Here is a 72,089-nt window from a genome sequence, read left to right on the forward strand (position 1 = left end):
TTATTTTTGTTTCTTAAAGTGACAGTGTGTGAAATATTATAACAGTGATATGAGTAAATTGCTGAAGGTTAATATCTGAGTGCCTTCTGCCTACACCTACTAAAGCTGCAGTCCCTTACTGGGATGAAAATAAAGCAGACAGAAGCCTGAGTTAAACAACGTAATGCTTTGTATGATCCGGTTATTCATATAATCAACCCTAGAAGACTGTCGGGAAGATCCCTGACAGATGTCAGCGCTACAAAGAGGGGCGTTTGTCACAATAGACAGACACAAACACACGTATACTGTACATAGACACACACACAGACACACACATGTATACTGTACATAGACACATACACACACACACACACATAGACACACACACACTGTTCATAGACACAAACACACACAAATATATGCATATCATTTTACAGGAACAGTGATCATGCCCTAAAGGCTTAGGGGCGTATTCTAGTAGTTTGATGAGTTTTCTGCTACATCGCAAGGTTTGGCATGTTCTTGTCCGTTGAGTTATCATGGTATTCAGAAAGAATCTGAACCCCTCTCAAACCATGCTGTGGGAAAATGCCCAAACCGTTCGGCGAAACAGCAAACTCACCTGAGATTTTTTCTAAGTTCTCCCCCGTACGATCTGGCTGCAGAGCTGCATAGAGAGTTGCACAGAGAGAGTCACCTCTCCCTTCAAATCTCTCGGAAGCAATCACAGTGTTTTTACTTTCATTTTAATACTTGTGTGCATGAGCAGGGGGTCTCTGGAGCAGAACACGTTGATTTCAGGTCCCAGGATACAGCCCCGATATGGGGTGACGGTAACTCCTATGTTCAACTACCCCCTTCCTCCACCCCCTCTGCCCCCAATAAACAAGCTATTGAAGTTTAACTCCTTTATTGCTTTAGTGGCTAGCTACTAAGGTAATGAAGCTTTTCTTATTTTAATTTTAATACTAGTGTGCATGAGCAGGGGTCTCCGGAGCAGAACCAAATTGATTTCTGGTCCAGGGAACCCCTGCTTCTAGAGATACAGGCCCCGATATGGGGTGCCTGTATCCTCATGCAATGTTTAAATACACCACGTCACGTGACAATGTATTACAAGAAAAGAAGAAAGAGGATTGGTTTTACCTGATGCAGAGGCTCAGGGATCATTGCAGAAGATCACGTCGCCGATCAAGAGCTTCCTGATATGCCGGGATCTGGAGGGTGAAGACTTCTAAAGATAAGAAAAATATAAAATCTATGTAATTTTATTTTATCAGGTTTTTGTATTGTATTTTTTTGTTAATGTTTTTGTTTGCCCATTGACAGCTAATGTATTTATCTATGCCCCATTAGGGTATATATAAATACAGTGACAGCCAATGAATTTTTTGGCAAATGGTTGTTTTGAGTAAATTGTTATGTTTTCTTAGGTTTTGTTTTTGTTACATTTTAGGATTGTTTAGGCATTTAATTTAGTTAATTGTTCTGTTGGTTAGGGGTTTGATTAATTTAATTATTCAGGTGATTTGGTATTAGATGAATTTTATTCTTTTTGTGTTTTGGTGTTAGATTAATTTTATTGGTGTGTTTTGGCTTTTTTTGTTCTTTTCTTCTTCTGGTGTTTAGGTGCTTGGGTATTTCTTTTATTGTTGTGTCTTTGGCGCTGTATTTTTTTTTTTTAGGTTACCTTTTGACTGCTATAGTGTCTTATCATGGCCATATTATATGGGCATGATGTACCACTGTGCCAATCAATGGGAAGAGGGTGGGGATATTTGCCTTGGGGTGGGTGGTTAGGCCGCCTTTGTTGGTAGCGGGGGAAGGGGGTTAACCCCTTAATTAATTTAGCGGCTAAGGTGATTAAGGGATTAGGGGCCATTAGATTTTATTGTTTATTGTTCTTTTCCGGCCAATGGAGGACATGGATGCAGAGGATGGTGATGAGGACAACCTTCATCCTGACAGAGGTAAGTAGAAGTTTTATTTTCTTTCTGCTGACTGGCTAATGTTTTATTTTGATGGGCAAATGCACTGTTATCCATATCTGGATAACAATAATTTTGCCCATTATGGCACTGTAATGTTATGGTTTTTGTGGGTAGAGGTGGTGTCCATTCCTTGACACTGGGGTTATCTTTGCTCCCATTGAGGGCATAGGTAACCATACTGGCAATGAATGGGTTTAATAACTAATATTGTGTTTGTATTTTGTTTGAATGTTTATTGTGGGTAGCGGGGGTGGGTGAAGGTGGCATTTGACCCGCAGTGGGTGCTTATACCTACCGGGTGGATAACGGGAAGGGTTAACCCCTTCATTAACTTTGCGGTATTAACAACTAAGGTAAAAATGAAGGGGTCAACTCCTCCCACAAGCCCCCCATAAGGCCTAAATACCCACCGTGGACTAAATACCACCTTCACCCACCCCCGTTACCCACAATAAACATGGCATTGGTATTTAACCCCTTCATTTCCTTAACAGTTTGCTGCTAAGTTAATGAAGCTGCCTCTTAATTTATTTTTATTGCACCGGATTGATACCGGGGCTCTCTGGTGCTGGTATTAATGTGTATCAGCTCCGGAGAGTCCCGGCATCTATCCGATGCAGGAAAAATGCATTTTTTTCTAAGTCCCTCTCACACATCCTTTCTCTCTCTAACAATCTTTGATAAAATCACAATTCCAGCGCCCCGATGAGAATATCAAGGCTACTGGAATTGCAGGATTTTCTAAATATTGCAAGCTTGGGCTTCTCGCCAGCTCCCATGCAATGTATTTGGCCAGGAGCCAGAAATCACGTTAAAATGCTTTCCCCGCACGATTTCACCAACTCACCGTGGCTTTCTGAATAGCAACCTTGCAAATTTTTGAGAGAATTACACAAAATCCTCTGAGTAAGTCATCGAGGCTACTAGAAAAGACCCCTTAGAGTTTAACTTTAGTGCACAGTACACATATAAAAAAGAGGTTCACTTTATTCAGGGTAGTGACACAAGGGCAGCGCCTTCTTTATAATTATGATTAGAAATGGTCATTCACCCTTCACCATTTAAACCTCACTTAAACACAGCACTAGTATTTGCATACAATAAGACAATTAGTTTCATGGGTTAATCCCACCACTGCGAATAGCTATTGCTCATACAGAGCCATATTTGCTAAGTTATGCTAAATTATATACACTTGCATTTGACCAGATTTCAAAGAATGAACTGATAAAATTATGTTGTATTGGTATTTATATAAAAATAAAAATCTGTTGAAATAAGGAGATATATGTACAGTATCACATGTTATAAATATGCATTTTGTTTTTTCTATGAGTGCATTCAATAAAACAATTTGGACTGATGCAGTATGAATCATTACATTAGGTTCAGAAAAGCAAAAGCCATTTGTGGAATATTTGATCGCACGGTGAAGGTAATAATGAAGGTCTCAGCCCCTTACTTGTTTTGTGACCACAGCAAGATATCCTCTCTCTCACAGTATTGAATTAATGACTTATCATGGTAAGACTTGCAGCTAGTTATCAGTGTAGAGCAGCTGTAGAAAGCTGTGATAAGCTAATGTAGGCAATCTTGTGTGGTCACAGGAATAATACCAGGCTATCTCTATCAGGCTATATGATATCATGCTATCCCTATCAGGATATCCCTTAATTTATGTGTCATTTAGCTTGTTTTTTAACCTCACTTATTCAAACTGTCTAAAAAAAATGTACTACAGTATGTATTTATTAATAGATGATAAGCAATGTAGGTGCAACTGTCCCTCTTTGTATGAACTCAATGGTACAATACCCATGTTTCCCCTTTATAGCCCTCATGGTCTGTCAGGATTTTAGTATACTGCAACACAAGTTATTTTCCTCCGAGGAAAATCAAGCACATACAGAAATTTATATCTATTTCTCTTCTGTTATTTTCAAATCCTTATTCACCTTCCTTTATTTTCTTTTTATTTTACTTAGAATTTCGGTGCGTATTGCGTAAGTAAGACAGCACTACTTAGTCTCACCCAGGTGCTGGCAATGGCATTGCAGCCGATGAACATTCGAGTGAATGGTCTGGCATTCGGAGGAATCAACACACGTTTCAGTAATGTGGTAAGTGTGAGGGAGCAAAATAAAAGTGTAATGAATAAAAAGATGTGGATAACCTTTACTTAATATGTCCCATTTGTGTTTTGTAGTTTAGAAAAACACCCAAGCAGGAGAAAGAAATGATGACATATTATGGCATACCTAGGTATGAGAACATACTTTAACGGAGTTATCATCAGATCTCGAAAAATCAATGTGACGGAGTTATATAGTTTGTGTGAGTATATATATATATATATATATATATATATTATATATATATTATATATATATGTGTGTGTGTGTGTGTGTGCGTGCGTGCGTGCGTGCGTGCGTGTGTGTGTGTGTGTGTGTGTGTGTGTGACTGTGTGTGTGTGTGTGTGTGTGTGTGTGTGTGTGTGTGTGTGTGTGTGTGTGTGTGTGTGTGTGTGTGTGTGTGTGTGTGTGTGTGTGTGTGTGTGTGTGTATGGATGTGTGTGTGTATATATGTGTGTGTATATATGTGTGTGTATATATGTGTGTGTATATATGTGTGTGTATATATGTGTGTGTATATGCATGTATATATATATAGATATAGATATTATAAAAAACTAAATGCGCAAACTAACACAATAAAACATGAAACATGTACCAGTGAATACTGCCACAGTGTTTTAACTACCGTAATTTCCAGACTATAACCCGCAACTTTTTTCCCACGCTTTGAACCTCGCGGCTTAAACAATGACGCGGCTAATATATGGATTTTTCCCGCTTTCAATTTTTTTTTTTCCAAAAAACACATTCTGTGACGTCCTCAGTTTTTTGGTGGCCTGAAGCTTTCATTAGACCCAGGGTGGGCAACCCTTTCGCCATTCGCCACTTGTGGCGAATTGGGAGTCAAAGTGTGGCGAATTGAGTAACCACAATATAAGGGTCGACCTCCCCATTCAGCCCGCTCTCCCCACTCCCCGATCAGCCCGCTCTCCCCCCTCCCCGATCAGCCCGCTCTCCCCCCTCCCCGATCAGCCCGCTCAGAGAACTGCAGGCAGCAGCGCGCTCTAGCATTGAGGCACCTGCGGCACCGGTAGGCACCTGCAGCATATAGACATGTGCGGCTTATTTATGTTCAAAATAATATTTTTTTTTAAATTCAGTGGGTGCGGCTTATATTCAGGTGCGCTCAATAGTCCGGAAAGTACGGTATACACAATAGTACTATATATGGAACAAAAAAGAGAAACACAGGCGCAAACAATGATAAATAACTAATATACAGAGTACCAGAAATAAAATAGACTGGGGACAATTGCTGATATCTATAGATGAAGTCTCTGAATAAATGAGAAAGAAACAGAATATGGTGAACTACGCTTGTATTCTTTTAACTGCACAAAAGTAGAAGAAATGCAGGAAAACGGCGGTGCATCTGCTGCTGCTGTAGAAGATTTTAGACCACAAACTGCAAACTATAGTTTGCAGTTTGTGGTCTAAAATCTTCTACAGCAGCAGTAGATGCACCGCCGTTTTCCTGCATTTCTTCCACTTGTTTCCTGGTAGGAGCACGCTTGACAGGACCAGGATATCCCCAAGGTCAGCAGTGAGTAATTTATTTACTTCATTCATGTGATCAGTCCCACACACGGTTACCTAGACAACCACATAAGATTTACCTATATGGCTAGTGGCAAGTCTATGGGAGTGTGTTTCAACATTGGACTATTTGGAATCCTGGTCTCATGAACTGTCTTATGCTATGAAGATGTTTATATAATATATTATGATTCAACATTGCCTACTCCTGGTTAGCATCACAAGTGGGAATTAACCCTCCCCTTTCCTTTCTAAACTGCGCAAAAGTAGAAAGCTACTTACAAAGTAGCAGGTAAATCAGGCATGTAGGATACATAAAATCCTCTCCTCCCTGCTGATCTGTATGGTGGTCTATCCTGGCTCCATGTGGAACGCCGAGACTCCTCGCGTTGACACAGATACGTCCGCAGCTGCCTTCCGATACTCCTTGCTAGCCCTCAAGTCTCGCAGGATTGCGAGCGTGACATCACAGCATATAAATCCACTGACGGGGAAGCAGGGGATAATGTCCAGCCAGCAGATAATATTATAATAATACTGGATAATAAATGCTGCCAGTCCAGAGAATAGGGAGAGCCTATGGAAATGTTCTTAAAGCCTCCACCCGATGCGTTTCGTCTTAATGAAAAGACTTCGTCTGATGATTCCCCTGACAAAGTCTTTATATTAAGACGAAACGCGTAGTGTGGAGGCTTTAAGAACATATATATATATATAAAACACACACAAAGATGTAGCGCTAAGGTGGAATAAATGTGAATAAAGGTGAAAGATATTAAATATTAAACTTAAATTGTGGAATAATTATATATTAAACTATACTATACATTGAAATTAACCATAACGTGACCAGTGAAAAAAAATATATATATAAAAGGATAAGTCCAAAAATGTTCCACTTGGTGAAGATACAGAGAGGGAATAGTCACAACAAACAGATCCTAGGGGCACTTTGCAGCTTCATATGAAGTGGAATAGCCAACCACTATAATACCTAAGAACAAAAAACAAAAAGAAGCGCAGGTTCCATAGCATGTAACTGTATAGCATAATAATGCATTTAATAAAACAAGCATCCCCAAGGAATTGCACTTACAGGATTAAAAAACAGACACTCATTGGAGAGAAATCTCTGTTGGGAATCAACCACGGGGGTGGGGGAGTCCGGAACAAACAGGGTGCACCTGATTAGATGGTACCCACATATAGCTCCTGCCACGAGCTGGAGCTGATCCGCTGTGTCCGCTGCAAATTTAGACACGTGAGGACTTACCGGCATCTGCATTTCTCTACTCTTTCCGCTCGTAGACTTCTTGTGAGGTTATTATTAATAGGGCTCAGATATTAAGTGAGGTTAGTAGGAATATTATAAAATAAATAAAATAATAATTGATAAATTATAATAATGTATTTACAATGTATAATTTATCAATTAATATATAAATTATACCATATCATACAGGAATAGAACCCTTGATCTTTCATATGCTAGACCAATTCTATACCCCCAAGCCACAGAGATTGTGTGATGTCAAAGGCTCTAAAGCATACTTAACATATTGTACACAGTGCAGTTCACCGCCCTGTGCTTCAGAGGTTAAGTATATTTATAGTCAGTGACATCACACCAATGTTGTTGTGTAGCAGGTAAAGAATTGGTCTAGTAAGTGATGGACGGTCCTGAGTTCAATTTCTGCATGTGTATTATATAAAATGTTTTCATTTTCATTTCATGTTCAACTCCCACATAGTGTGAGGATGTGTCTATTAGCACATGGTGTAGGGGGATGTGTGTGTCATGTGACCCACCTCCTTTGCACTCGAGAAGTCCACAGTAGAGAGCCGAGAGCTGCAGACAGGAGAGAAATGCAGATGCCGGTAAGTCCTCGCGCGGCGAAAGGAGGTGTTTTTAAATCGGGAGCCATGTTTAGACCGCATTATAAGCAGATCCGCATTGTAGCGGATCGCACTATAACAGGGTTGAGCTGCATATATATATATCAGTATTTTTTTTTGTTTGTACAACACCATTTACATTTGCTACTGGTTGGGATTTTACTGTATGTCAAAACATTGACTTATATATATAAAGATACCCTAAATCAGGGGAGCACAAACATTTGATGCTGCGTCCCCCGGTCTCGCGCTCTCTCTCCTACCTGGCATCCACATCAAAGGATGCTCCGGGGTCACGTAATGTCAGGTCACGTGACCCGCGGCATGAAATAACGCCAGTGACGTCACATGACCCCGCGGCGTAATTTTATGCCATGTTGCCATGGCGATGCGTCTGAATCCTGGAAAAGTTTTATGTTGCAGAGGCCTCATGAGATCCCCTGGCATTAATTGAAATGCCTTGAGGAGGAGCGCGGGACCTCTGCAACTGCCCGTGCCCCCCCAGACAAATCTCCCACCCCCCCCAGTTTGCGCACCGCTGCAATGTTGTTTTCACAAGTTATTGGGACATAGCTTGTTTGCCCAAGGCAAAATATCAAATATTTGTCTAAAACTCAATCCAATATTAGCAATTATACATAAAGCACATAAACATAGTAATCTTGGTTTGACCTGTATATTCCACCTCTGTGTAATATCCACCTCCCACTTTTTCGATATACTATACTGTACGTTCTTCAATGTTATGCAAAGTTAATGCATACAACTGTCTAGAGTCGCTTAATGCGGAGACTGTAAATTTTTGCACACACCATGTTATCTCACTGTCTAGGAATATTTCACTGAAAATGTGTTAAATCTAAAGTTCATTTAGCTACATTTGTATCCTTTTGATACTTTGCAAAACATTTAGAAATAAATTATACAGGAAAAAACAAAAATAAAAATGCGCCAAATGGGATGTAACTGTGAATATGGGCTATGTGTTAAAGCAAATTGCAAAAAAACAAAAACAAAAAACATGTGACATGAACCAGTCCGGTGTGTATACTGTAGGGTCTTGCTAACAGTAGTAGATGAGTAAGATAGCCACAACCCAATAAATGACGCAGCTTCTTGAATCAGGGAACCCCAGTCCCTGATAAGACCGTAACAGCAAAGAAGAAAAAAGTTAGAAGCGCAGTCAAAATGGGGTTGTGGTCAAACTAAACACCTTTATTAAAAATCGTGTCCCAGGGATCACCCTCTAGGACAACAAAAACATAATGATCAATACATAAATGATAATGTTAAAAACTGTGCAGATGAAGCTGTTGTGCAATTGCACTCAATGGGTCTCCAAAGGGTTAAAAACGGGAATAACCCGGTAGAAAGTCAGAGTCCTGCAAGCTGTGCACTGCCCGGGCAGGATTTGGTATAGTGGGGTACCCCAGGGTTGAGCCAATGCTCAATATGCTCACCCTGAATTCACTGCTGGTCCGTGGGGGTCCGGTAGTTTCCTTCAATCCCGAAATCTGCTCCGGTACACGCTGCACAGATGCACGATGGCACACGATACCACACAGACCTCCGGGTGTCCGGGTCTGATGTCACTTCCGGCTGTGACGCACAGACCCTTCCCGGTAGTCTCTGGGCTGCGTCTGTCAGCTCTCCTCCTCCTGGTGGTTGCCGATGAACAGGCAAACAAGCTTGATCAGGTGCTACTGGCTGGAGCCCAATGTATGATGTTACTTGCTCCGCTCCACTGCACTGAATGAGAGCTAACACCCTATGCTCCTCCTCCTATGCGTTTTACCATTAGATGGCTTCTAATGGTGAAACGCGTAGGAGGAGGAGCATAGGGTGTTTGCTCTCATTCAGTGCAGTGGAGCGGAGCAAGTAACATCATTAGAAGCCATCTAATGGTAAAACGCATAGGAGGAGGAGCATATGGTGTTTGCTCTCATTCAGTGCAGTGGAGCGGAGCAAGTAACATCATACATTGGGCTCCAGCCAGTAGCACCTGATCAAGCTTGTTTGCCTGTTCATCGGCAACCACCAGGAGGAGGAGAGCTGACAGACGCAGCCCAGAGACTACCGGGAAGGGTCTGTGCGTCACAGCCGGAAGTGACATCAGACCCGGACACCCGGAGGTCTGTGTGGTATCGTGTGCCATCGTGCATCTGTGCAGCGTGTACCGGAGCAGATTTCGGGATTGAAGGAAACTACCGGACCCCCACGGACCAGCAGTGAATTCAGGGTGAGCATATTGAGCATTGGCTCAACCCTGGGGTACCCCACTATACCAAATCCTGCCCGGGCAGTGCACAGCTTGCAGGACTCTGACTTTCTACCGGGTTATTCCCGTTTTTAACCCTTTGGAGACCCATTGAGTGCAATTGCACAACAGCTTCATCTGCACAGTTTTTAACATTATCATTTATGTATTGATCATTATGTTTTTGTTGTCCTAGAGGGTGATCCCTGGGACACGATTTTTAATAAAGGTGTTTAGTTTGACCACAACCCCATTTTGACTGCGCTTCTAACTTTTTTCTTCTTTGCAGAAATAAATTATTTTTGTTTCAAATGCATTTTGGACTGTTTCACTCATTTCTGTTCTATAAATGTACTGATATTTCTTTTATGACCTTTTCTTTAGGATTGGGGAACCAGAGGAATGCGTAGGGATTGCATCATTTCTTTGCTCTCCAGATGCTTCTTATATCAATGGTGAAAACATTGTAGTTTCTGGAGGGTCCCATGGGCGACTCTGAAAAGTCTTTGTATGAAGACAAGACTAGATAAGTGTTTGCATGTACTCTATTCTTATATTTCAAAGCTCACTTTTATTCTATGTCTGATTATTCTCCTAGGGAACAAAGTTACTAGTCTTGTTTCCATCATTTAAATTTAATATGGTAATTACGTTTTAAGCAATATATGATTGGTGTAACAATGGCTGTAACAGGCAAGATGATTTATAAAAGGTGCAAGATGATCTTGGCATGGAAACAGTTTGGCTCAATAATTTTGATTACAATGTTATCCTAATGAAGTTTGGGCTAACATACAATGTTTGCAAGGTTATCCTCATAAATATCCAGTTGAAGTAACATTGATAAAGAACTTGTCTTGGTGAAACATAGGGGCATATTCAGTACTTCATGAGTGATGATCAGTGGAAAAGTCAGTACTGCTTTATGGAAGACAAGAGCAAGTTGCCAAATGCATTCTAGGCACAAAGTTGAATATGTTGCTTTGTCATAATTTGTAACAGTGATAGCAATACTACAAAATAAAAAAATACAATGCAATCACTCATTTCAGTTATTACTATTGTTTCAAGCCTCCTTGTCTCTTGTGTTTAGTCTCTTGTCCTCATTTGCTGTTCACACCTATTGACCTTTCTGTGCCTCTTATTTTCCATCATCTGCCTGCCCAAGTGTACTTTCTTGTGGTATTTGGTAGTTAGCGACCTAAGAATTCATCCTGCTGAACTACTTATTTAGTAAATCTGGGTCAAAGTGTCCTACTACAATATTTTATTTGGAACATACATACTACTGTATTTTCTTTTCTTCTGGAATCTAAACTAATTTACAAACTTTAATTAATTCCACCTACAGAACAATTGAACATACAGACACTGGGTTTGAATCAGGGGAACCATGTTCAATTCTCAGTGTCAGCTTCTTATGACCTTAGGCAAGTCACTTTATCTCCCTGTGTTTCAGGCACCAACACCATAGATTGTAAGCGTATCTGGACATTCAATCATTCAATTGCCACATTGATGACCCCTCTCTCCCTTGGGCTTCCCGCTTTCTTTCTCTAACCTCTTCTTTTGGCCTTCAACAGTGGACTGCAGCCAGCACCCACAAGGATGGCCACTACTTAGACCTGGTTTTCACTAAAAACTTCTCTCTCTCCGACTTCTCCATTTCCCCTTTTCCTCTCTCTGACCATCACCTCATCTCATTTTCTCTCTCTCGCTTCTCTCCATCTCCATCTCCATCTCGCCCTCGTTTTTGCAGAAACCTGCACTCTATTAACCTACCAGCTCTTGATTCCACTTTACGCTCCTCCCTCTCCTCTCTCAGTTCCACTTCAGACCCTGACAACCTGGTCAGGAACTACAACTCTGCCTTATCTTCCTCTCTTGATCTTCATGCCCCACTTTCTCTCTGCCGTCCTCGCCCTTCTAACCCCAGACCCTGGCTAAACTCCCACACACGCATGCTGCGTTCCTCCACTCGTTCCTCTGAACGCCTCTGGAGGAAATCTCATACGCTCGCAGACTTCATTCACTACAAATTTATGCTATCCTGTTTCAACTCTGCCCTCTTTCAGGCTAAACAAACCTACTTTTCATCACTAATCAACACACACAAGTCTAACCCACGCCGTCTCTTTTCTGTCTTTGACTCTCTACTCAGACCACCCTCAGCTGCCTCCTCTTCTTCATCCATCTCACCTCAGGACTTTGCTGACTTTTTTAAGAAAAAGGTGGAGTCCATACGGCAGAACATCCCATCTGTTGCCTCCTCCCATCCCACAATGCTTCCCAACTCTCCTCCTGTCTTTCTTGACTCTTTTTCTGCTATCTCGGAGGAGGATGTATCACTGCTGATCTCCTCTTCGCCCTCTACCACTTGCCCACTTGACCCCATTCCCTCCCATCTCCTAAAACCTCTTGCTCCTTCTATAATCCCTATGCTCACACAGATCATTAACTCTTCCCTCTACTCTGGTACCTTTCCTTCATCCTTCAAGCATGCAACCGTTATACCATTACTCAAAAACAGCAAGCTTGACCCTACCTGTCCTTCTAACTATCGACCTGTCTCCCTCCTGCCTTTTGCCTCCAAACTCCTTGAACGTCTTGTATTCTCTCGATTGCTACACTTTCTCAACACCTATTCTGTACTAGACCCTCTACAATCTGGCTTCCGCACTGCTCACTCTACTGAAACAGCCCTCACTAAAATAACTGACGACCTCCACGCTGCCAAAGACAGAGGTCATTACACTCTGCTCATATTACTCGACCTCTCTGCAGCATTCGACACCGTGGACCACCCTCTTCTCCTTCACATTCTCCATACTCTTGGTATTCGGAACAAAGCTTTATCCTGGATCTCCTCTTACCTCTCCCATCGTACCTTCAGTGTCTCTTTTGCTAACACCTCCTCCTCCTCTATTGATCTCTCTGTGGGGGTACCCCAGGGCTCTGTCCTGGGACCCCTTCTCTTTTCTCTCTACACACTCTCTCTAGGTGACCTAATCACATCTTTTGGGTTTAAATATCACCTCTATGCTGACGACACACAAATTTACCTTTCAACCCCTGACCTTACACCTGCTATACAGACCAAAGTTTCTGAATGCCTCTCTGGAATATCATCCTGGATGGCCATCCGCCGATTGAAACTTAACATGGCAAAAACAGAGCTCCTTGTACTACCTCCCAAACCTGGCCCTACTACATCCTTCCACATTGCTATTGGAAATACGATCATTCACCCAGTAGCCCAAGCACGCTGCCTAGGGGTCACACTTGATTCCTCTCTCTCATTCTCCTCTCATATTCAAAACGTTTCTAAAACTTGTCGCTTTTTCCTCCGCAATATCACAAAGATACGCCCTTTCCTCTGTTACTCAACTGCTAAAACTCTGACTCAGGCCCTCATTCTCTCACGTCTCGATTACTGCAACCTCCTGCTGTCCGGCCTTCCTACCTCTCACCTGTCTCCCCTACAATCTATCCTAAACACTGCTGCCAGAATCACTCTACTCTTTCCTAAATCTGTCTCAGCGTCTCCCCTGCTGAAATCACTCTCCTGGCTTCCGATTAAATCGCGTATCTCACACTCAATTCTACTGCTCACTTTTAAAGCTTTACATTCTTCTGCCCCTCATTACATCTCAGCACTAATTTCTCGCTATGCACCATCACGACTCTTGCGTTCTTCTCAAGGATGTCTTCTTTCTACCCCCTTTGTATCTAAAGCTCTCTCCCGCCTTAAACCTTTCTCACTTTCTGCCCCACACCTCTGGAATGCTCTTCCCCTCAATACCCGACTAGCCCCCTCGCTATCCACCTTTAAGACCCACCTTAAGACACATCTGCTTAAAGAAGCATATGAGTAGCACTGGATAATCATGGACACATGACACAAAGCTTGGCCTCCTGCAGACGCACTTACTAGTATTCCCTCCTACTGTCTCTGTACGTTCTCCCTACCTACCAATTAGATTGTAAGCTCCTCGGAGCAGGGACTCCTTCCTTAATGTTACTTTTACAGTATGTCTGAAGCACTTATTCCCATGATGTGTTATTTATATTTGCTATTTATATGACATGTATTACTACTGTGAAGCGCTATGTACATTTTATGGCGCTATACAAATAAAGACATACATACATACATTATACTGTCACTGTTTTGAGGCAAAGTCATCCATGTAAAATTGGCAAGTATAACATAAGGCTTAAGTGCAAAACCCTATTATTTATCTGATACCTTCTCCCCAGCAGGCACATACAAATATCTCTGTACTTCACACTGAAAGTATTCCTTGTAAGGGATTAATGGCCTGCTTCTCATGTACATCTTTACTAGTAATATTCACCTTCTACAAAACTGTAATTAATCCCAACACTAACAATAATACTATTTACACATGTATCAACCAATCCCCAATGACTGCCTATCCAAGGGAGGAGCCAATGTTGTCAACCGCACCCTCATTTCTTCGGAGCTTACAAGTAATGGGCCGGGGTTGCAGGAAACCTGTGGACCCAGACATTGTGGCTGTTTATATGGTGCCGGGTAAGGGCAATGCCCAGACAGGGAAATCTGACCGAGACATTCAGAACTTTATGTAACGATGTGCTCACCACAAACAAGGTGTGACCGCGAGACCGGTCGGCGTAAGATAGGTCAGGATGGTCAGTGATTCTTGCCGAGGTCTGGATTGGAGAGGTACGGATCTTTGCAGGTACTTTAGCCAAGGTCGGGATTGGAGAGGTGTGGATCGTTGTTGGTAAGCTGGGGTCAGGAGCCGAGAGGTGCAGATCGTCGTTGGTAAGCCTGGGTCAGGAGCGGAGAAGTACGGAATCCAATATGCAAGTAAGAAAGGTCAGGCAAAACAGGACAAAATTAGGCAAAGGTCAGACAGGAGGCTAGGACTGTAGTGAACACAGCACACAAACAAGAGATTATGCTCCGCCAATGTGCCAGAGGGCAGGCTGAGCATATAAAGCAAGGCAGTCCAATGAACATGCAGCATTCTCACGGGTATGCTTGGCTGTGGTTGGCTGGAACGTATCAACACAGGTGTACCACTTAGGTAGAGGAGCGAGGAAGCTTCTGCACATGTGCGTGGGTGCCGATAATAACGGGAATAGCATTTAGTGCCGTGTGATCCGCGTGAGCCCCTAGATGGAACGCTGGCATTCGCCGGCCCGCGAGATATGCTGCAGGAGGCAGACGAAGTGGGACACCCGATCGCGGGTCTGGGTAGGCTGGGAGCATGCCGGGGGGGTGGGGTGAATCACGGATCCTCACAGTACCGCCGGGTGACTCCAGGAAGGTTTGTGAGGATATCTCTAGTGCAAAAGTTTTAGGAGTCTGGGAGCATGGAGACAGTGGTGAAGAATCCAGGACCGTTCCTCGGTTCTGAAACCCTTCCAGAGCACTAGGTACTGGGTTGATCCTCTAGAGACTCGGGAGTCCAGGATGGACTGTACTTCGCACTCCTGTTGGCCCTGTATGAGGAGGAGCGGTGGAGGAGCGGACGAGTCATAGAAGTGGGAATTCAGAATAACCAGCTTCAAGAGGGATACATGGAACACAGAGGGTATCCTCATAGATGGAGGGGGGCATAGCCAGTATGCAACTGGGTTGATTTTCTCAGCGATAGTAAATGGACCAAAGAATCTGGGGGTCTGTTTCAGTGTAGGAACCTTCAGCTTGACATTCTTAGATGACAACCATACCTCATCTCCTGAGTTAAACTCTTGGCTCTTTTTTCGATGATGATCCGCCTGTACTTTTTGTCTGGTGGTTGCTGTCTTGAGTTTCTCTTGGATCATTTTCCACAGACTTTGAAGACTATGGATTCTGTCTTCTGCTGCTGGTACCCTGGAAGTGGGAGTAGAGATGGGTAGAGGCAATGGGTGAAATTCATAATGAACAAAGTAGGGCGACTTTGTGGTGGATTCATTGCACAAATTGTTATGCGCGAACTTGGCCCAGGGAAGGAGCTCAGACCAGTCGACTGAGTGTCTGATATATATTGCTTCTGAGACTGATTGGTATGCTCAATCTGGCCATTGGTTTGGGGATGATACCCTGAAGAAAAATGTAGCGCTATCCCTAGTTGCTGGCAGAAGGAGCGCCAGAACTTATGCACTTTGAGCCTCTATCGGATACAACGATCAATGGTACCCCATGGATGCGAAAGATCTCTTTGATGAAGATGTCTGGCAATTTGGGACAGTTGGGGAGACCTTTTAATGGAATAAAATGAGACTGCTTTGAAAAGCGGTCTACCAAAACTAAGATGGTGTTCATACCTTTAGATTCTGGCAATTCGACTATGAAGTCCATGGACAAGTGTGTCCATGGGCGGTCCGGGATGGGTAGCGGTTGAAGGAGTCCTGCCGGTTTATTCCAGGGAATTTTATTCCGAGCACATATTGGGCACGCTGCAACAAATTCTTTGATGTCCTTTTGTATGCCAGGCCACCAATAGGTCAATTCCACGAGATCAGTAGTCCTTCTAGGACCTGGATGTCCTGAAAGCTTAGAGCGGATTCATGAACCTTCCTCCGATGAGGTGATGGGGTAAATAATCCATCAGGAACTATGAGACCCTCAGGATTGTGAGATTGCTTTTGTACAATGTCTTTCAAGGCATCAAATGTGTTGGCAGAAAGGATATATTTGGAGGGAAGAATAGGTTCCTGCTGATCCTCGGTTTTGTCATCTACCAGGAACTGACAGAAGAGAGCATTAGCTTTGATATTTTTAGAGTATGTAAAAAACTAAGGGAGTAAACCCAAAAGGCCTGATGCTGCTGAAGTCTGGTATATCTTAGTATGGGATTTAACCAACAATCCACTGGAGGGTATATATAGCAGATCACCGTGGACATCATATATAACAAGATACTATGAATGAACTCACCCTGGGTGGGGGGCCCGTTGTGCAGACTATGGCCGGGTGCGGGGGATGAAGCATCCAGGAACACTCCACTCACGAACCTCCTTGTGCCAAAGCTGCTGCCCTTACCCAACCCGGTGTCTCTGGTATCTTTCTGTGGTTGCCGTAAGCTGGCCACGTTGTACTGCAGGTGACCCGCTGGAGTGTTGTCGCCGACGTCCTGTCACTCCCTGCGCGTGCAGCGGGGGTGTCCTCCCTCCGTTGTGACGACGTCACGAGGTATGTGTGGGGTCCAGCTATGCGCCGCGCTCACGCTGTTTCCAGCTGAAGGAGGAGTGCTGGCGCGTCTCTGTGTTCCCTGCGCTCCGGCGTGCCCACATGTGCGGGGGAGGAGTGATGACGTCAGCCCTCCAGACGGGGAAATCCCACAGTGAAATGCTTGCGTGCTCCAGCTGTAAGATAAGCAAGCGAAAAGGGTAGAAGGCGGTCACAGCAAAAAAGTCTGGTTTAGGAGCAAGTAAACTTAAAATCAGCTTTATTAGTACATGCTGTACATCTCAGAAGGGGCACTCTGACGCGTGTCGTTCGTCTCCGGAACGAAATGCGTCAGAGTGCCCCTTCTGAGATGTACAGCATGTACTAATAAAGCTGATTTTAAGTTTACTTGCTCCTGAACCAGACTTTTTTGCTGTGACCGCCTTCTACCCATTTCGCTTGATATTTTTAGAACCTGGCTTCCCGGCCTGGCCGCTGGTCCAGGCGGGGGGTCGATACCTGCTGGCAGCACCTCAGCCGTGGGGGGGGGGTTGTGGGGTGGTGATAGCTGCTGGTGCCACCTGGCTTCCCGGCCCAGCTGCGGGAGGGGGGGATGATGAGGTACCTGGCTGCTGGTTCTCCTGGCGGTAGTACTGTATGTGAGGTGGCGGCCACCACGTGTGAGAGACAGCGGCGTCGGTTACTCGGCGGTATGCGGCGAGAGGTGAGGTGGAGGAGGGGGGGCGTTTGAGGTGAGGCTGTGGCACTGAGGAGCAGGCGCCGCTGGCCCCATGGTTCAGAGGCTGGGGTTTGCTGGGGGGGGGAAATGTGGGGAGAGGTGAGGCTGGGGCGCCGCTGGCCGTGGGTAGCGGTGCAGAGGCTGGGGTTTGCTGTGGGTGTGGGAATGTGGGGGGAGAGGGGAGAGGAGGTGGTGAGGTGGTGAGGTGGTGAGGTGGTGAGGTGGTGAGGTGGTGGCGGCACCACCGAGGAGCGGGCAGCGTTGGTAACTGTGTCGGCGGCGGGTGAGTGTGACCAATGAGGCGTGCGGGGCGGGGCTGGTCCATGGACCAATCTGATTGGCCAGAGGGTGAGTGACAGACCAACTGACCAATCAGATTGGCTTTATCAGATTGGCCTTTGGGACAGACATACAACATTTTGAAAATTGAAAAATATAGATATAGATGAACATACTGTGCACAGCTTGAATTACAATTACAATGAAAAATACACTTACTAGTTATGATGTTAAGTCTGGTTACAGGATGGATCTTTCACTTCATGGTAAATCTTAGGGGAATCTGTTACCGCATGATGACTCTTAGATGGAACTGATTCCTGATGGGCTGCACAGATTATTACAGGGTTAAACTCCCTATATCTAACCTGGCCATCCAATCTCTGTGTGGGAATAAATTATCCCACCTATCCTGGAGTTTGCCAGTCCTGTGTTGCCTGGCACTGGGAGCTTCAGCATAGCAACTGGGCATGTGCGACAAACGCCATCTTTTCACCACTTGTCATGCTAAACTCCCTGCCGGCTCAGTGCCGGAAATTCTGGACACAGCAGCCATTTGGCAGGATGGTTTATTGATGTCTCTTCCTTCACCCCTTCTTGCTAACACAGGGTCTAACACTTCCATACCCTTAATAACACTTGGTTAACACCTTCATATCCTGGACGGGCTTTGAAACTGGTCCTTTGAAGTTTAGGGGCTGAGTAGCCTTGCTGGCTCCCATGCAAATGGACCTTCACCCACACTGAATGACTTCCTTTGAACATTACTTTAACAAAAACATAACCCTTGAGGACTTTTATACATCAATTTTTATATACCTTTATAAAAATTGCGGCATAACCTTTTTAATGTTTTACTCCAGCAGCAATCATAGTAAAACTCAGCACTCTAGGACCTTCCTAGCCGAAGTTAGCTAAACGCTATGCGCTTTGTTGTAAGCTGCTGCTTTTTAAAACCCTTTTATCCTTTGCGTGGTTTACAGAGAAGCACTGTTCCAATAACCCTTACTTTTAAAACATGATATAATTCTCGCCACCTTATCCCTGGTGGGAGAAACACAGATAATTTTTAATACAATTACAGTATTACAGCGCAAGAACTGACACTCTACACTTTAACTTAAAACACATATAACTCTCTTCATCTTAAACTTGGTGAGATATGTACTGAACCCCACACTGGGTTCTGGGGTTTGGGCATATACCGGGACCTGTAATGTAATTCAGTTCCCTGCCCATTGTTACAGTCCTGATCTGTGCTGAAGCAGGGAGATTTGGCGGTGAGTTGCAAACTGCTTTCTAGGGAGAATTTTATCCAGTGGTCTGTGTTCCTCATGTCCTCAGAAATCTGGGGAGATTCCTGAGTACATGTTTCGGGGTTACCCGCAGCACTGGCCCCCTTCTACCCAAACACACCCTGACAACATTTTACCGTGGGAGAAGTTAACCCCTTCATTATCTTAGTGAATACTACCGCTAAAGTAATGAAGGTGTAAACCCCTTCCACTACCGAACTAGTAGGCATAAAGGCCAACCCCACTACCCACAATAAACATTAAAACACAATACTAGCCAATACACCCATTCATTGCCAGTGTGGTTAGCTATGCTCACAATGGGAGCAAAGATAGTCACAATGGGAATGATTGGGCACCCCCTCTACCCTCAACAACCATAACATTACAGTACTGTAATGGACAAACGCACTATTATCCAGATATGGATAATAGCTTATTTGCGCATTTAAAATAAAACATTATCCAGATAGCATAAAGTAAATAAAAGTTCTTCTTACCCGTGCCAGGATGAAGGCCGTCCTCATCACCCTCCTCCGCGTCCATTTTCTCCGTGGGCAGCAACAGTATAATCAAAAACAAACTAATGGCCACTAACCCCTTAATCAATTTACCGGTTAGTAAACGCTATAGTAATTAAGGGGTTGTTTTTTTCATTGCTTTCTAACTATGGTTTTATTAAGCTTAAGTAGTTATTATCTTAAAGTAAGGACCATACTATCAATATTTAAAGTAGTTTACCATTTCTTACTATCTTTTATCTATTGAAAGATTGGAGTTCACAAATCAAGCATAATTTCTTATGTATCCTGATATCTATCATAATTTATTATTAATTAATAAGCCAGGTTCTTTTAATTTGTCTCTTGGGGGGTTCACAAGTGACCCCTTGTTCTGGCTGTTTGTGTGGTCTGCCCATCTACTGCTGCCTCCTGTGCTGGTATCATTTGGATGCATTACTGCTCTGCATATGCTGGAATGGACTGTGGGGCTGATCCTCCCTCCGATTGGAGCCTCAACTAGCCACTAAACCCTATGACACGACCTTCCAGTCAATTGCGCATGCGCAGACTACTCCGTTATTGATTCTATGGATTTTTACCTGTGCGCATAGTGCGCATGCGCACGCACCGCGCACCGCACAGCTGATTTCTGCAACATGCTGAAGAGAGGATCGGTGTCACGGGATCTTGAACAGAGCCCACAGCTGATGTGCATGTTAGGATTGTACTCGGAAGCGCAGATGGATGACATCACCCCACCTTTATTACAGCTTTGGCATGGGCAGTTCTTCACAGACGCCCCTAGCATCTGACAGGAGCAGGACTGCTATGTTCCATACAGATTGTCTGTGGTTTGCATTTCTTGCCTCATATTATTTATCCTGCTCCTTTTTGGGTTTTCTCTTGTTTGCTATTATACCAAGTTGTTTGGTTGTTCATTTGTGCCTTTATTTACTTTTTGTGTGGGGGTTGTTTTAGTCTTTTATTGGGACCTGACGCTGTTGTTGTGGGTCTGAGGGACAGGGACATGCCCCTCTGTTCCATTGGAGAGAGGGGGAATGGGCCTGATGAAGGGGTGTTCCCCGAAACATTGCCCCCCTGCTACTTCCCCACTATTGTACCCACCTGTATGTTGTCTTGTCCCTTACTGTATCTCTGTGCACCTATCCCATTACCCACCCCCTCCCCCTCCCTCCTCCTTATTTTCCTATTTTGCCTATTTTTATTGATTGTTTATTGCTAGATACCATATTTTGATGTAGGGTATGCGGTTCTGGTATTGGTTGTTTGTGTTACAAATTAAATCACACTTTTTGGCATTATCCCGTTCATTTGTTCTATTTTCTACCGACAGTGAGTGCTGGGCTATTTTTGTTTATATGTACTGTATTATTATTAGAGGAATTGGGTACTCTTTAGTCCTATGCACCCTGCATTATTTCTGCTGTTTAAGTGAGTGCTGTGTATCACTTTTTTGTTCTATTTCTATGAGATGTTGAAGAGAGATATCCAGATGTCAGCTACTTCACTCCATGTGCCTGACGTGAAACCATAATCCGAGAATGCCGACCTTAGAACACCCAACTCCGTTAGTAGAGCTCCGTTTTGCCTGGAAGTATCCTCTGCTTTTCCTCGTGTATAATGAAAAACTGTCAGACCTCGAGACAGCCTACAACTTGCGTGATACCGTCAGTGCGTCACGACGTCCTTACGCGTTTCGTGACGTGAGTGACTTTTTTAAAGGACCTTTGGAAAAGTCAATCACGTCACGAAACGTGTAAGGACTCCTCGCACTGATGCATTTACCTGAGCTCCCAAATATATTGTATATTGCACTTGTTCCTATTGTAGTCTGCAAGTCTTCAGTAGACTGTAAGCTCTGTAGGGCACAGACACCCTAATTCTCATTGTTAAACTTCCTGTTTACCATTTCTGAAAATGTGTATTTTATCTCCCTGTATTTTATTGCTACTTATGTAAATCACTGCATACAATACACTAGAGGTGTTATATAAATAACATATACAGACGCTCCTTAAAAAAGAACTTGTATCAGGTGCAAGGGTGGCAACACGAACAAAACTATTGTACCATTTTATGAAAGAAAATAATCGAATTGATTTTAATATGGTTGTTTTTAATCTTGATAAATCTATTCAATAATTTATGTCCTAGTTTTGCAGTCGAGATACTTTTGATAACTCCTAGGTACTGTAGTGCCAGAAAATATGTACTGTCTTGTTTCATAATACAATAAAAGGTCAACTTAATGATTACTATATGGGGACTCTGGGGAGGATTAAGCTCAACAGAGGAAGAGCTACATTTGTTACATAGATTATTGGCGTTTCAATTAAATCTCCTTACTATCATGTGCACTTCCCAAACAAGTCCATCTTCTGTGCATCCCTGCCTTTACTGCACCGACACACTTTATTCGAGCAAATACCCGGTATGTACCTGGCAGATACCTGGAATGCGCCGCTCCTCACCTCTGACAAGCCCCGTTGCATTTGCCTTCCCAGCCTGGGTTCATGCCTGGCTGATGGGCGGCTGATCTGTTAAATGATAATGATTAGGATTTAATAGGCTGCAATGCTTCGCGTGTCTACCAGATGGCATAAATTCATGAATTGTAATGCAGTATATATATATGTACTGTGCAGTATTGCAGCCAGCGGGAATAAAATGCTTCAATCCCTGCCGGAAAATAACTCAATGCACTCGGGCAGAAAACAGTCACAAACCTCAATACACCCGGGTATACCCGAATTCGTGGTACTAGCCGAGCTCGAATAAAGTGTGTCGCCAGTGTATGTGCACTATGGAGTCTAGTCTTAGGATTTCTGTCCCACAGAGTGCATCAAATGTCTCCATTACCACCAGAATCTATTTGAACAAACTTCTTAATCAAATTTCTTAAATTTGAAGCAAGTATATTTTCAACATTGCAGATACAGTATAGAACATGTTTTTAATGTCAATAAAGTTAAACTGCCTTCTACAGGTCTATGGCAGTTATAGTGGGACTGTGCTACAGTATGATAACATGTATTGAAGCATAGTGAATACCGGCAAAAGATACAGAGCCAACATTTCATACAGTAACTCCTTCCAAACTTAGCTAAAGGACAAAACAGAAAAATGTTCCAAATTCCTTTCTTTCTTCACATTATTATTGAATTGAGGTCCATTGTATACTGATCATGAAATTACTAAAAAAAAATAACTGTACTGTATGTTCCTTGTTCCCTTGTTTAGGAACATTCTGTCTATAGCAAGGCTCTTAGCACAAGATAGAGCATGTTCTTCCGAACAGCCAAAAACAGGAGAATGTGGACAAAGCTGTAACGGAGCTGAAGAAGAAGGAACTGAGCATCTCTGGGTCCAAATGTCATGTGGGGAATGCAGAGGACCAAGAGAAGTTAGTGAAAATGGTAAGAGAAAGGGAGAAGAAAAGGAGAAGGAAAAGATGAGTGAAGTATGTACTATAATTCATGGTAACGTTATTCAGGGAGCACAACATCATGTGCATAAAATAGAAAAAAATAGAAAACAATACACATATAGTGCAGATCTGATTCACGTACAGATCTGCACTATATGTATCTTTTTTTCTATTACATGCACATGATTTCATGCTTCGTGAATAACGTTACCATGAATGATAGTACATATGATTAGCTGCAGCTTGAAACACTTTACATTCATATGCAACAAGTGAGGACAATAGACAAATTAAGGTTATTTAACCCACACCTTTGTTATAGTCAGTCTTTTGTTTGGTCTCAGAACTTCAAACACTTCTTGTGTTTTGTAATTAACATTTAGACCCCAGGGAAAACAGATCCACATTCATTAGCAGATATCAAACCCTTGGAAACCTTTTGACCTGTCCACCAATATATAACAGTACATAGATCAGGCATTAATAGGAATTCTGAGACAGCAAATGAGATTAAGACACACACACACACACACACACACACACACACACACACACACACACACACACACACACACACACACACACACACACACACGTTTGTTAGAGTATATCTTTCCACCAATCAGAAAGCTCCTAACAGAAACCTCCTACATGTTGGGAAATGTGCAGAACCCCACATATGAGAAGGGGTTAGTCAGTCAGTCAGGAGGAGGGAGAGTGAAGAGAGACCTGTTAGAATTTCAATAGACATAATTTCAGGTAATTATGATCATAATTCTTATACACTTGTAAATCTGTATATATCTGTGTATTATATCAATGTATGGTTAGATAGGATGAATTATATTGTACTGGTTTGTTAGGCCTGTAATAATTCAAACCTTATAAGGAAGTATAATTAATTATTATTATTATTATTATTAATTATAATTATTAGTAATTATAATTATATCATTAAATAAGTATAATTAGTATGACTGTGTTTATTATTTTTGTTTGCTGTTCAAATACATTTCTGTTTATCTGATTGAAGCCATCTGTAGCGTGTCAAAAATCCTCTACAACCAGGGTAAACATGTATAAGTGTGTATCCTATTTACACCTCTATTTCCTTAAATAATAGTTTTTCTAGTATTATTTTATTAATTCTTATTAGCCAGAGATACGTTTATAGATAGATAACTAATACATATATCTGCATTTATATTTCTTGATAAGGCTAAACACATATTTGCTAGTAAATTTGCTAGTTAATTCTTATAAACCAGATATACTTCTTATTTCTACTTCTGCCACATCTGCTTTATTATTTATTTTCCCCTAAACATACTCTTTTGAATCTGGCTACAGGGGATTCATAAACGCATGCATAACGCCTCACAACTATGGCTACAGGACTTCCTTTTACTAGTGCTTGAAAGAATATCAATTTAATTTCTGTAACTACTGTAACTTTTTTTCCTGTACCAGAAATATGATACTGTGTGTGTTAACATTTTCATCTGCAGGGTATATATTGATTGATCACTCTGTGGGTGAATGACAAGGTGTTCTTGAGATTTACTGTACAGGTCATTTTCTCAATAACCAAAACACTTACAAAACTCTTTTAACATAAGAACGTGTGAATGGAGCATTCTGTTACATAACGAAAGAGTGGATACTGTGGTCCTGTACTGTATGTGTATTGCTTGTTACTTCAGAAGTTAATCCAGTGCTCTACCCTCCTGTACAGTTACTGTAAGATATTCATATATGCAAATTAATCTCATGACTCTCCCAGATGATGTTGGTTAGGAGTAAACAGGGAGAAATAGAACCCCAAGGAGAGCACTCAGCCAATACGTTAAAGCCTAATGTAACAAAAAGGTTTTTGTTACATTAGGCTTTAACGTATTGGCTGAGTGCTCTCCTTGGGGTTCTATTTCTCCCTGTTCACTCCTATTTACCTTACCCATGATAGCAGCACCTCCATAAGCCTCATCCAGCAAGCAGTAGCGAGGGTATCCCTTCCCCCTGCACGTCCCCCTTTCCCCTCATTCTGTTCGATGTTGGTTAGGAAACTGCGTCTGGGACCAGGATTTTCATGCTCTTCTTGTATTGATTACTTTCTAACTCTCTCTTTCTGCAGAGGTAGCTATTCAATTTCTCGGATATTCAGCATGGAGAATAAGAAGGTCTTTGATCAGCAAGTGGCTTTAGTGATAGGATCGACTTATGGGTACGTTAGATGCTATGTTTTAAAAATTAAACTATACAGTACAGTATATTTTCTTACAGAAACATGGCTATCCTCTAAAACCCCTGATGCAAATATCGCCATTCAGGGATACTCCATTTTTAGGAGAGATAGGTCAAAGAGAGGAGGAGGGGTGTTATTTTATATTGCAGACACCTTACAATTTACACTGCTACATTGCCCACCAAGTCCACCCTCTTTTGAAACTCTAGTTGGCAAAATCTGCCTCCCCTTTTCTAAGCCCATCTTGCTTGCTGGCATCTACCGCCCCCCTAAAGCCCTTCCACAATCCTTGACTGATATCACCCAATTTCTTGCCTCCATTTCCTCTCTGAATGAGAAGAGTGAGCTGCTAGTTCTTGGGGATTTCAACTTCAATTGGCTTGACCCTAAAAACCACAAAATCCAGATACAACTCAAGTCACTTAACCTATCGCAACTCATTTCCCAACCCACACGAATAAACCTGAAGTCGCATAACCATTCCTTGCTAGACTGGATTCTCTCCTCAAACCCCAGCAGAATCCAATCCTCTGGCATCCTTCCTGACATTTTCAGTGACCATGCAATAGTGTACTGTGTAAGGAAAATTAAACCGCCCCATTCAAGCCCCAAAGTTCTCCTAACTAGAACATTTAAAAACTTTAACCCACAACAGTTTCTGGATGACCTTACCAACTGCCCATGGCACAGAATCGATTTAATTCCCGACCCTGATTCTGCGCTCGACTATTTCCAATCCGAGTTCTTAAAACTCTGCGATACCCATGCTCCACTACGCAAAATAAGGGTACGGGGGGCCCACCTTCCATGGGTTACACCTGACCTTATAGCACTCTACCAGTTCAGGGATGCCTTGTGGAAAAGCTACAAAGTAACTGGCACTACCAAGGATCTCAATCACTACAGATGCCTGCGGAACGTGTGCACAAGGCAAACAAGGCATGCAAAAGCACAATATTACTCTGACAATCTCCTCCAGAATACATCAAACCCAGCTAATTTCTGGAAGGTTATCAACAATATATTCCAGCCTCCTAACCATCAACAACCAAGTAATATCACTAAGGGGGATATTACTCTGACAAACCCCACTGACATTGCAAATGCATTCAATGATTACTTTGTGGGGTGTGCCACTAACCTATTAGCGAAACGCAGCACAAACCCCAAACCTGAATCTCATCCTGGGAGTACCCCTATAGTCCCACCCCCTCCCAACACTGCCCACAATTTTCAATTTAGCCCAGTATCTGAAGAGGAGATTACACAAGCGCTCCTCAAACTAAAACTAAGCAGCCAATGTGGACCCGACTTACTACAATCTAGGTTCCTACGACTTGGTGCCCCAGCCATTGCCAAACCAATTGCGTCGATAGTCAACTCTATCCTGTCTGCAGGCCATATCCCTAAGACCTGGAAAACTGCCAGAGTTGTCCCAATCTTCAAAAGTGGGGACAAAAACACTGTCTCAAACTACAGGCCAATCTCACTTCTCCCAATTCTATCCAAAGTTATGGAAAAATGTGTCCACTCCCAATTAAGCGAGTTCTACACCAAGACAAATTTCCCTAGCCAATTCCAGTCTGGGTTTCGTCCCAAACACTCCACCGTAACTACCCTGCTAAAAGTTTGCAATGAAATCCAGTGTGGAATGGAACGGGGACAACTCACTGGTGCAGTATTCCTAGATTTTGCAAAGGCTTTTGACACAGTTGATCATGCTATCCTGCTTAACAAACTCCAGAGCTCTGGAATAGGGAAACATGCTTTAAACTGGTTTCAGTCCTACCTATCAGGAAGATCCCAACATGTGTCCATCTCAGGCTCTAACTCCAACCCCCTGGATATCACCTGTGGTGTCCCGCAAGGCTCTGTTCTGGGGCCCCTACTCTTCTCAGTGTTCATTAATGATCTTCCCACAGCTTGTAAGGAAGCCTCAATACACATGTATGCAGATGACACAATCCTGTATGCACACAGCCATAGCCTCTCTGACCTTCAACACATACTTCAGTCTGACTTTTTGAGACTCGAAAACTGGATTTCCCAAAACAAACTGTTTTTAAACACTGACAAGACTGTAACAATGGTATTTGGGACCAAGACTAAATTTGTAAAGCTTCCAGTGACTGAGCTCCTGATTAGAACCAACGCTAAAACCACCCTAACACCTGTCACTAGTTTTAAATACCTGGGCTTATGGTTTGACTCCCACTTAACATTCGGGATGCACATTGATACCCTGACAACCAAGACCTATGCCAAACTAGGGGTACTTTACAGGAACAAATCCTCCCTAAGTCTCCTGGTCAGAAAGCGTATTGCACAGCAGATGCTAATGCCAATTATTGACTATGGAGACATAGTATATGGCTCGGCTCCTCAAACCCACCTTAGCAAACTTGACACCCTCTACAATTCAATTTGTCGTTTTGTTCTCCAATGCAACTACAACACACATCACTGCGAAATGCTCAAAGAACTAGATTGGTCATCACTAGAGTCTAGGCGCAAAGTTCACCTTTCCTGTCTCACCCTCAAATACTTTCTGGGCAAGCTACCCAGCTACCTGAACAAGCTCCTCACCCCTACCACATGCAGTACCTATCACCTGAGATCAGACTCCAAAAGACTATTCATGGTCCCAAGACTCAACAAAGTATCCGGACGTTCCTCCTTCTCCTTCCGTGCACCCCAAAACTGGAACAACCTACCAGAGACTCTCATATCCACCACCAGCTTAAGTTCTTTCAAATCTAAGGCTGTCTCACACTTTAATCTGGTCTGTAACTGTTTCATAAGCTCATAATATATATTTTCTTTAACTGTGCATGCAATGTCTTGTATATAAATGTATACCTTGTTCATTTATGTAACTGTATTTGTAACCATGTATTATTTGTTTTACTCTGTGCCCAGGACATACTTGAAAACGAGAGGTAACTCTCAATGTATTACTTCCTGGTAAAATATTTTATAAATAAATAATATAGAATAATCTTACATTGCTTAGCCTCTATCTGCCACACATTCATTGTCTTAGTGACTGGCAGGAAATTAAAAAACTTGAGTAAAGTGGAGATATTTAAAGTGTATTTACAATATAGCTACAAAAAATTGTAATGTTTCTCCATTAAAATGTAACTTTTAAGAGATATTCAAACCTTTGCCAATTAGATTAGTGATTTCATTGACAAGCAACAAAAGTGATTAATCGGTAATTCCTGGCACTTGGAAGTTTATTTTACTAATAAAAGTGTCTTTATTTTGTTACATTAAGGTTTGGGTCTTATAGGTATTTATTTGAAGTTTGAAACATCATCAACCTACAGTATGGATTGAATGTTCAGCAATTTTAATTGCATTCAATATTTAATAAAAAAGAATGCAGTTGTTAATGCAGTTTAATTTGACACTGTATCACAAATTATGTTACAGAGAACTTTTGGTGTGTAGGGATTAATGCAAATAATATTTTAAATTATACCAGCAATTCTCAAATCTCAAATCTTGTCAAACTCTGTGAAGTTAAATATACTTTCTGCTTAATTCCAAAACATTAATCCCAAATGCTGTACTCCTTATGAATTTAGTTGTAACCAATGCACCCAGAATTTGATTTGAATATTATTTTACAGATTGAATAAATCATATTACTGGGGGGTATTGACTTGCACCTAAACATTATTGATTACTAATAGGCCTGTTCAATCAGTTCCTGTTAACTGGAATGACTCTAAACGGCTTGCTAGGAACAATGTACTGTTCATACTGTAGAGAGGTGACTCCTAGATCCATCATCAGAACACAGTCATAATGTATAATTTGAGTTGCATTTTCATGACACATACTTTTGCATACAGTATCTTCTGTTTTCATATGTCTAGACATGGAGACTTAGAGTGGCTTACTTAACAAAATGTGATAGTGATGATTTGGCTCAACTTCAATGGTACATTGACAGAGAGTAGATACAGGTCAGATGGTGGTATCTATATGTCAACTTAGTATTCCAAGCACACATAACCAATAGATATTAACACAAATGGAAGGGAATGACTGATTTACTAGAGAAATGCTGGTATCACTGTATATACAGCAGGCCAATTTAGTACATTGTACATATACCCAACACAGGTATCCTAAGAGATTGTTTAACTGGTATACCTTTAACAGAAGATAAAAATTGACTGCTTTTTCACTGTATCTTTCTGCCCTTCTGCAGTCGTCTGTTCTACTCTCAGCGCCTTGTTTTGTGTTTCTGTCTCTGTTTTTCTCTACTCTTGAAGTCTGATCTATGTGTTTTTCTGCTTTCTTACTGTTTCTCTTTTGGTTTTTGCCCCCTTCTTTTGATTTTTTTTATCTGTCTGCTTTAGACTGTCTTTTTTCTTTATTTTGCTTTCTTCTGCCTTTTATATATTTTTTGAAGTCCTTTCCATGCTTTTTTTAAAAAATAACTCCAGCTGTCTTTTTACTGTATTCTGTGTGTTGCATGCTTTCCCCCCTGCCCTTTTAGGAGCACATACAGTACTGTAGTGACTGACTACATTATTCCCTCTCCCCTCCCCTGCCAATGTGAAATGCTACCTTTGAGATTGCAAACTACTTGTATATTCAAATGATTCACATAATTCCAGGTATCTCAGGTTATATAAGTAAATATGGACTCTTTAACAAAAAAAATCTAAGTCTCCCTCATATCCTCTCTCGCTCTTTAAAGTAAAAAAACATTTTTGGGATATTTTTTCATCTGGTGAACTACAAAGTTTGATCTACATTTTCATTTTTTTCTTCAAACTGCTTATGAACATTAATTAGCAGTACATTTTTAATGTTAATGTTCGTAAAAAGGGTTTTGGTCGCGATATCCACAGTCAAGCGAAAAGCACATCTCAACTGTACAACATGCGGCCAATTTTAATTCGTCTTCTGATTCCTGTAATACAGAGTGTATGTATCAAATATATTTTTTATACTGTCCATTAGCGGTTAATGTTAACGTTAGCAGTTAATATTAACCCCAGTTTTTACATTTACAGCAAATCTGTGAGACTGGTCTGCAGATACAGTATGACATACTTTTTTCACGCTAATAAAGTGAACCAAAAGGGGAGATTTAAAACCGCCAATACAGGTTACATGCTATGCAAGTCCAGGGAAGTTGTAGCCTGACTGTGCTGATATAACCTGTTCTGGAAGCTAGTGAATCCATGCCAAAGATGCAGAGACAATTTTTTTTTTACTAACTCATTAACATTTGTTAATAATATGGATATAAGTAAGGCGTGTTAATAATTCCTCTCTCTATTCACATTTAGTTTTAAACTGAGGCCCTTATGAGACTTCCCATGAAATGGCTCAATACTGTATAATTCCGAATGTGCTTTGCTGCTTGATTTAGGATTGGTCTGGCTATAGCACGGCGCCTGGCACAGGATGGAGCTACTGTGCTTTTGAACAGCCGAACACAGGAGAATGTGGACAGAGCTGTGAGGGAGCTGACGGAGGAGGGACTTAATGTCTCTGGAACCACATGTCATGTGGGGAATGCAGAGGACCGAGAGAAACTAGTGGAAACGGTAAGAGAATGGGAGGAGAGAATGAAAAGACTGAATAGAATGAAAGATGAGTAAATTTGAAATGATAAGAGTCAGAGATGCTTTGATTGAAGAGAAGGCAAAAAATACATTTAGAAGGATAATGATTAACATTTCTGTAAGCAAGAAAAAGGCACATACTGTAGAATAGAAAAATCCAAAAAAGCTCCAGCACACTGATTGATAGAGAAAATGAAAAGAGTCTCGGAATAAGCCAACATTTAATAGCGATAATAATAGAACAATAGGTATCACAAATGGGAATGCATAACGACTGTAAATGCAGAATATATGGTTCTTAAAAAGCACAAGAGTAGGGGGGAAAACACAGGGAAGGGGAGTGGGGGAAAAAGGGGAAACTGCTAACAAATAAACCTATAAAGACAATGGGGGAGGGTAAGAGGGGCAACGTTTCAGGGTAACAACCCTTTCCTCAGGCCCGTTCCCTTGGGTCCAACGGAACCATAAGGTACTTCCCTTAACCCTTAACCCCCTACAAGACACAAAATAGCCAACTCAGAATAAGCTTAGAATCAAGTCCTGATCAATCACCTGCAATATATGCAAGAGTACATGTCAAACTCAAACCGTCCTTTTTCTATGTGATTATCAGGCTGCTGTCCTCTCTTCCTCTGTTCCAATGCATTAGAAGTTTCCCCTTTTTCCCCCACTCCCCTTCCCTGTGCTTTTTAAGAATCATATATTCTGCATTTACAGTCGTTAAACATTCCCATGTGTCATGCCTATTGTTCTATTATTATCGCTATTAAATTGTTTGGCTTATTCCGAGACTCTTTTCATTTTCTCTATCAATCAGTGTGTGCTGGAGCTTTTTTTGGGGTTTTCTATGATCTTCAGTGGGGTTGTTTGGGCCCACTTCGTTCCGTTTGCACCCTATATTTTATGAGTTTTTTCTTTATTTAGAGTGCTGTCTATTTGTTTATATACTGTAGAATAGTGTGAGGGATATTAAAAGGCTGGGAAGAAGCATTACGAGGTAATCTAATGCAGTTACATACAATTGGAAAATATGGAATATTTTTAATTAAAGACATCCAGCACCCTTTTTAAATGATGGCCTCAAAAAGGCAAAAGGTATAAAATAAAGTCTAAAATACGTAAAATGATTTAGATGTTTATTTTACCATGGACCTTACTAAATAAGGTCAGGTGAAAAGCATACCAAATGATTGACAAACGCTTAATTTCTCTTTGTGGGTTTTATTCATTTAGGTACAATTGCAGTTTCAACAGCTTATTGAATAAAAATACTTCTATGGTGTTAGGACAATGATTGAATGAGATCAAACTCTTTCCAAATGAATTTCTTTGGAAATCCACTCCGTTGTTCCAATCCACTTTGCTGTAGATGATTTTTCATAACAGAATGCAGTGCTAGAAGGAAATAAGCGGATGGAAATACAAAGGGAAAAAAGGGCCACAATAGTGTATTACCTTAGACAAATGCCACTGATAGAACCTTATTAAATAACCTTGTGAAGGCCAATGTTATAATCACAGGATTATTTTAAGATTGGATACTTCTATATAAAAAACATATATAAAAAACAGTGTGTACGCTAGTGTGATGTTGGACTTATGCCTTCTCCGTTGTTAGTCAAAATTAGAATCCTACTCACTAGATGTCGCTAGGACATGATTCTAGTACATTGCAGTCTTGCTCTGGTGTTCCCAAGTCTGTTAGGCGATGCACGTTGATGCCTCCGTTTGTCTCCGCTCTGCCGACCACTGCCTCCAGCTGATCGGCCCCTACAGGTGACGTCACTGCTATCACAGCTGGTGCGCCGAGCAAGTAGATGCGGAATCAGCTACTCTGCTCCGTTTGCGCCTCTGATTGCGTCTGTTAGGCTAATGCCCCGCTCCCAGAGTCAGCACACCCGCACTGCAGACAGGCGGTGCGCTGACATACACAGACCGCGATATGCGGTCTGTATGGAGCGGGAGCCGGAGCGGGTGGTGGGCGGGAGTGGGAGGTTTGACAGGGAGGGGGGGCGTGGCTAGAGCGGAGGGACCCGCTACTCCCCCCCCCCCTCCCTCCACGGACTCGGGCTGGAGCTGCTGAGGGTAAGTATTAAACACACACACACGCACGCAGGCACTCAGACAGACAGACAGGCACACACACACATGCGCGCGCACACACAGGCAGGCACTCACGCACTCATACACACACACACAGACAGAGGCAGGCACTCAAGCACACACATACACACACACAGACAGGCATGCACGCACTCAGACACTCACACAGACAGGCATGCACGCACTCAGACACACATACAGACAGGCACTCACGCTTTCACTCCACACTCCTCCCCGCTCCCCGAAGCCTCTCCTCCTCCCGAAGCCTCCCCTCCCCATTGTCTCACAGCCACACCACGTGACGCGTCAACGCTAGACATCACCATTTTCTTGTGTCCCCTAGCGGCTGACGCGCCACAGCATGTAGTGCTCTGTGCCGCCAGGGGGGACCGGGACCGGCTCGCAAGGATTCCCCTGCTGGTGGGGAACTCGCGACAGGCCGCCCGCGCCAACGAGCGCAGTGGGACCGAGGCCTTAGTCATTCCCACCGACTGCATCAGCTGTGGGGAATCCACCGGGCTGCTTGGTCTTACTTAACCCTACACGTTTCAAGACTAAGCGTCTCTTCTTCAGGGCTGCTGTACTTCCTGGGTGCTCAGCTGATATTTATTAGACCTGGCTCAGATTGTTCAAGAATTGTGGTCTCCTATGATTGGACCATCTGTAAATTAATTAGTGTCCACATGTGCATAGGGAAAGCGTCTCCACATTAATCAGCTCTTATTGTAAACACATAATTCAATCAGTGTCTAAAAATATATATATTCTATAAGAACTTTGTTCTGCCTGTAAATACATTGGATTTTCTTTTTTCTAAAGGATAAGAATACTACAATGCTTTGGATAGTAGATACATTTAGGAGGTAATGTAACTTATATACATGCTTTAACAAATGTTACTTATTGTAGTATGTTATTGTTAGACTGGAGTGAATCTTTTCACTTCACACAACATACATGCCTTAATTCAGGCTTATGTAATAGTCCAAATTGTATAACATTGGCATCAAATAGTTGGTGCTAGTACTCATACATATAAATTCTGTCGTTTATACATGAATTAATACCTCTATTGCATCATACACGAGTACAGTACATAGTGTCATAAATGCATGTTTTAGATACATATGTACATACATGTACATGCATGTACCCAAATCTACAGAAATAAACCAGTATTAAATTATTGTGCCATGTATTGGTGAATGTGAATATGTGTACTAACACAATTAATGTGTATAAAAAATATAACTCAACTACAGTAGTACTAATGAATGAAATAAAAATTAAATAAACCGGCTGGGGAACACAACAGCAAGACTACAAATTACAGCTCAACCCCCTTATAACGCTGTGCTTAGGGGGTCCAAAGAATCACATCACACTATAAGCGGATCGCGTTAGAAATAATGTACAATTGTATGCATTGTACAATAAAGTATTTAAAATACCAATAATTGTGTTGCAAAGTATTCATAAATACAAAAATTGGGAGCCACGCTTGCATCGCGTTATAAGCGGATCCGCGTTGTAATTAATCGTGTTATACCGGGGTTGAGCTCTACTAGGCTCATGTCCTAGCGACATGTTGTGAGTAGAATTCTAATTTTTCCTAACAGAGAAGACACAAGTCCAACATCATGCAGATGTATCCACTGTTTTTTATGGGTTTTTTATATGGAAGTATCTAATAATAAAATAATCCTGTGTTTATAACATCGGCCTTCACAAGGTTATTCAACAATGTTTTAGCAATTATATTTATCCAAAGGGTAATATATTGTGGCCCTTTTTTCCCTTTTTGTTTCCGTCTGCATATTTCCTGCTAGCACTGCATGCTGTTTTGAAAAACCATTTTTGGCAAAGTAGATTGGAATAACGGAGTGGATTTCAAAAGAAATTTGTTTGCAAAGGGTTTGATCTCATTCAAATCATTGTCCTAGCGCCATAGAAGTATTTTTGCTTCCCAGTATCAGATCTGGTTTCTAGAGAAAACCAATTAGATTATCAGGCAGCACATGGACTTATGTGATTTTTGTTATGGAAACTATGTTGTTTATTGTACTATGTTTAGGTGTTTACATATAGACTGTATATAGACTATAATATAGACTGAGCACTGCAATACTGTATATAGAGTCAATCTGATGCAAACTCCTTTGGAGCCGGGTTAAGAGAGGTACAATACTAAGACTAGTGAGTGGACAATGCATTGATTAACACAGATACTGTATAATTGTCACTGTTGTGCTCGCCACAAACCTGGGTCGGACCGCGTGGCTGAGGTGGGGTTGTAAAAGCACCGACCTTAGACCGCGCAGGCTGATCCGGATTGCGCAGTTCGTAGTCGTACGTAGCAGGGTCAGGACTGGAGAAGGCAGCATCGTCAGTGGACAAGCCAGGGTCAGGACTGGAGACATCAGGGTAAACGTTGTTCAAGCAGGCGTTCGGCAACAGGTAGTCAGGAGTTCCCCACTTCAGCTTAGGAGCGTGAGCGCGGGAGTGGACTCTGTGCATGCGGCGACCATGGCCCATGGTACTGGTCTCAGGAAGTGATAGGTAGACCAGAGTGGGCACACCGCCTGGCAGCATTGGTAGATCAGTGCTTCAGCGCAAGAGTCCTGAGCGGGATGGAGAATCCTTCGCTTCAGCGCAGGAACCAGGACACAGCCTCTGCAATAGAGAATGAGCAGCAGGCCCCAGGAACAAGGGTGCTGAAGACAACACAGGGGAAACCTCCGCTTCAGCACAGGAGACAGGAACAGACCGCTGCGTGACACTAGCAGCCGATCTCAGGAAACAAGGAGCTGAAGTCAACAAGGAGAGTACTCCACTTCAGCACAGGAGACAGGAACTGACCGCTGCGTGAGACTAGCAGCCGGTCTCAGGAAACAAGGAGCTGAAGTCAACAAGGAGAGTACTCCGCTTCAGCACAGGAGACAGGAACAGAACTCTGCGTGAACTAGGGAATAGAACTAGAGAGATTGGAACACAACAGAGCCAAGCCATAGGGCTTGTGGCAGAACACTTGTGAAAGCCAGGAAGGGTTATGCTTCTTAAAGGCCAGCGGTCCAATCCCCGGAGGAGGGTGTGAAGGCACTGCTCCAATTAGTGAGCACAAGGCTAGGCTGCAGTGATAGGTTGCACAGCTGCAGTAGATACCAGAGGGAGTGTTCCAGGACTGCACAGGTCTGTGAGGCAAGGTAAGCAGTAAACTGAGGTGTGGATTCCTTACAATAATACTCAAAAGAGAGATTATTTAATGTTCACAGGTTAATAATTAATGTGAGTAAAAATGTTAACAAAATAAAAGGAGTATGTCCTTCGACCCTCCCTCCTACCAATGCGTTTCCAAGAAATGGAACAGTAACTGTGGTTTAGGACACACATAAATACAACAAGTCAACCACTGTCCCATTTCTTGTGAAATGTCAGAATGTTTTCTTTAATAAGGGCTGAGAGTTTTTTTAATTAACATTAAGTCATAATGTTGTTTGGTAAGTTGAGTAAGGGATGGAGCTTTAAGTTTTTCCATGAGGCCGTTATCAAGCAACAAGCTGCTGTGAGAATTTGGGAAAGTAAGGATTGGTTACGGGAGCTTAAACCTTTGAGTGGTTTATTTAATATATATACACAAAGGGCAGGTCGCTACACCAGACACACATACAAAAAGCCAGAAAGTAGTCTACCTGGTGCAAGGGAGAAAGCACAAATAATAAAACACAAATAATCACCTAGGATTATATATAGTTAGAGCTGTTATTCATCACCATACGCAGGAGGTTATATGCTATATACTAGACCATCATTTTTTTGCATTCAGCTCCTTTTATGCCCTACCCTGCGCTGTTCATTACCACAGCATTATCTTGGTTTACCACACATGTGCGTATGGGATTGTGCAGCCTTAGTATAGCTTTTGATTTGCCTTTAGCTATATGTTTTGAACACATTTTGTTCATACTTTTGCACCGTGACACCACACATTTGGGGATTTTATCTATAGTGTCTCGTCGTTTTTATAGCATTTTATTAAAGTATTTGTTATTTTCATTTGAGTGTGACCTTTCTGCGGTGCATCCTATTTAAGGATTAGGCAATTGTTTGGCCTTCTATGAGTTGACATTATACTATATTTGGTCACCTATCTAGAGTGCAACTACAGGGGGCTATATATAATCCTAGGTGATTATTTGTGTGTTATTATTAGTGGTTTATTTAACACAGGTGTCGCTCCATGTTATTTGAGGGACGTTTGATAGGATATATATAGAGTAGTATTTTGGACGCTACTCAAATCAATCTCTCTCGCTTAATTTTTCTCTCTCTCTCTCTCTCTAATGCCACCTTCAGGTAAATGATAAGAGAATAGAGGAATAGACCCCTAGCAATGCTAACCAGGAAATGTCCATGTATTGAATATGCAATTTAGAGCATTTGAATCTTCATTATCTTTCCAATCAAAACAGCTTGATAAACCCAGAACTCCAAAATCCACAAAGTCTGTGATCAATATATACCACTATAAGGGTCCCTTAAATGCCACTATCTGCAGACTCCCAATAGCCTATCATAGGTATATCTTGTATGGTGTCAATGGCTGTATTGGACCTTGATTGTAGTAAAAGTCACATTGAATAAGCAACATATAATGAATATAAAGTTACTCACTGATGACTATATGGAGATCCGGGTGCTGTCGGCGTGCTCCTACCAGAAGATTTCAGCATACAAAGAGTCGTGAGAGGCGGTGCAGCTGCCTTGGAAAAAACGTATGACCAGTAGTGCAAATAATCTAGGTACAAAAATGTATTATAGGCACATTTAAAAACAGTAAGAGATCACTCTTACGCATTTCGCGTGGTCACCCACGCTTTATAAATCGTGGGTGACCACGCGAAATGCGTAAGAGTGCTCTCTCTTACTGTTTTTGAATGTGCCTATAATACATTATTGTACCTAGATTTTTTGCACTACTGGTCATACGTTTTTTCCAAGGCAGCTGCACCACCTTCAGGTAAGACAGGCATTGGCTGTTCAACTACTGGTATTCTCTATTTTAATAGACACAATGTAAACCATATAAATTGGAAAAAAGAAGCGCAAACTGAATATATAACCAATAATATATTATAATAACTATAATTTAATTATAAGTGTGCTCCTCCGTGCTGCTCAACGAAAACAGTTTCTAGAAACTGTGTGCATACATAAAAGTGGAATAATCAAGCGCAATAGAATGAAAACAATAAAATAAAAAAAACAAAATCAAGTCCAGTGGTGGTAAGTGAATGAAGCACTCACATAAGTATTGACGATAAATGTCTCTGCAAACTCCTCCTCTCTTGAAAAAATTTATAGAGAGGACATAGCACAATACAGTATAATTGAACATCAAACCAAAAGCTGGGAAAGAAAAGAAGCACTCCCTTTCTCCCAGTCTTTTGAACATTGAGTGCTGTAAGGGACACTCACACCACTCGGGATCACCAGAATCGTCCAGTCAACTTGTCCTTGGAGGTATACTTCACAGAGTATGATGTACTGTAGTGCAAACAAGTATTCTAAAACAAATTTGGGGCAATCACCAACAAGCTCCAGGTACATGCTGCAACATTTCAGTGACATTTCTGCAGACAGACTAATGGCCCATTGGATTAACAGCGGGGGTCCCTGGCAGTCCCATTCAAACTGAATGGGACTGCCAGGGACCCCTGCTGTGTTAAGCCGATGGGCCATTAGTCTCTGCAGAAATGTCACTGACATTTTGCAGCATGTGCCCAGCATGTATCTGGGTCTTGTTGGTGATTGCCCCAGATATTCCAAGGCAAGTTTACAGCAAGTTTTAGAATACTTGTTGGCACACCTGTATGATCCACAGAGGGACAAAAAACCCTATGCATTTCTCCTTTTCCTTGTTCCAGCTTCCTCAGTGGTTGATCTTCCCTGAGGAGGCCAGAACAAGGAAAAGGCAAAACGCGTAGGGTTTTCTGACCCTCTGATAATCCTGTAAACAGCAACTAAGCCTTTTGACTCCAGCGAGATGCCGTTCTGTGGCACGCGCAAACACTGAAGTGCCGACGCCGACAGCCATGAGGATCAGAGGATCAAGGCTGCCGGAGTGGAGTATACATCCAAGGACAGGTTAGCTGGACGATTTGGGTGATCCAGAGTGGTGTGAGTGTCCCTTAAAGCACTCAATGCTTCAAAAGACTGGGAGAATGTGAGTGTATCTTTTCTCTCCCAGCTTTTGCTTTGATGTTCTATTAAACTGTCTTATGCTACAGTATGTCCTCTCTATACATTTTTTCAAGAGAAGAGGAGTTTGCAGAGACGTTTATCATCAAAACGTATGTGAGTGCTTCATTCACTTACCCCACTGCACTTGAATTTGGTTTATTTATTTTATTGTTTTCACTCTTGACAATGTAAACAATGCAATTTGTAATTCAGAATACAACTGTCAAATTTCACAGCTACGAGAATACCCCACATTGGAGGGCTACAGCATTTTTAATCTTGGATCTTTAACTTATTCTCTTTATCAGGCATTTTAAAATATTCTTTCTTCCAAACTACAGTACTTTTCATTGGCTTTCTTTTCATTGGCTCTCTTTTCATTGGCTCTCTTTTCATTTAAGATGAGCAGTGCAAGTTACTGCAGAGTTCTTACACAGATATAGGTTTGTGCTAATGAGTTTCTCTGACGTCATCTTTTGGAACATTGTATTTTTTCTCTAGACAAACAAGCCTCTTTAATTAATTCTATTGTTACTCAGGCCCTGCAGCGCTACGGTAAAATCAACATTCTCATCTGTAATGCAGCTGTTAACCCCAATGTGGGTCCTTTACTGGAGACTACTGAAGAAATGTGGGATAAGGTAAATATTGCTATAAATAAAATTACTTTTTTCTAAAAGCAGTGAACATTAAAACATAGGCAAATGTGTTATTATATGACTAAAATGAATATTAACATATATGAAATATCGACCAAAAAAAATCAGAGGCACAAAGTGTGTATAATTAAATTTGTGAATATAAACAATGTGAATACTCAATAATGGGTCTATAAAGACCATATATGGTGAGTGATATTGCTATATACAGTAGAAGATGAGGTGCAGTGATATAGCTAAACACACACCTGGTAAATCACAGTGCAAATATATATATATAAATATATTGTGATAGACCAATGTTGGTATAAAGAATATAAAGTTCCCTTTGGGAATCAAGAGAGTCTGCTGCTTTTCATGAAAGGATGTCAGGGCATCACAATCTACATGGACAAAAAGAGAAGAAAGAAGGTGCAGGACCTCTTATTGCATTGTAATTTGTAAATATGTATTGGTTAAAAATGGTATGATATGCACATACACAAATTTGATAAAAATGAGAATTTAGCTACTGTATGCAACCCATTACTCCAGGTGGCAAGGTTTATTCTCCACTCTGGATACCAGATGCCTATGGATCGTGATAGTTGTCCTCTCAGGTGGTGCTGGCATCTGTCTCAGCCACTCAGTGTTTCATGTTTGAAAAACAGAGTCAATGGAGTGTAAATTGTGTTACTGTTGGCATCTTGAAACAGACATGTACAATACAAAGAAAATAAGACAAGGGGATGGTATTAAGATGAACATCTGTATTCTGTATGTATAGGTTACCAATTATTTGCGTTTAAGTATTAATCCTATATTTTAGGCACTCTTGCATTAATTATGTAATATAATTATTGCAATGCTAAACTAACACAAATGATCATTTTAACGCACTCAATGGCAAAGTCATGTAACCTATGGAAACTGTAACATTATTCCTCTCTTGGGGTGGGATGGCTTTTGCTCCTCAGCATTTTATATTTTTTTTAATGTCCTAACATCCTGGCCACAGTGAGAAACCAAAAGTCAGGCACACAGAGAGCATGTTAATTACTGCATCATAAAGACAACATATAAAGAACCTTCATCAGGGCATCCCTGATTGATTGATTGATTCCACAATGAAGATACTTTTCTAGGAGGCATCGGCTCAGTGATGTAGATTAATTACAGTACATAATAATTGTAACCCTCTTTAATGCTGACTAGACAGGCTACTGATGCTGTATATACCTTCTGGCTCACCGAGATCTGAGCCTCCGCTAACTGGGAGCCTGGGGCAACAATAGTAAATGGCAGCTCCTCTACTTGCCCAGGATCCCCTAGATGGGAGATTCCCCTGGACAAGAACAATAATAACAACTCACAAGTATATGTAACAGTTTACTATATATATATACTTTGGTCCTAATAACACATATGCATGAAATAACATTAGCAAACATACACACTTATATGGCAGTTATAACCTTGAATGACATATACACATATAAGAATGATATAGCTGTGTACCAGTAGTTCAGAGTGCACCCACTGTGCAAGTGTCCCTTCCCCACCACCGTGTGCACCCCACACCGTGTCCAAAGTACTGGACCAGTCCCTTGGTCACTTAACCTTTATTGTCTCCAAGAAATCAACCCCCAAGGCGGATCAGCGCCTGTAGGTACCAGTTTTGGTGCACTTTATAATAATACCAGCCGGGCGCTCAAGCACCCGGTCGCTGATACTTTGAAAAGGATCCGCAGATCCAGCATAGTCACTCACGAGTAGTTCCTCACTGTCAGGGAGGTCTCTCACGAGGCTTGACTCTGCAATGCAGTCTGATCCCAAACTACAGATCACCTTGTAGCTCAGGAAGATGCTGTGTCCCTGACTGCTACTATCCCTATCTAGGGCTGTCCCCTGCAGTACCACAAGCTGGTGGTGACTCAGCGCCTGCGCTGGGGCCTAGGGGAATATTCTGGCCTATGCAGTGGGTCACTAACCCCCTGCACTATGCACCTCCTCTCCCCTTGCCTCCCAGCACAAACTGTCACCAACTGCCTGTTTTCTCCAGCGCGCTGAATGTTTCAGAATCAGAGAGCAGAGAGTACTGACAACCCCATTGGCTGCTGTGACCACGTGGTATCCCAACTCCCTGAGGCTCATGGGACTTGTAGTCCCACACAGAGCCTTCCCTGGTAATGGCCGCCGATAGGGATGCTCCTATCTAAAATGGCCGCCTCTCCTGTATCACTGCGCATGCGCAAGTCTAGGGGCTGCCGCAACTATCACACTACTACACATGCGCAAATCGTGCATAACATGGCGGCGCCCTGAGACAATACCTCCGGGAGTCCCTGGCGCCGCGGCCGCCCCGGCAGCAACCACAAGCACCAGGGTAAGAAGAGGTGGTACTTGTTCTTGTTCTTGTATGCAGCACTTTACAGGGCTTTTTTGCAGGCACAGGTCCCTGCCCGTGGAGCTTACAATCTATGTTTTTGGTGCCTGAGGCACAGGGAGATAAGGTGACTTGCCGAAGGTCACAAGAAGCTGACACCGGGAATTGAACCCGGTTTCCCTGCTTCAAACTCTCAGTGCCAGTCAGTGTCGTTACTCACTGAGCCACTCCCTCTCCTATGACATACTAGAAATGTCATACTACTGCAGGTGTGCTAGGCTTTACCATATACCGAATGTGCTCATTCTGATCAATGATGACCACATACTTTGCTCTTTCCACGCTTACTGTTCTTGAGTTAAGGTTGTTTTACAGAATTGCTTTTGCATTTCACTGATTTAACACTGCTTAGTGAATCTGGTCATTTTCCATTTCCCTTCATTTCAGGTTCTTGGAGTGAATGTTACGTCATATTTCCTAATGGCAAAACTTGTTGTTCCACATATGCAGAAACAAGGGTAAGAGACGTCACACATGATGGACGTGGCTTGACAAAAATGATGCATTATAATGTTTTTAAGGTCTTCATCTGAGGAAGCCTCAGTAGCACCTAGCATAATGCATGCAAAAAGATGTCCATGTACTGTATTTGTGTAATGTACGAAAGATGCGAAATATTCAATTTTTTGTTTACTGTATGTGGCTTGTGTTCATTAACATGCTCTGCAGCTGAATCATACAGAACATGAGAAATACACAATATGTACAGGTACGTAATGTATTTTGACTGTGTACAGTAATTTGCATCTTATGCTTTAAAAAAATCTTTTTATTCGTTTTTGAATAATACGAAACAATATAAATACAATAATTAAACATATATAGTAGAATGAATATATCTAAAATATTTAAAACACTGATTTCAATACTGTCAAATCATCTACAGTATAGAATATGAATCTATCATGAAAAAAAACTAAACAATAACATAGCTCATATATTATCTAAGAATTCTGTAAGAACATTAGACATAGCCACAAAATAAAAATAAAAAGGACACCATCTTCATATCTGAGACCTCTTCATTTCATAATAAATAAATATGCATGTATATGAATAACATTTAAAAAAAAAAAATTAATCTATATACTATAACTCCCAGCATCATCGGGTCTCGTTATGATAGAGTTATGTATTTCCAAATAAAACAAGAAAGGAAACCAGATATCCTTATACAGTTTTTAGAGTGTTTTTTTCGTAAAGAAAAAGTAATGCTCTCTGAAGCACATATTTCCCATGCTCCAGTCAACCATTGTCTAATATTTGGTTTTGATATACAGACGAGCAAACGAGTATTCTAAAACTTGCCTTAAACTTGCCTTAAACTAGCCAGATACATGCTGGGTATATGCTGGGTACATTTCAGTGACATTTCTGCAGAGGCTAATGGCCCATCAGATTAACACAGCAGGGGTCCTAGGTCCTCAGTTTGAATGGGACAGCCAGGAACCCCCACTATTAATCCGATGGGTCATTAGTCTCTGCATGAAATTGTGCAGCATGTACCCAGCATGTACCTGGGTCTTTTTGGTAATTGCCACTGATTTGTTTTAGAATAACTGTCGGCACTACAGTATTCTTCAAATGAGAAGAAATGAACAATCTGGCATCTAATAGTACATGTATAATTAGAAAACTGGTGTTAGATTTAAGGACATACTTTTTATACACATCCACGCACCCAAGAAAACCACAAAAGGATCCAACTGGAGACTAAAACCAGTAATTTCCTTTATGATTTCTAAAACTTGAATCCATACTCACACAGACACGCGGTTCAGGTAAACAGAATCACGATACCACAAAAATCTGTGTACATCTACTACCAGCACATATATCCCCTTAGGTGCACCTGTATTAATTACTGTATACCCAGGATAAACAGAAATGGCAATGTAGCAGTCTGTTTGGGACAAAGTTAACAGAAAGAAATTAGCATATTGTCTAGAAGCACAGGCATGAATAGTTATTGCTATACAGATGAAACAGTGTCAGCAGGCTAATTTAAAGCCAACACTGTGGGCAATAGTATGCGTGAAGACCACCAAGCTTACAGCTAGGAACTTACCTTGTATAACAGCCATGGCTGAAAGGCCCCCGATTTACCCGCTACACTGGTAACTGGCTACAAAAAGATAATCATAAGACTGCTTCATTTGGAGCAGCGGCTCAAGATTCTATTCAATATTCACTATCTACCTACTCAGTAACACCGAGCCCTAAGATCTCAAACCCTACACACGGTTTAGGTCTCGGTCTTGCCTATATTATATTATCAAAAGGACATCAGCACTGTTCACCTGTTTTACCCGTAGGGCAGGTTTTTGTTACTAGTCATTAACTAGACTGCCATGATCAAAGCCGCAGCAGAGAAACGCTGATTCAGACAATGGAGTAACTAGGCTAAAGATACAGCCAACACTCTGCGCTTTAGTCCACGTGAAAACTGTAAGCCACACAGCCAGAGACTTACCTTTTAAAATAAACAGCCACGGCTGACAGGTTAAATAGGCAACACTACTAACAAGATGGACACACACCTGCTTAATAGCTCTGACACCACATAGGAAACAAGAGATCACTTACTTGTTTCCCGAATATCCCTTGGGCTATAAGCTTCACAATCACTAAGGGGACAGGAGCCACACATCCTGTGGACACTCTGCGCCCAACAACAACAATCAACTATTATAGCGCTCACAAGGGACCGACAGTTCCAACCTACTGTCAGCAGTCAGATACTCGAGCTTCTGTGTAGGACACAATAATAGGTTAATACCTTTATTATTCGAGTGTACAGCCATACACTTGTATAAAGGCACAGTGCCACTAGCCGCTTGGAAACAGAGCAGCAGATACAGTCTACCCAAAAGGGATCATCATCACGATAATCATGTAAACTGTTTGGAGCACCTGCTATAAAAATGACTTTGATGTTCAAGGACATCGCTACCCCTATCACTCCCCACTCAGCCACACCACAGCTTTCTACTATATTTCCCTGAGTGGTATCTGGGACACTATCCAATCTCTGTGTACACTAAGTTAGTTGTAGCCCCTACCTGAGAAAAATTCCACCAGCACTAGCAGAGACGTCTGCACAGGAGGGAACAAGGGAGCACCAGTAGGGGCATATACACCGCCAGAACTTCAGTTGCTCACCAGCTCTGGACCTAACAGTATTAACACAACAAGGATATATATATAGTTTAGTTTTGCTTTGAGATAGCTTGTTCCACTGTACTGCACGGTCGAGCCCATTCACTAATATGGGCATAGGCATACATACTGCCACACTGTTACATTGCTGTTTGGAGCACTGAATATGTATACATAGTTACCTCTGTGGTGTAGTGTAGCCAATACAGGGGGTTCCCAGGGTCACCATCTAATGTTGGGTTGACAGTGTTGCACAGTACACAGCGGTTGAGCCCATTCATTAATATGGCATAGATATGCACATCTGCCACACAGCAGTCTTGGTAATTGTGCGCTAGCACTCTATTAGTTGCGTTATCGTTGTGGCAGTTTCTCGCTGCACTCTGGGACTCCAGGTACATACTAGAGGCTATATCTCAGACTCACAGTCTCTGTACACTTACAACTTCCAGTGTTCATCATTTGCATACTTTTGGGATTGGTACTGCTCGGTGCTCATATATGGTAATTTCCTACAATTCTTTAGGGGCACGTCTACACTCTACTAGTAGCCCCCAGTGACACAGTCGCTGTGGTTAACTTACCTCTATTACAGGTAACTCCACCCATTACCATCCTATCCACACCCCTACTGTCTTAAGAGACACCATTTTGTAAGGGCCAGCTGCATATCAGATCCCTTGGAAACATTGATTTAATACCACTCAATTGTTTTGTTTTAATTGAATCCAGAATACTTATGTAGATTCATGTGTGTGTCCATTGATGATCATTAAAGATTTATTTTTAATTCATTCATCTTTTCATTCAGAATAGGGAACTGAGTGCTTTATTTGGGTTTCTTCCTCTCTGCTATATACTTGGTCCCTTAGTATCCAGAGTCCCTTGTGTGCTGGAGGAACTATTTCCCGCCTACTAGAGGGATCAGTATCCCACAACCTTGCAATTCCTGCCCATACACTCCCAATATCTTCACTGAATCTAACAAATCTATTGGGAAGGGGCAGTTAGTTGCCTCTTCAGATTAACATTCTGTGACTCCATAGAGACCACCTGCACACACTTTCCACAGCAGTATACTCCCTGGAACAGCTGTTCCAAGTGCACATACTGTACATGTGGCAAGATGAGCATTGAGTGGCATTCTCAACCCTGCTCATTGTTGCAAATATGAAGTTGTAAGTGCTAACAATTTAGTGTACAGTACTTCAAAATACAAATACCCTTGCTCATACCTTCCTTGTTCCAACAAAGTCCAGGAAGCAGCGTTTGGCTGGGGAGGTATCCCTTAACTGCCAGGCCTTATTCCGGGTGTTGGTGCTCTCCCGCATCCGAGCAGAGTGCACCCATGCTGTGGCCACTGGGCAGGAAGCTGTGTTCACTTCCCAGTGGGCCTTAAGCGTGGTGCTCTGCTCGGTATCCCCCATGGTTTTTCTTTTAAACTCCACATCCTCATTTAGTGCACTTTATTTTCAGTTACAGGTGCACTTAAATACTGTATTTTGTTATCTATTTGTTTTGAACCTCTTTTCTGCTTGATTCTAAACGACTAACAGATGCAGAGGCCTTTTTTAGTGTGCTCTGCTCTATTCCACTCGGCATTAACGCCAGTCAATCAGTTATATGGTTTCAAAATATATCTGGTTCTAACTCCACACAATACAAACAGCACTTGAAATATAACAGTAATTCAATCATACAGGACACGTAATCGTATAAAAGTATTTTTTATTGTGTAGGAGATGTGTGCAGAGGGTTGGAAAATAAAGGTGGGCTTTTATTTTGCCGTATGCTTTAACATAAAATATTGCTTTTGTTCAGCATATGAGCAAACAAAAATAAACATACAGTAGCTAGCTCGGCATGGAGTGCTGACTACACATAACTTAGTTGTTTGTTATGGGTTGGGGGACTAAATCCTTACCACCAATAAAGCACAAGTTCAGTCTGAGGTAGGTTTACCTTTGGGCACACGAATTCCTCCTTGCTAGGGTAGGAGTTATGAAGGTTCAAGCTGCAGGGTGATCTCTCCTGCATGGATCAGGTCCAGTAACTTTCTGGATCAGAGAGAGCAGACTGCACTCATGTGCCGTCCAAGTGCACTCTGCTTCCTAGATCAGACAGTCTATGTGCAGTCTCTATTGCAGGGTTTTTAATTGCCTCAGGCTGCAGATTAACCAACTTTACCAGTGTAGCCCTGTTTCCCCTAGAACACAGGAAACTACCAATTGCTGCTCTTATACCTGTTGGCTCCAGGAGCCTGAGCCTCTGCCTCAGAGGGCCTGGGGTGTATACTTACTCTGGTGCAGCGTCTCCACCTGTGAGGGATCCCAGCAGAGCGGAAACAACCCCTTACAGGACACAACAATACACACCCACACAGTTAAAATAATGCAAACTTTACTGTGAAGCGATTGATATGGATTATGGGATTACTCTACCTTATGAGTAAGTTAAAGATACAGTTACCATATGCCTTGCAGGGCTTATTATCCTGAATTGCTACCCACCACCGTATCCCACACCATGTCCAGAGAAATGTGTATCTCACACAGAGTCCCCAAGAGATCCACAGCATGTAAAGTCCCTTGGCCACTAGTCCCACAGTGTCCCCAAAGAACCCACCCTCATAGGCATGATGAGTGCCTGGGTATAGACCGGTTTATGTTGGTGCACTTGTTGACTGCTAACTGTCGCACCCGGTCTGATGAAGCTTCACAAAGGATCCGCCGATCCTCCCTTTCACCGCGACGTCGTCAAGGTGATCCCACCAAGGCAATGTCTCTTCCATCTCTTCAGTGAGGCCTGATCTCAACCCTCTCTGCAAGGAATTCAGCATCTGCTGTGTCATAGTTTGCCACGCTACCTCCTGTGACACACTTCCTATATCTACCTGCAGCACTTCCACAGCTCCTATTCGCTCCCTGGCATCAGGTGGGACCCTCCTAAGGCTCAAGGACTTGTAGTCTTTTCCCTCAGCCTTCCCTAATTGGCTAGTGTTCGCACGCTTTCCCACTGCGCATGCGTGACCTAGAAAGGCTGCTGCCGCTCCTCTGCGCATGCGCAAGCTTTCCTAAGATGGCGGCTCTCTCTGCGATCCCCTTAGCCCCCGGCGACACGATTGCCCCATCAGCGCACAACGGCAACCTCCCGCTGCACGCCCCCTCCCTTGGAGCTCCCGACACGCGTGACCGTGCATCCGCACGCCCACCGCAACCGGACCCATCTCTCCAGCACTAAGGTACACAGCAAGGGTCATAACCTCAGAGGGGGAACTTGACTACACCAGCAAAGCCATTAGACAGGGAAAGCACTATGTCACAAAAGTAAATTCACATTTTCTCCACAAATCAAAATATGAGCACTTTTAGAACCAAAACAGATTGATTACACATTTAACATATCTAATATCAACAAAACAGAGCATTTCAGTTTACTTCTTTTGCGTATTTCCATAGTTCATTACTTTTGCTTTCTTTCCAGCCAATCTCCCTCTACTTTTCTAAAAGACTTGCGTAGCACTGAGACAAGAAAGGCTAATTTTCTGAATAGTGCCCTTTATTGTAGTCTATAATTATGATCATACCTAGATAAATTATTCTTATAACTGTCTATTTTTTTATTTATAGAGGTGGATCCATTATTCTATGTTCTTCTATGGCGGCTTTCATACCGCACCAGGTAAGTTCTACAGTTGGACACCACATTTTGCAGTTTGCTAAACATTTCTTTCGGTAGTCTGTGTGAACCCCAACCCTGATGAAGTCACTGTGCAAGTGACTAAACGCATAGGGCATGTGACATACTGTGTATATATATATATATATATATATATATATATATATATATATATATATATATATACAGCATATATCTATATATATCTATATATATATAAATATATCTATATATATATATATATATAGATATATATTATTTTTTTTTAGAAAAAGGTAGCACTACTAAATAATGATCACTAATATTATCTAGAACATTAATGTGAAAATAGAAACTTATTTGAAACACAGTATTGATAAGTGGTCAGAGAATAAAGTGAAATTTAAAACAATGTGTTGAAGAGAATGAAAGCATAAAATAATGAAAACAATACTAATAGCTAAAACCGACCAGACAGACAATACAAAAAACATAAATATACCCTTCCGAGAATAGAGATCAAGTGAACAAATCTTTTAAAATTGCTTGAAGTACGGAAGTCCAGGCTGCTTTCCAAAGGATGAACCACATTAAAAATAAATGAAAACAGAAAGCGCACGCTCCATAGCATAAAAAATGTATATTTAATGAAATAGAAGGGGAATGGACAAGGGGGGGAGAACAGGCACACTTACAAAAGTAATTAAAACAGCATGTGTGAACAAAGTATCATTTGTAAGTTTGTGTCTCTCTCTCTCTCTCTTTCTCTCTCTCTCTCTCTCTCTCTCTCTCTCTCTCTCTCTCTCTCTCTCTCTCTCTCTCTCCCTCTCCCTCTCTCTCTCTCTCTCTCTCTCCTTCCAAGAGCTTACAATCTAATTTTGAACAGGGGTTATTTACTGGGTAAAACAAGGATACAAAGCAAAAAAAAAAGGACATAACTCCACTTTGGAACTCTAACTAATACAGCTTCATTACTTACTAATATTGGGAGAACTAAACTCTTTCCCCACTCAGAACCCCATACCTGTAGACAGACCACCGTTTTCCTTGCAGTCTCTCACTGGGGCTGTCGGCATTCGTTCTCCGAGATTAGCACATGGCCTTCTGCAGCATATTATTAAGAGTTTTGTTGAATTGCTCCACTAGGCCATTGGTTCGATGGTGATAGACCGAGGTGCATATGTGTTAAATATTAAACAGTATGCACAGCGCTTTCATAACCCGACATATACCAGTGGTTTCTTGATTCGTTAACATTTCCTGTATAGTGTACACACACACACACACAAATATATGCATACCATTTTACAGGAACAGCATTCATGCCCCTAAAAGGCATACAGTTTAATTTTGGTGCCCAGTACACATATAGAAAAGAGGCTCACCTTATTCAGGGTTTTTGACACAAGGACAGCACCTTCTTTATATTTATGATTAATAATATTTGTTCACCCGGCACAATTAACAACACTGCAGTTAGTTGCATACAATAAGCCAATTAGTTTGATGGGTTAATCCCACCACTGCAAATAACTATTGTTTATATAGAGTCATATTTACTAAGTTATGCTAAGCAATATACCGATGTAGCCATATGATTGGTCTTGCTGCTCTCACGAATATCGTCACGGCAATATCTGAGCCTACGTGGGCTTGTGGAGTCTAAGTAAGGACACTAATGGTCCATCAGGATTAACACAGCGGGCATTCCTGCTTCTGAATGGGACTCCCGCTGTGTGAATCCTACCGGGCGCCATCAATCTATAAAAGATGCGCATTGAGAGTAGATTGAATCAGTCACTCTCCCTGTGCACCGCTAACAAGTGATTGCATGGCTTTTATTTTATTTAAATAATACAGTATTGAAGCAGTGTCTCTGGAGCTGAACCACATTAATTTCAGCTCTGGGTAACCCCTACTTTCCGAGTTACTGGCCCCGATATGGGGTGCCGGTAACTCTGCCATGTTTAAATGTCCCGCGTCACGTGACTGCCAGGAGAGTGACTGATTCAGTCTCAGTCTTACTGCATGTCTCTTACAGACTGTTGCAGCCCATTAAGATTCACACAGCGGGAGTCCCATTTAGAAGCAGGAACCCCGCTGTGTTAATGCTTATGGGCCATTCCCCCCTGTCAAGCACTGTGCTTTATTCAACTCTTGCCAAGCAGAACGTCTTGTATTCTCTCGCTTGCTCCATTTTCTCAACACCTATTCTCTCCTAGACCCTCTACAATCTGGCTTCCGCTCTGCTCACTCCACCGAAACAGCCCTCACTAAAATAACTGACGACCTCCATGCTGCCAAAGACAGAGGTCATTACACTCTGCTCATATTACTCGACCTCTCTGCAGCATTTGACACAGTGGACCACCCTCTTCTCCTCCACATTCTCCATACTCTAGGTATTCGGAACAAAGCTCTATCCTGGATCTCATCCTACCTCTCCCATCGTACTTTCAGTGTCTCTTCTGCTAACACCTCCTCCTCCTCTATTTATCTCTCTGTGGGGGTACCCCAGGGCTCTGTCCTGGGACCTCTTCTCTTTTCTCTGTACACACTCTCTCTAGGTGACCTAATAACATCTTTTGGGTTTAATTATCACCTCTATGCCGACGACACACAAATATACTTTTCAACACCTGTCCTTACACCTGCTGTACAAACCAAAGTTTCTGAATGTCTCTCTGCTATATCATCCTGGATGGCCCTCCGCCGCCTTAAACTCAACATGGCTAAAACAGAGCTCCTCATACTTCCTCCCAAACCTGGCCCTATTACCTCCTTCCACATTACTGTTGGAACTACAATCATTCACCCAGTAGCCCAAGCACGCTGCCTAGGGGTCACACTCGACTCCTCTCTCACATTCGCCCCTCACATTCAAAACATTTCTAAAACTTGTCGCTTTTTCCTCCGCAATATAACAAAGATACGCCCTTTCCTCTGTTGCTCGACTGCTAAAACTCTGACTCAGGCCCTCATTCTCTCCCGTCTTGATTACTGTAACCTCCTGCTGTCCGGCCTTCCTGCCTCTCACCTGTCTCCCCTACAATCTATCCTAAACGCTGCTGCCAGAATCACTCTACTCTTTCCTAGATCTGTCTCAGCATCTCCCCTCATGAAATCCCTCTCCTGGCTTCCGATCAAATCCCGCATCTCACATTCCATTCTTCTCCTCACTTTTAAAGCTTTACATTCTTCTGCCCCTCCTTACTTCTCATCCCTAATTTCTCGTTATGCACCATCCAGACTCTTGCGTTCTTCTCAAGGATGTCTTCTTTCTACCCCCTTTGTATCTAAAGCCCTCTCCCGCCTTAAACCTTTCTCACTTTCTGCCCCACACCTCTGGAATGCCCTTCCCCTCAGTACCCGACTAGCACCCTCTCTATGCACCTTTAAGACCCACCTTAAGACACACTTGCTTAAAGAAGCATATGAATAGCACTGTGGATATTCTGAACACAATACATAAAGCTTGGCCCCCTGCAGACGCACTTACCAGAACTCCCTCCTACTGTCTCTGTACGTTCTACCTACCAATTCGACTGTAAGCTCCTCGGGGCAGGGAGTCCTCTTCCAAAATGTTACTTTTATGTCTAAAGCACTTATTCCCATGATCTGTTATTTATATTATCTGTTATTTATTTGATTACCACATGTATTACTAATGTGAAGCGCTATGTACATTAATGGCGCTATATAAATAAAGACATACAATACAATACAATACAGTACACCAGCACATGCTCTGCGGCTGCTGATAGATAGAAGTGGCTTCACCTGTACACTTGCATTTGATCAGATGTCAAAGAATTTACTGATAAAAATATGTTGTAATGGTATATATATATATATAAAAAGAAAATTCTGTTCAAATAAGGGATCTATGTACAGTATCACATATTATAAATATGCATTTCATTTTTTGATGTGTGCATTCAATAAAACATTTGAACTGATATGAATCATACCATGGGGTTCAGAAAAGCAAAAGGCATTTGTGGAATATTTGAATGCATGGTGAAGGTAACAATGATGGTCTGAGCACCATACTTGATTTGTAACCACACAAAATATCCTCACTCTCACAGTATTGAATTAATTACATACAGTATCATGGTAAGATCCGGCTGCTAGTTATCAGTGTAGAGCAACTGTAGAAAGCTGTGGTGAGCTAACGTAGGTGATCTTATTTGGTCACAGGAATAATATCAGGCTATACTTGTTTATCCCTTAAAATATTTGTGTCATTGTTTATTAACCTCACCTATTCATACTGTCCTAAAATAACACTTACTACAGTATGTATTTATTAATAGATGCTAAGCAATGTAGGTGCAACTGTCTCTCTTTGTATTAACTCAATGGTACAATGCCCATATTTCCCCTTTATAGCCTGATTGTCAGTCAGGGTTTTAGTATACTGTTACCACAAGTTATTTTCCTCAGAGGAAAATCAGGCACATACAGAATGTATATCTATTTCTCTTCTGTTGTTTTCAAATCCTTATTCACCTTCCTTTATTTAATTTTGTTTTACTCAGTATTTTGGTCCGTATTGTGTAAGTAAGACAGCACTACTTGGCCTAACTAAGGTCCTGGCAAGGGCATTGCAACCCATGAACATTCGAGTAAATTGTCTGGTATTCGGAGTAATCAACACCAGTTTCAGTGATGTGGTAAGTGTGAGGGTTATAAGGGTGAGTAATAAGAGGATGTCAAACCTTCACTTGACGTGTCCTTTGTGCGTTTTTTAGGTGAGAAAAACACCCGAGATGGAGAAAGAAATTATGACATATTATGGCATACCTAGGTATGAGAACACACTTTAACAGGCTAATTTTCATCAGATTTTAAAAAAATCAATGTGACACGGTTATATATTTTGTGTATAGATATTGCATATATTTCTCTTTTTATATGTACAGTATTTTCTCATTTGTACAACACATCTTACATTTGCTACTGGCTGGGATTTTACTGTACATCAAAAAATTGATGTATATATCAAGATACCCTAAATGTTTTTTAAATGTAAAGTTAAAACTCGTACAGCACATAGGACATAGGACATAGCTTGTTCGCCCAAGGCAAAAGATCAAATGTTTGTCAACCTCAATCCAAGGTTGATACATACAGCACATAAACATAGTTTAATTGGTTTGACCTGTATATTCCACCTCTGTGCAATATCCATTTCCCACTTGTTCTACGTTATATTCATTCTTCGATGTCATCTAAAGCTAATGCATGCAACTCTCTAGAGCCGCTTAATACTGAGAGTGTAAATAGGGCACACATGTTATCTCACTGTCTGGGAATATTACACTGAAAACTTGCTAAATCTAAGATTCATTTTGGACATTTTTATCCTTTTGATACTTGGCAAAACAGTTAGAAAGAAATCATTTTTGGAGAAAAAAATGCTTAAAATGTTTCAAATGCATTATGGACTGTTTCGCACATTTCTATTCTATAAATGTACTGATATGTCTTATATGACCTTATCTTTAGGATTGGGGAACCAGAGGAATGCGGAGGGATTGCATCATTTCTTTGCTCTCCAGGTGCTTCTTATATCAATGGTGAAAACATTACAGTTTCTGGCGGGTCCCATGGACGACTATGAAAATTATTTTTACTGTACTCTCCTCATATTTAAATCTCTCTTTTTTCTATGTCTGATTATCCTCTAGGTAATAGTTACTAGTGTTTCCATAATTATCATTTAATATATGTTAATTAAGTTTTAAGCAATTTATGATGGGTGGAACAATGGATGTAACAGGCAAGATGATTTGTAAACGATGCTAGACTACAGGAGATAGACAGGGGGGACTACGGGGAGGGAGGGGTAGCTGGACAAGTGTGTCCTCTGGTCCCTGCTGCAGTCTATTAACATGCTATGAAACTGTTTTCAATAAAATTGTTACCTTGCACTTTTCATTAGTGTTTTGCTATTTTATTATTTCTTTCTTTCTTTATTTTGTAAATGTGTGACTTTGATATAGCTCCCCTGATACATATTTTCTCCCCTGTATACTCATACACTTGCTTGTGTCATGGCCCCGCCCTGTCATGGATGCGCCCACCTGACTATTTTGGCCACACACCCTTGCCGAAATAAGGAACCTGCAGATTGTGGTGAAGTGCCGTGCACGCGCAGCCAGGACGCAAGGCAGGCATGTAGGCGCGTGCAGCGGGACCTTAGCCCTAGAGCGTTTTGGTAGTTGACAACCTTAGAATTCGTCCTGCTGAACTCCTCATTTAGTAAATATGGGTCAAAGTGTCCTGCACAAATATTTTATTAGGATCATACATAGTACTGTATTTTATTTCCTTCTGCATCTAAACTAATTTACAAACTTTAATTCCCCCCACAGAACAATTGTGAGTACAACATACAGACACCGAGTTTTAATCAAGGGAACCTAGTTCAATTCCCAGTGTCAACTCCATGTGAACTTAGTAGAAAGAGAAGGGATAAACCCAAATTGAAGCTGCAAAAACTAATGTGTCTAGTGATAATCGTGGAACTGTAGAAATATCGTCATAAGTATAATGCTGGTATCTGAATGACTGAGGCAATAATAGTCAGTTCACTAAGCCTAGTATGTGTGGGATAATGTAGCAACCACCTCACCTAAACTCCATGCGGAGGTAGCAGCCCGCGAGGAACAACAAGATGATCCGTACTCTCATGATAAGAGTCCTGCGATGAACAGATTCTCCCTCTCACCGGGTGCCTGTATCTCCTCCCGCGGTATCGCTGCTGGTGAGTGGAATGCCATAACCACACCGTCGAAGAAAGGACCGGAATGCTGCTGTTGAGGAAGTTCTCACAATGGATAAGCAACTGTATGCCAAACAAACTGGAGGGCATTCTTCAATACCAATAGGTACTGTATACAAAAATAGAAGGAGTGGAAAGTAGAGCACTGCAAATGTAAGCAAGGGCTGGAGGCAAAAAACGTGAACCCCAATTGATTGTTTTTTTTTTCATTTTCTGTTTATTGTTTTCACTAAATTATTTGGCATTTGGATGGCTTCTTTTATTACTTTTAGGATTATATCGTAGTTTTATTTCTGGAATTGTTTTGTTGGTTACATGTGTATTTAATTGTATTCTAGTATTTTGGAATAACATTATTTTTATTGTTTTGCGGTTTTGGTGTTAGAATAGTTTTTAAATTAAAAAAAAAATACAATTGACAATCCTATACAATATAGTACACTGTAGACAATAAATCCTTTTAATTGTCAGTGTTGTAACCTATGCCCTCAATGGTGGCAGAGATAACCACAATGGCAATGAATGGACAACCTAAAAAAATAAAAATACAAAATGAAATACATTTCAATTAAATAAAAACAAACATTAGACAAAAAATGCATTGATTGTTAATGTAGTTAGTTTTACCTGCGAAGGAGCACAAATAAACACATTGGCAATCAATTGGCAACCTAAAAAAAAACATTTTTTAAAACTTCAATACAATAAAATAAAAACAAACAGACAGAAAAATGCATTGAATGTCACTGTTGTTAACTATACCCTAAATGGGCACAGATAACCACATTGGCAATTAATGGGCAACATAAAAAAAATGCAATTACATAAAATACAATACAAGTGCCTCTTACCCTTGCCAGGAGTAAGGCTTTCATCTTCATCCAACTGTGGAACCAACAACTCTTGACCCCCGAAGCAATGAAGAAGAGCATGATGTGCAGAAGTCCATGATCCTCAGTTGCTTGAAGAGGACTCACCAGTGATTAGATCTTCTTTTTTTTCTTTTTACTGCATCTTCATCCTGTTCTTCTTTTTTCTCTTAACCAGATCCTGGAGGAGATGGTGCGCTGTTATCTTCTTCCTGACAAATGAATCGTATTCTTGCAGCTGGTTGTTGTAGTGATGTATATTATTCATGCGTTTGATACATATAAATGTGTGTATATATATATTTTCTAGGCCAACATGCCTTTCAGCAGATTACTTGGGAATCATCTATGGGTCCTTATGTCGTGGCTTATTGCAGGTTATTGTCACAAATACATTATCATTGACAGACAATCGGCAGGTCTGGATATAGAGGACTGATGTCCCCTGGGCTAAGGAGCAAAAATAATTGAAAAATGTTTGTGAAAAATGTTTGTGATATTGGACCTAAGGGAGTTACAGGACCTACAATTAGAGGTGACAAATACATCAAAATACAGTTGGCTTATGGCAATGACTAGTTACTAGGATGTCCCTGTCACTGTCATGGAGAGCAACTGTGGTACAGGAGTCCAGTGCCTGAACAGGTGAGCATGTGAGTAGTGGAGGTCAGTAGTCAAGGCTAGTAGCAAACAGGTAGCGATTGTCGGTAGGCAGGCAGGTATGCAGAGATCACAGCTGGAAAGAGGCAAGTATAGTAAGGTCAGAGCAGGGTCTTGTAACAGCAAGTAGTAAACAACAATATGGCATTGAGCTGACATTACTCCCCCCTCTCAAAGTGCGTCCTTCAGACAATTTTCTTCTTGGTTTTGTGTTTCTCGTGGAAATTTTCGACAGGGTGTGAAGTATGGATATTTCCCACTGGCTTCCAAGATCTTTCCTTAAGGCCATAGCCCATCCACTGCACCAAGTACTGTAACTTATACCTATATACTCTGGTCTTGGATTCTCTCCACAATGAAATCCTCTTCGCCATCTGAGTCAATCGTAGCTGTGATAGAGACGTAGCGAGTACTTTCCTGAACAATAATGGCCAAGAGTAAGGCGGGATGGCGGATAGGTCCGTTACTATCCTCTTTGGTGACAGGTTTAGCCAAGAAGTGTAGCTGGTCAGAATGGATGGTATCCACGGTATTTGATCTTTGTGGACCTTTTGTATACAAGGGTCTCCTAGGCTTGTTATGGCAACAGAGTAGGTAAAATCCAAATTTGCCACAATATACATTACAAAACATGTCCTCTGAGCAACATTTGTTTCTTTCCTCAGAGATGATTGGTCCCCGAACTTTATTCAGCTGTAATTGTTCCACTTCTGGAAATGGGGAAACTGTTGTTTTTTTTATTCCCCTCTAAGTGGAGGGTAAGAAGAACGTCTTAAACCAGGACTGCTTAAGGTAAAACCGTGTCTCCCTAGTTTCCTCTCTGTAATCCATTGGTCTATCTGGATACAATAATGGACAATGTCTTCTTGTACCGTTGGACCAACAATCTGAGCGAGTTCATATTTTATCTGATCGGACAGACCTCTGTGAGAATAGAACCTCTCTGCTGATTCGTTCCAGGTTGTTTTAGCTACCCATCACTGAGTTTGAAGCAGGGGAACCTAGTTCTATTCCCAGTGTTGGCTACTTGTGACCTTGGGCAAGTCACGTTATCTCCCTGTGCTTCACACACCAAATAAACATAGATTGTAAGCTCTACGAGGCAGGGACTGAGTCTGCAAAATATCTTTGTAAAGTGCTACATAAAACTAGCAGCGCTATCCAAGAACAAACTATTATTATTAAGAAGGAAGTTCACAGGTTGCTTCTAGAAACATCCTTTTATAAAAAACGAATTCTAATCCAACTAAGCAATTCATTATAGAATTGAATGAGCTCCTTAAAGACGCTTTATCTAAGATCATACTTGCAAAAGTGGAATTTGCCTTTCTGTTTGTGGAAAATCCAAAAATTCCGATTTTCTATCACCTTCCTAAAGCCAGGTCCTGAGTGGCCGTTGCTGCGTTCGCTATGGCGTGCATGCCACACACCACAGAACAGCCCTATATGAGGCAGTGATGCGTACGCTGGCAGGGAAGACAAAAATGTTGTCTTCCCGTGCCGCGATGCGATCACGTGGTCGGCGCCCACCAATGGGAGGGCAGATATGCCTTGTTATGGCCATGCCTCCCCATCATGGCCTCGCCCCATAATCCCCTAGAGCTCCCCTGGAAAGTCCTGGAATGATAATATTCCAATAATAAATAAAACAGATAAAGTTTCCCTCTTGAATGCACACTCAATCACATTCAATCACATTCAATCGGTAACCTCCAACCTTTCGCAGTATGTGGACTCTTTTCTTCAGAGACTGGTTGGCACCCTGCCCTCCTACCTAATGGACTCCACTACTGTCTATAATTTGTTTCACAATTTCAAGTGGAACTACAGCTTTAGGTGGGTGACGTGTGAAGTGCAAGCACTTTACACTCATATCCCCCATGATCAAGGGATTGAGTCAGTGACAGGGTTCCTATTAGAAGATCCCTCATTGCACACACTCTACCGCCAATTTATTCTTGACACAATACAATTCATCATCTCACACAATTATTTCCTCTTTATCTCTCAATACTACCTGCAAATATGTGGTACAGCTATGGGGACTTGGTTTGCCTCTAGCTACGCCAATTTGTACATGGTCACTTGTAAAAACCTTTACATCTGGTCCAAAAATCCCTTTGCGAGCCACATTAAAATTTGGCGACGCCATATAGATGACGTTATAATTGTGTAGGAGGGTGATATTGACACTCTGAATAACCCTTTGACCTGCATAAATAGCAACAGAATGAACCTGAAGTTCACCTCCACTACAGTGGCGGCCGCCTTTAGACTCCTGCAGCCTTTTCCCCGCAATTTTTTAAATCGCGGGCAAATCGTGGGCCGTTTTCGGCAGTTTTGGGCGCCTGTAGGCATTTTCATTGTCTAGCGCTAAGCGCTTTCATTGTCTAGCGCTATTAGCGCTATCTGGTGATTTCGGGCCACGCAGAAAAGGTCTGTGAGAGACGGAAAACATCCCCGAAATTTTTCAGGGATATTGGAGCTTAAAAGGGGCCGCGACAGTAGTAGCACAATATCTATCGATTTCCTGTATTTGCACTTAGAAGCAGAACCAGGATAAGTTGTGCATACCAGGACTTTCTTTAAAAAAGTGGATACCAATAATTTATTGCTAGCTACGAGCAATCATAAAAAGTCCTGGAAAGATAATATTCCAATAATAAACAAAACAGATAAAGTTTCCCTCTTGAATGCACACTGGGATGTATGTGGTATTAATCTTTAAAAGCCTTGTAATTAATAATAAATAAAAATTGTTTTGGATAGGATTGGTGTAGGAAAATCTATGGCCAATTGACAGAGTTAACAAACTTCTGTATAAACATAAAAGTTCAAACTGTATAGGAGATAATCATATGCTACCCCTGTAGTGTATGATAGAATATACTGGAGAAAATTCCCCTACTTAATAAAGAATACAGACTTGGTAATATATACCTCAAATGAGACTGTCTGCAGCTTTCATTAGAACACAATGCTAACACTTCAAAATGACTGAAGTCAAACCTGTAGCACTAAATCTCATAAGGAGAGACAAACAAAGGGGTGCAAATGACTAAAATACTGTGTTAAAATATATATGAAGAGTGCGCATAGCCATATTAGTGGTGGCTATGTGGTCATGGATAATTAATGATTTGTATGCTGCTTATATGGTCATAGGTATATAACATTTCTAGTTTGTTAAAGATGATTAGTGTCAGAATATATAATCCCTATGGATGGTAATTGGATATACCTACTGTAAATGCATAGGCAAATATAGCTCTTAAGGTAAGTTTTAGGCAATGTTTATGGTACACATTGGCACTCTGTCAGCTAAATAGTATAAAACTACTGCCCAAATCCATACACACATAGGGAGTTGAGACAATCACCCTCTTAGGCCTGCAGTAGTCATACTAAGTCTGCAGCAGAGGTAGACCAATATCTGCTAATGGCTAACAAACACATGATAATGATGTTAGCTGACAGACCAGACACACACAATCAGCAATCATACAAACATTGATGTAATTTCTATAACACTGCAGATGCACGACCCTGTTGGGTTGCAGGCTAAGTCGCCACTTAAGTTAGCTGACTATCCTAGAGGAAGAGATCCCTCAGTCACACTGGGATGGAGCCCTTTCTCAGGTAACCAGTGTCTCCAAGAAAGTGCTTGAAATCAGCGCTTTCTACTTGCTCAAGGAGGACTTTTCCCAAGCACAGTCTTCCCATTATGTGTATTGTATTGTATTGTATGTGCTTAGCTTCCTTACCTCAAATGAGGACTCTTCGCTCAAGCTTCTCTTTTTCTTTTACCAAGTCTTCTTTTAACAGCTTGGCCATGCGTTGGGTGATCTTTTCTTCCTTGAGACGAGGGTGACCACTTGCAGTGGGTTCAGTATTAAGATTATGAGTGGTTCAACCATGGCAAAGTTTTTATCCACTCTGATTGGCCCCTGTGGCATCTCCGTTTGGTTGATGGTAGACTTATCATCTTGGCGTATTACTTCTTTTCCACTGACCTTTCTTCAATGTGTGGGGAAATCCCAAGTGATGTCTGGTGGGGTATCTCTGCTGCAGTAGCACCAATTGGAGCTCTTCCAGTTTGAGGGGACCCAGGTCTACAGCTTTCTCATCCATCATGGGCTTATCCGCAATAAGCATGACTCCCTTATTAGTAGAGAGGTAATATGCGTTTGGTTCAGGATACTTAGATTCCCGTACATCACTTTGGTTGTAGTTCCCACACATAACCATTACCCTAGCCTCTCTTTTTTTTGTAACTGTCAAACCTGTGGTCATGTGCCTTTTTCCATTGCAAAGACGAGTAGACAACTAGTTTTGTATGTTTAGAGCTTGATCACTGATATTATCACTGATAATCCCTCCTGAGGGCACACTCACATTTTGATTCTGCCACTCAGGGCACTTAAAGTTATCTTTATCTCGTCTTTGCAGTTTTTGGTTCCTCTGCTACTGGTTCCCGTTGTGTGTTCTCATTGCTTGTGTCTGCCTTGTGTTTCCCCTGAAAGCGGCCGCTGTGATTGGCACTTGGTTGACTTCAGGGTGTCTGACGTCACTTCTTCCTGGTTTTTTTTCTTCAGATTTCTCCTCTTTCCTTCACTCAACGCGTTTAGCTAGCTTTAGGTCTAGCTTCGTCAGTAATGTCCAAATATTATTATAGTGTATCATTATCTCAGTAATCCCAAATCACAAGGAGGGGTTAATAATTAACCCCTTCTGAGTGAAGGGATTACCATCCAGCTGGAGACAGACAATCTAACAGTCAAGGCAAAATATAGTGGGAAATGCAGTCAATCACTAATAGAAGGGTAGATATTGAGGTGATAAAACTGATACCAAAATGATATAGTAAGCCCTGGGGGAACACCCTTTTGGATACAGGTGTTTTATATTTCTCTATCCATGAATAACTCAGTTGTAATGCACTGGCATATGTTGGTATAAGAAAGATGTTCCAGCAAAAACAAATCTATTATAAGTCTGTCATAACTAAAATAATTAGCGCCTGCCAAGGAGCTAATATTTAATTTGTATTGAGCCGTTCACATTGTTCCTGCAGTATACTAGAGATGCTAACAAAGACCCCAATAGTTACAGCAAGCAATCTATCAGTTGTCGAATACTTTAATTTGCTCTGATTATGGTTGGAGATACCTCAATATGCTAACTGCAGCATATATAATGTAATTATTTTCCCATAATTAGCAGAGAGCACCGCTTAGTGGATACATCAGCACAGAGTATACTCGACAAAATGAGTTCAGCGGTAAAGGTTCAGCGGTATCAGCATACAAAAGGAAGCAGGCAGTCCAATATATGCAAAAGATTCAGTGAAGGAGAGAGGCTGTCAGCTGCTATCCACATCTGCACACAGTTCCACCAACCACAAAACATGCAGGACATGTGGATGGAAGACTGCCATAGCAGACACTTGTTCCTAGATAACTTGCCATCGATCAAAGATGCAGAAATGAAGACTCCCAATGACGTGTTTCGCTTGGTGCTGCGCTTGGTGCTTCGTCAGGGGCGTGTCCAGAATTCAATCAGGGGAGGACTAAATACCTAGGATGCGTGACATAGCAGTTGTGGTCTGCTGCCGGTAAAGTGCTCATTTAAAACACATTTTAGTGTATCCTCTCGCTGGAAACAGGACCTCCTGTTATTTAAGATGTCAGGAAGGTCAGTGATAGTTTCCGAGGTCTGGATAGGAGAGGTACAGGTCGTTGCAGGTACTTTGCCAAGGTCGGGATGGGAGAGGTGCGGATCGTCGTGGGTAAGCTGGGGTCAGGAGTGGAGAGATACGGATGGTCGATCGTAAGCTGGGTCAGGAGAAGAGAATAGCAGAATCCAAAAACAAGCAGGGTCAGGCAGTGGAGATCAAGAAAAACAAGGCTCAGAAAGGGGGCAAAACTGTGATGAACACAACGCACATAAACCAAGTTTATGCTCAACAAAAGAGTGAATGGAGAGCAGGGTAAAAGAAGGAGAGTAGCACCAATGAGAAGGCTGCAGGCAGGGGAGTTACCAGTAAGGTGTGTTGTGAGTGGTGGAGAAGCAGTCCAGCGCAGGTGTAGAATGCAGAGTAGATGCCAAGTTAAGATTAGGAGTGTGTGCGCGCTTTGCGCCTCTGATGTCACGTCGTTGGAGGAGTCTGAGGGTGGAATCAGTGGAGCTGGCATTAAAGTCAGTGCAGGGCTGGCACGTGCTCCTGAGCAGGTGGGTGGCATTCTCGCCACCACGAATGTGTGCGCACAGCGTCTCAGTGACCTCACGTTGTGGGCGGCACCTAGGAGAGGGACAAGCAGGGCTGGCACCCATGTCAGCGTGGGACCTGTGTGTGCTCATGGGTAGACGAATAGTGTACCACTACAAGAGGTTGAGTGGGCTGAGACTCTCTGGGCGAGTTGGCAGTGGGAAGTGGTGAGTAGTTGCGCTGGCAATTGTCATGGATCCTCACAGTACCCCACCCCCCCAATTCAGGAGCAACCTCCGGGCGCCAAAACTTGGATATGAACTGAGAACCTCTGTCAGAGGCTATGACCAATGGTAACCCGTGGAGGCGGAAGATCACGTTGGTAAAGATGTCTGCCAATTTGGGAGAGTTGGGGAGACCTTTTATTGGGATAAAATGGGACTGCTTCGAAAAATGATCTACTACAACCAAGATGGTATTCATCCCTTTAGATACCGGCAGTTCAACTATAAAGTCCATGGGCGGTCAGAAATTGGAAGAGGACGAAGGAGTCCTAGTAGTTAATTCTGGGGAGTCTTATTCCGAGCAGATGTTGGGCACGCAGCAACGAATTCTTTGATGTCCTTTTGCATACCGAGCCACCAGAAGTTCTGCTCTACAAGATCAATGGTCCTACTGGTACCTGGATGTCCTCCATTTTTAGAGGAGTGCCCGAGTCCAGAACCTTCTTATGATGAGGTGGTGGGGTGAATAAATGACCATCATGGACTATGAGACCTTCTGGAATGTGAGATTGCTTTTGTACAATATCTCTCAAGGCGTCAAAGTTGTTGGCCGAAGGAATATATTTGGAGGGAAGAATAGGTTTCTGTTGGTCCTCGATCTTGTCATCTACCAGGAACTGGAGAGTGAGGGTATCGGCCTTGGTATTCTTTGAACCTAGAAGAAAAGAGATAATAAAATTGAGCCGTGAGAAAACAGTGACCACCTGGCTTGACGAACCCCTAAGCGACGTGCGCCTTCGATATAGAGCAAATTTCTTGTGGTCGGTGAGAATAGTGAAGGGGTTCTCCGTACCCTCCAACAGATGTCTCCATTCCTCCAGAGATATCTATATAGCTAAGAGTACCGACATAATAATTTTGTTCTGCTGGAGAGAATTTTTGGGGAAAAAAGGCACACGGACGAAGTCTGGCTTGAGGGTTCTTCCTCTGAGAGAGAATGGCACCAGCTCCAACATCCAACGTGTCTAGCTCCAATGTGAATGGTAGCTTGGGGTCCGGATGTATAAGGATAGGTGTAGAAGAGAAGGAGGTCTTCAGTCGGTCAAATGCTTGATTGGATGCTGGCGACCATGAGGCAAGATCCGCACCTTTCTTGGTTAGAGCTGTGATGGGGGCTACTGCTGAAGAGAAAGTTTGGATAAAGCAAAGGTAATAATTCGCAAACCCCAGGAAGAGTTTTATAGCCTTGAGGGTAATGGGTCAAAGCCAATCCAGAACCGCTTTACCCTTCGCTGGATCCATGGTGAGAACCGTGTTAGAAATGATATATCCCAGGAAGGCTGTGGAAGTTTACTGGAGTTAGCACTTCTCCAGTTTAGCAAAGAAAAGATTCTCCTGGAGGCGAAGAAGTTCCTGTTTAACGTGATTAACATGTTCCTGTTTGGATTTGGATAAAATCATTATGTCATCCAGATAAATGACCACAAATTGATTGAGAAGATCTCTGAAAATCTCGTTAACAAAGACTTGATAGACGGCAGGGGCATTACAGAGCCCGAAGGGCATGACGAGGTATTCATAGTGGCCATCACGGGTATTGAAAGCCGGTTTCCATTAGTTGCTTGGCGAATCCTTACCAAATTGTAGGCCCCACGAAGATCCAATTTAGTAAAGATGTTGGCGCCTTGGAGTCGGTCGAAAAGTTCAGGAATCAGTGGTAGAGGATAATGTTTTTTAGTGGTGATCTTATTAAGGGCCCTGTAGTCAATAAAGGGACATAGTGATCCATCCATTTTCTTCACAAAAAAGAAACCTGCACCGGCTGGAGAAGAGGATATGCGGATAAAAGCCTTATGTAAATTTTCATGGATATACTCTTTCATAGCTTTAATTTTGGGGGAGAGAAAGTGGATAAGAAGTTCCCCTGGGGGGTACCAACCAGGAAGCAAATCAATAGGACAATTGAAAGAGCGATATGGGGGTAAGACCTCAGACTTGGCTTTATCAAATACGTCGCAGAATTCGGCATAGATTTCCGGCAGTTTTATCTTTACCTCTTTGGGAATAGTGGCTCCACAGATGCTGTTGGGAGATACCGTACAGTTCTTGAAGCAGAATGAGCTCCACAGGACAGGGTTCTTGCCAAACCAATCGATACAAGGATTGTGACGTTGTAGCCATGGTAGACCGAGGATCAGGTCCACTGAAGGAGTATGGATGGCACCCAACGGAATCTCTTCTGTATGGTCCTCACTGGTATGAAGATGAAGGAGGATTGTTTGTAGAGAGATAAATGCAGGTTGCGGCAGTCGGCCATCCATGGCTTCCAATCCTACCGGGTACCTCTTGCGAATGAGGGGAATCTTGTTCCTTTCGTCAAAACTTTGATCAAAGAAATTACCTTCCAACCCAGAATCCACAAAGGTCAAAGCAGAAACGTGGAAGCCCTCACCGGTGAGAGTAACAGGAAGCAGGATCCTTCTAGGAGACTTCGCTGTGATAGGGGATAAAGAAAGTGTTCCCAATGTGATTCCCCTGGACCTCATTGGGAATTGGGGTTTCCCAACTCTTGGGGACAATGAAACACCAGATGACCAGGATTGCCGCAGTACAGACATAGTCTGGTGTTGCGTCGGCGTTGTTTCTCCGTGGCGGACAACTTAATGTCACCTAGTTGCATGGGTTAAGAACTATCAGGGTGGGAAGATTCCAGTGTGCTCACCTGGGGAGAGGAGTCTCTTGAGGCGAACAGGTGGCATCGGGATCCCTCGGACCTCTTTTCCAGAAGCCGTTGATCGATGTGGATGCAGATAGCGATCAACTCCTCAATGTCGGTAGGGAGCTCTTGTGCAGCAAGTTCATCCTTTAATGTCTCAGAGAGACCTTGCCAGAAGGCAGATGATAACGACTCGTTGTTCCATCCAGTCTCAGCAGCGATGGTACCAAACTCAAGAGCGTATCTTGCAACCGGGCTTGTTCCCTGGGAAATGTGAAAAAGAGAGGAAGCAGCTGCCAACTTGCGACCGGGTGTGTCAAAGACTGCGGAATTCCCAAGCGAATCGTCTGATGTCCTGAGTGAGGTCCGATCTCTGTTCCCATAAGGCCAGTGCGTCATTGGGGAGTAGCAAAATGATATACGCCACCTTGGATCTTTGAGAGGGAAAACGAGAAGGCATCATTTCGAACTAAATAAAGCACTGATTAAGAAACCCTCGATATCCGATAACGATTGGGTGTAGGAAGTCGGGGTTCAGAAGTTGGGGTCATAGGCACAGGTGTAGATGTGATGGCAGTAGAGACAAAATGGGAAGAAGCAGCAGGAGGAGCTTGCGCCCTGACCATGAGAGCGGAGATTCTCCTGTAACAAGTCCATGCGCTGGTCATTTTGCTCTAAATATCTTTCAGTCTTAAAAAACATGCTGGCGTGCATGCTCAAGACTCGCCCCACCTCCCAAGCCTGCATACCAACGTCAAAGTATAACCAAATTTGCAGGTCCTAACACTAAACTGTGAACCCTTCCTTGTACCTCTGTATGAGGGGAAACAACCACAGTGAGTCCTGTCCATTCAGCAAAAGGCTAGACCCTCCCAAGTTGAAAAGGTGTTAGGACCTGAAATTTGGTTATACCTTGACGTTGGTATGCATATATATATAAAGAACAGAAAACTACAATAAGCGCAATAACAGAGAGATTAACAATAATAATTACCACATATATAGGAGGGTATACTACCTCACAATCTAACTTTCCCTGATTTAGTCTGCAGCCAGAAGGTCTACCGCTCCACGGGCCGGTAACAGAAGGATATCCAAACAAGAGTGACGTAGGCGCAAGTAAAAACAAGAAAAACAAACATAGGGTAATAAGTTCAAACAATTTCTCCGCCAGAGGGTACGATATGCACTTACAGCGAGTAAGATATAATCAGGCCTTGTATCCACTCTGGGATCTGGAACAATTAATGAAGATCTGGAACAACCAGCAGCAACTCATCCACAGGAAACGTATCCTCGTGTGAAGTATCACATGTTGGAAGAGAAGTGGGACACATACATAGTGTAACACAGTTTATTATAAAATTAAATAAAAAATAACAATAGGTAAAATACTCACACTTTGTGAGTTTGGGTAAAAGCGTTTGAGAATTTAGAGCTTCTCACACTCATCAAGGGTGGGTATCCGCGGACCTATACACAGTCTCTATTGGCTCCTTATATAATGTCCTTATTTTGTGTTATTGTATTTATGTTTTAATATTGTATCCACCGCCATAGTTCATACCATTCAATTATTGCACATTGTTTGTTCATAGGCATCGGTGCTGGGTGTGGCATCTTGGTCAATCAGTCTCAGGGTTGCAGCAATTTGGGTGTATGCTATCACGGGCGCTGTCCATAATTTTTTGTTCTCATTGTTTATAATATCAACTGTTGATAGCAGCCTGTGGTGTACACACTCATCCTGCATTTGTTTAGCTGATCTTGATTTATCAAGATGATGACATCAAGTAAAGAGAGGCTCACTAGGAGACAACAATATGCTGAATCTGCAGAGATTGACATGTCAGAGATGGTTGAGGATAATATAGATTTAAAGACCAGCTTTTTTAAGCTTGAGAGGCTGGCCAAGGAAGAAATGAAACATTGGCTAGATCTTTTATCATTACAAAATTATTTAGATGCCAATATGGTCCCTAGGGGACTGAGGTTAATTAAAAAACCTACATTTGAGACAAATATTGATTTTAAGACCAAATGGAATGATGCTTTAGAATCATGTTGATTCACTTTAATCAAATTATTAATCACCTATAGGAAGACAAATTTAAATAAATTGCTAAAGAAATAGAACAAATACAACAAACTTTGGTCCCTTTTGTAGAAAGTGATGAATTTTTGGAATTAGACAAGTTAGTTGATTCTAGAGTACTCCAATTTGAGAAAGAAATTAGTGAACGGAAAAATAATAAATATGTCAGTGACCAGACTGACCATGTCACTGACAAAGTCAGAGTTTGGAGACGACATGATAAAAGAGATCAATCTAAACATTACACTCCAAAGAAATATAATAAATATAACAAATCGGACAAATATAGAGATAACAGTAGGGACAAAGATCCACACATTTAGGATCTAATGATAAGGATAAATATACCAACAAAATTGAAAAATCAGTACAGAAGTCCCAATTTGTTTGTCCAGTAGAGAACAAATTTGAGGTATTACAAGATAAAAATGAATCATGAGAACAGATCATATTGGAGAAAAAAGATTCGGAAGAAAGTAATGGAGCTATACCCCAAACCCAGAATAAAGAACATATTAAATCTGGTTCTGAAGTTATTACCAAAAAATCTCATACTGCTTCTTTTTTAGAATTAGTGACACAACAGGAGGCCCGGAAAAAAGGTAAAACCTACCCTTTATGGGATCGACAACCGACCTACCAAGCATTCACTCCTCAGCGAAGAAAGAGAAGCAGCGAGGGACCCGGGGAGGGAAGCATGAACAAAGAAAGAAGAAGAGTAAGCTAAGAGCCAGTAATCCAAAAAGTCACAGTATTTTTAATTTATCTTCATTTATTTTATCTACTGTACTAATCACATTTCGCTATTGGCCAGGGGCTCTCATTTGCACCTAGTAGTCTTGCCAATAGGTTCGATCTATTTGTGGATTTGAATAAATACATCAGGAAGATTACTCTTATGAGACATTTTGCATTACAAAACAAAGATCGACAGGATGTATTCAGTACACAAGAGGTTGCTTGTATCGATGCAATGACTTCATTACTTATAGAAAATACACCAACATTAGAGATAATGCAATTACAAGAGTTAAGTCAGTTGACAACATATGAATTGGACTGTATACCCTTATCCAATGACAACATTGGACATGCTGTGTCTCAATTAGAGGTTCCTTTCAGTTCAGTTCAAAAGTTCTCACAATCAAATGCAGAATATAATGTAATTTCACAGAGCTCTATTTGTACTAATCAATCAATTTGGAGAATATAATACATTCTCCACTTACATCTAAATCCACATTTTTCCCATACCATTCAAAGGGAGCCTTCATAGAAACATTCTATGCTATGGTATTAAAGGACTTTGAATCCATGTGTCAGAACACTACTACAATACAAAGGAAAAATGTATCCAAAGAAGAAAATGTTGCATTAAGGGAGTTGAGTAAGATGGGCAATCTAATCATTAGACAGGCTGATAAGGGAGGGGGATCGTCTTGCAAGATAGAGCAGATTATCTAACTGAGGCATACCGCCTACTGGGTGATCAATCCTCGTACCATATTTTGGAAGAAGATCCTATGGAAGTTTTCCAAATTCAGTATAAGGATTTTCTAACTAAAGCCTTTGACATGGGTATCATCAGTAAATCAGAATTAATTTTTGTATACATCTGATCACCCAGAACCCCTATATTCTACCATATTCATAAACTGCACAAGCATATCACTATACCTCCAGGTAGACCCATTGTTTCGGGGGTGGAGTTGATGACGTCCAGCGTGTCCCAATATGTTGATTATTTTTTACAACCTATAGTGGTCAAATTAAGATCTTACCTCAGGGACACGCTGCACGTCCTTTACTCCATCGCCGAAATCATATGGAAGCCCGCATACATCTGGGCCACATGCAATATAGCATCTTTATATACATGTATCAAACACGATAAGGGTCTACTGGCTACCAAACACTTTTTTGATCGAGAAAAAAGCATAGGTGATAGGCAAACTACATTCATATTACAAGCCATTTCTTTTATTTTGGAGCACAATTATTTTTTGTTTGAAGACATTTATTATTTACAGGTATTTGGGACAGCCATGGGCACCAGATTTGCCCCCAGTTATGCCAACCTCTACATGGGTTTGTGGGAGGAACAGTCCAGATAATAGAGAGGAGTGCTGCACACCTTAAAAAGAGAAAAATGATACAATTACCGGTGCTCCAATGTTAGAACGAAAGCCTGCAGTCAGTCCTGAGTACATAGAAGAAGGAACAGAGGGCACAGCGGATTTTGCAAATTCAAACTCATTTATTGAGCCAACACAACGTTTCGACCGTGGAGGTCTTTTTCAAGTGACAATGGCATATACAAATCTGGTCTAACAACATATAAATAGTGCCCCAAATCCACACAATACAACCTGTTCAATCAGTGTTGATGAAGTCCATGTGCTTAATCAGTTCCTTGAACCAATGTCCAGTGTGCAAGCTTGAATAGCTGATCCCCAACAGCTGTAAATCCTCCTTTAGATTTCGTGATGTTCATGTCCTCCCACTTCCTGGTTATTCGTATCCATCTTTGTGACGTCATCACTTCGGGTCCTCAATGGTTGGAACGCAGCGTCCTCGTGCGTTTCAAATGCGCGCATGCGCACTTCCTGATTATTCGGTATCCATCTTTGTGATGTCATTGATTCGGGTCCTCAAAGGTTGGAACGCAGCGTCCTCATGCGTTTCAAATGCGCGCATGCGCAGTAGACATACACTCGAGGCGCAGTCTGTGCTGACTGCATATGAGTCATTGCACAAGCGTCAATCTTTGATCCTTCCTTGTCCTCAGTAGTTGGAACGCACGATCTCATGCGTTTCAAGCGCGCACATGCGCAGTAGGTATCCATTCGATTTCCTTCAAATTGAAATGCCAGAAGTGCATGTTGTGTACCAATCATTGCACTAACGTTAATCCTTTTAAATGTGATCCTGCGAGTGTATGATGGATAAGTTGATCAGCGCATTTTCTTCAATAGAGGTCCTTCCATGTGTCATCTTCTTTTGTTCTTCATTGGAGGGAGTTATCTTCCATTTTTTAGAAGTCCACGATATTATAAAAAAGAGAGGAAAAAAGGGAAAAAAAATGGAGTGATAAATCAGCACAACACGGTTGAACAAGCTGCTAACATATCATTTACTATGAACAGTGAATAATAATAAAAGTTAAAAAAAGGTTGGTTTTGTCAATTCTTAAACATGCTCAGCCCCAGTGGCATACTATCCTGACAGCTT

General features: G+C 41.9%; 2 protein-coding genes across 3 annotated transcripts in view; both read left to right on the forward strand.

Moving 5' to 3' along the window:
- LOC142465092 (dehydrogenase/reductase SDR family member 4-like) overlaps window positions 1–10,919 on the forward strand; it is a 43,145-nt gene extending 32,226 nt beyond the window's left edge. The window contains exons 6-8 of the mRNA XM_075569002.1: window positions 3,959–4,093; window positions 4,180–4,235; window positions 10,182–10,919. Coding sequence (XP_075425117.1) covers window positions 3,959–4,093; window positions 4,180–4,235; window positions 10,182–10,296 — 306 coding nt within the window. The 3' untranslated portion in view covers window positions 10,297–10,919. The remainder of the gene's footprint in view (window positions 1–3,958; window positions 4,094–4,179; window positions 4,236–10,181) is intronic.
- A 12,945-nt stretch (window positions 10,920–23,864) lies between these two features.
- Window positions 23,865–55,205, forward strand: LOC142465090 (dehydrogenase/reductase SDR family member 4-like). 2 transcript variants are annotated; one of them, XM_075568999.1, is made up of 9 exons: window positions 23,865–23,970; window positions 25,343–25,432; window positions 30,855–31,032; window positions 39,933–40,034; window positions 42,865–42,935; window positions 49,266–49,317; window positions 53,838–53,972; window positions 54,051–54,106; window positions 54,808–55,203. In XM_075568999.1, exons 2-9 carry the CDS (start codon window positions 25,374–25,376, stop codon window positions 54,920–54,922), a joined length of 768 nt encoding a protein of 255 aa, XP_075425114.1. In that variant the 5' UTR covers window positions 23,865–23,970; window positions 25,343–25,373; the 3' UTR covers window positions 54,923–55,203. The 2 variants fall into 2 exon arrangements, with proteins under 2 accessions (XP_075425114.1, XP_075425115.1); XM_075569000.1 differs by lacking the exon at window positions 54,051–54,106 and having other exon boundaries at window positions 54,808–55,205.
- The last annotated feature ends 16,884 nt before the right edge of the window (window positions 55,206–72,089 follow it).

This window comes from Ascaphus truei, chromosome 13 (assembly GCF_040206685.1).
Source record: "Ascaphus truei isolate aAscTru1 chromosome 13, aAscTru1.hap1, whole genome shotgun sequence".
NCBI lineage: Eukaryota > Metazoa > Chordata > Amphibia > Anura > Ascaphidae > Ascaphus > Ascaphus truei.

Coding starts and splice junctions, on each gene's coding strand:
- LOC142465090 (XM_075568999.1), top strand. CDS start 25,374: ATGGAGAATAAGAAGGTCTTTGATCAGCAAGTGGCTTTAGTGATAGGA. Junction 25,433..30,854: donor GTGATAGGATCGACTTATGG/GTACGTTAGATG, acceptor TGCTTGATTTAG/GATTGGTCTGGCTATAGCAC. Junction 40,035..42,864: donor CTGAAGAAATGTGGGATAAG/GTAAATATTGCT, acceptor CCTTCATTTCAG/GTTCTTGGAGTGAATGTTAC.